Here is a 70618-nt window from a genome sequence, read left to right as displayed (position 1 = left end):
ATTATGTGCTGGTATTCTCCTCAAGGTCGTGAACTCCATTGTGAAGAAGTCACATCCACTCCAAACCCTATTCACTTTTTCAGATCCTTCTTAACCTTTTACCATCTCCATCTCCAAGACAATAACAACTTGTAGAGACACAAAATAAACAAAACACATCTGAGTGAAGCACATACTGTAGCACTCTTGTGTGACCGCAGTCTCTTCCCCTGAGTTGCTCTCATCTAAAACTTTTCTCAAGGTGTTCATCATCTTTTGCTTGCTTGCTCTCAGAGGACTCTTGATTGGGGTTATAGCCCAGATAGTCTGCTGAGGTTATTTCAACACTTGGAGACCAATTGTGGAGTGTGAGTTTTGACAAACACAACTGCCTTGTTGCTGCTCCTATAGAACAGTAGACACCCGCTGCCCTGTCAGATGAGCTCAAATACACCTTTATTGACACCACCCACAATGTTCCAAACGTGTTCATTTGAACTGATTTTACACTGGATGTTATTTGATGATATAAAAGTGGATATTGTTAAAATAAGTTTTCATACAAGACATAGTGATCCTGGAATTGTCACAGGTTAGGCTTGGTCTCTTTTTTCTTTCTTTCATTTTGGTCAAGTTTGTTGTATTGTACTACTACCACTTGGACCTTTCAACCATTTGTCCATTACTTTTACCCTTTTGATTTTTCTGCTAGCTTGCTAACTAGCATGAAAACTGTGCACTCTCAATCACATCACGTGGCGCAGCACTGTTACAACTGACTCAGATTAGTGGGAGTGCCGTCAGTTCATCATAGGTGGTACTTTATTGGTAATTATGACAATAAATATGCTATTATTCTAAATATTATAAGATTAGCCCTACATCAATCTTTAATCCTATTTATGTGCTCCTTTTCTTCCTAAACACAAATCTATGCATATATATTTTACCAAATCATAATTTCTAATTACTATACCATAATCTTTCCACATAAATCCCTGGTAACTGACGAAGTAGCGCCTTGGTTACAAGTATCTTTGGTTGGGAATCATTGCTGTTGAATTAAGACACACCATTGAGTACATTTTGTGAGTCATAGCCATGCACAGCTACAAGGCTGAACACATACTAAACTAAACTGCAACAGCTGCACATCTGACATGACATTTCTCCACATAAACTCTTTTAGGCCCATGGACCCAACATTGGACAGTGCAAATAAAGAAAGCGGCTAATTGTTTGGCAAGACAAGAAAGATAAAGTGCTGAACAACCCAGTCAACACTCTGTACACATTCAGGGGACATTTCCTTGCTGCATCAATCACCACTCAAGCTGTCGCTTTTACCCACAGCCACAATCCATTTTCAAATAAGCAGTTAGCTTTGGCCACTAGAGGAAAGAGACTGGGCGGCGACAGACAGAGACACAGACAGTGACAGAGAGATTAAGAGAGAAAAAACAGAGAAACAGTTAAGGTAGGCAACAAGTTCAGATCGTGAGAGTGAGAAACCAGTCGCTAAATGGCTGCCATCTGGCCCTGCTGTGGAGGCCATTTGTGTAAAGAGAGGAACGGATGCAGTCATGCTGGCAGGCAGGCCAGCAGGTGAACACAGCCAGAGTCAGACAGAGGGATGGGAACTTCAGCTGTACAAATCTTTTTGACTGTATCTTTATTTCATATGACAGAAATGGCAATTGTGTGGATTCTGTAAGCACACAGCATGTCAAGTGAGGCTTACAGATTTGGAGATTGAGTTTTCATTGTTTACCTGGCAGCAGGGGTAAGAGTGGTTGGCTGGAAAATCGACCTGCAAGAGTGAGAAAAAAATCCAGAGAGAAGATTAGATGTGAGTTACAGAGAGGATAGATTTAAGTCATTGTTAATGTAAATTTATAAAATGCATCTATGTGTATGCATAGGTGTCAAAGAGTGCAGTTCACAGGTAAGTTTCAAATATTTCAAAAGTTTAGACACACATTCCCATTCACTTGAATGAGAAAGTGTGTCCAGACTTTTGACTGGTACTGTATATGACTGAGAGACATACTGAAAGATGCTGCATAGTAATGATGAAGGACAGGAGAGGAGGGATTTGCAAAAAAATGATGGAAAGGAAATGTGAGCTACGTCCAATTTAAGTCAAAGGACTGCTTAAGGTTTTAAATGATCCAATACTGTAGATAAAAACACAATGGAAAGTTTATCAGGAGATCCAGGACTGACTTACATATAGCAGTCTTCACTTTCCTAACAGAGTGAATCGGTCGTGTTGTCCTGCAGGATTTATGTTGGTCTGGCCGGGGCAGCGTGCAGTGACAGAAAGGATTAGGCCCATTGCCGATAGCTTCATTTGATTGGCTCTCTCAGTGCAAAGGCCTGTCTATCACCACAAATCACGAACCTTAAATCCTTTCAAAAAACAACATAAATATTTAGTATATGTTTTATCACAGCCAGCAATTGAAAACAGATTGAAGACAGTGGCCACCGTGCTGCCAGAATGACTTTCATGTTTGCGACTTCCTAGAGGCCGTACATGTGACAGGCAGAGTATCTTTGTCCAGGAGGGCTCATTTCACAGTACACTGGGGAGATTATTGTGTCGCCTCTTTCATAATCCTAACAGGATTTTTGCAGATTCAAGGATTTGCTACATTTGATATGAAATGTTGGCAGTCTGCGCTGCAGGCTGACAGAGGATTTCTCTGTGATTGAATGGGATGTATCAGTATGCAACATGACTTTACATACTGTACATACTGTATGTTTGCAAAAATTAACTGAAACTGAAAGATCTAGCATCCTTATAATGTATTAGAGTTGCAAGTGTTTGTAGTCCCTTTTTTAATATATGGTTATGTTGGCATGAAGCAGAGCCGTTTTCTGCCTCAGAGACTCTGAGTTTTCTGTGGAAGAAAGTTAATCTTTCTGGGACATGTGGCTGTTCTGCATCAGCCATTCAACACATTATTCAACTTATTATGCACTGTATATTTGTTTGATTTGTCTGAATCAGAAGCTAAATATATGTGGCTAATAAGTGTGTCCGGTTTTAAATGGGAAAAAATGTTTTTATAGCACTGCATCATCTCTGTCACCACTGATAAAATTTCTAGAAATTTACAGTGTTTACATTTCCTATTGCTGATGTTATGTAGACCACAGTTGAAGAAAACATCTCCTGGGAGAGATTATGCACACTGTAGGATCACTTCTCTACAATGAATTGTTCGTGTGTGAGAATGCAACGTGTGTGTGATGTGCAAGTCACCACACGTGCTCATTTCTTTACGGCAAGCTACTGTCCTCCATTGCTGCTTATTGCAGCAAGGTAATTGAGGTTAGTGTCTGTCTGGATATATTCCAATTCAGGAAATTAATTCCTAAGCCCTTGACCCAGACTACTCAAGCATCAAAGAAAACGCTGTTGCTTTAATTGAGCACAGTTCCTAATTACACTAATAAGTTACCTTATTGAATTTGACCGTATTTTCTATAATAGCATTACGATTCATTTGCATATTTCATCTAGATTTTTAAATGACTGTAGAAGCAACCGGATATTATAAATTCATAAGTTTGTGCATGTGTTGTTGTGTGTAAGAGAATGAGTCAGTGTGAAATAGAAACCTCTCTTAGATGTATTTTATATTTGAAAATGTACGTCCTTAAAAGACTTGTAAGTTATCAAAGTACCTTAGACTATAACCCAGCCTATAATGATTTCTACCACTATTGCATCCATGCATAACCCCTCAGCTTCAGCTTACATAATCAAATGTGATTAAGTTCACTCAGAGCAGTTTTCTACGGTAACTACGGTAGTACATACTCCTCACAAGGGAAAACCGATATTAGATGGAATTCACAAAACAGCGTAGCATTCTTATGTTCATGAATTATTTAGTCAGCTAGAGTCTGTCAGTAATCAACTGCGATAGTACTCACCTATTGCCTGGCTCCTCAAGGCAAAGATCCAATAACATACAGTCACTTATGACTCTCCTCAATTTGCAATTAGTGCAGTGCACAACTCCCAAGTTTCTACAGCTGATTCCATCTCTGATTCAAATTATACTTTATAATTCAGGCATTTACCAAACGCAGTTAATCAGAGAGATTAACAATTAGTGCAACAGTAAAATAAGTGAAAATTCCTCAAGCATCAACAGTAGCCAGATAATTCAGAGTGCCGTGTGGAAGTGCTATGCTAATTGTCACTGGAATTGACTCTTTAATTCCTATTAAACCATAATTAAGAATCTACATTTGAGACGCAGCATCCAAAGGGCTAAGCCGTAACTCCTGCATGTGGGAATAGCCTAACCTAATTAAGTGTGAATATGAATGTTGCACGAGCAGTTATAATGTGGCATTAATTTACCCTAAATGCATAAATCAATGTCTTTAAGTTCTGCATCCTCCATATTGGTACGCCCGCTGAGGTTAGCTATTTGATTAAAAAGGCTATATCACCAGTTTTTCATGTTTATCTACAATATTCTCCACTGATACATTATTTCAAATTCATAAATGCTTCCTATAAATCACTAAGCAAGGCATCTACATTTCAACATCAAATTCAGTTGATGCTGATCGTGTTTTTTTAACTTGTGTGTTGTAAAATTATGGACTTAAGCTTTTTGTCTACAACGATTTATGTCATTTTGAGCAGATAATATTTCTGTGGTTGATATGACCTGAGACAGATGCACAATTTCTTTAGCATTAGCATCATACTCTATTAGCCACTGATAATACTAAAGTTTTCCAAAAAAAGAGAGAGAGAGACAGATTCCAAACAACAGAACTTGAGGGAAATTGAAATAATTAAAATCAAAATTAAAAACAAATGAGCAAACTGTAAGTGTTCTGCAGTTCTCCATACAAACCATCAGACAGCTACGGGAGAAGTAACTTATTTACCCTCCTCTCAAGGGTTCTCAGTGGTATGTCAAATTTTCCAGAACAGGACTACTGCTTTCAGCCTTTACTATTTGTATTCACAATGGCCTTCATCTTTGCTCTCAGACTAAACTAATTTGCCTTCTTTCACGGCAAATTTCCTGTAGAGCCCAGTTTCCACAGTAGCAATAGCAGCTGCTGGCTGTTATTCTTGTCTCAATAATGCAACTCAATTCCACACAAACATTTAAAACATTTTTTGAACGGGTTTCGCTCGTGTAATTATATGTCACAAAGAACATTTGACCATTACTCTGGGTTTCATCTTACACTAGGATCCATTTTGTTGGCCACAAATGGCGATTGGCCCTGAACTATTGCAATGCCCTCCTCTCAGATTTAACTACAGTATGAAATAACCATAGGTCAACTACAATTGCATAAAACTCACAGGTGTTTTATGGAGGACCAGAATGAGAGCACATGCTAGTGTCTCTGCATTAACATGCATTAACTCTACGTAAACAAACAATAGTAGTAGTATAGTAATAGTTTTCACTTTTTTTCTCATTCTTTACTCAAAAAGTCAGCTTCTCAAATGCATCTGTGCATATTTGAGCCCAAATATGATCTGAAATATGAGAGTAGACAACATGAACAACCCATAAAACCTCCTTAGCAACAAGCAACAAAGGCTACAGAACAGAGCTTTTGACTTTCGGGGATTTCAGGGAGCATTTTTACATACTTTTTTTTTTTTTATATACCTCATATTTTGGAACTTTGACCATGTTTAACATAGACATCTGACATCACAAATAACATGATATATCCCCTTTAAAGCCCTTTTATTGATTTATAAAACATTAAATAGCTCTCCCTCAGCGCACGTCTGAACTGCTCTCAAGATATGTCAGTAGTGGTAGCTGTTTCCTGGCTGTCCCCCCAACGTTATGGACCCAGCCGTTAGAACAGATATTGTGGCTATCAAATTTAAAATGGCTATAATCAGTATTTTCATATTACGGATGGATGGCATGACTACTTGATTGATCGATTAACTGACTGATCAATCAGCTACTTTCACAGTCGCTTTTGTGCACCTGATCACACTGGAACAGAGCCTATTAACTGTTATCACTGTTGCTGCTGTATGAAATGCAGTGTCCCTCAAGCCAATGATAAACCTGTCAGATTGCAGGCCTGGGAGGATAATGAGTAAAGGTCATTCTTCCCGGCCCCTGAGGCCTGGTGGGCTGCTGCCGACTGGGACACTGGAGCAGAGCAGGTATCTGCCGCTCTGACCTCCGGTGCCTGAGGAAATACTGGCATCTGGCCATTGTGGCTATGGCAGGATCGGAGAGCGACTGGCTAGTCCTCTCTCCCTTGTAGCGACCACATCATTATTCTCATCCACCCACCATCCCTCCATCCACACGAGCTTCGACAAGCTACCAAGAGCCGTAGTCATAGCAACGGGCAGGCTTTCTGATGCCCTTGGGGATCATTTCTTGACAGAATTCCTTGGTGTCCTCTCTCAGTAAAAGGTCGGCCCCTCTGCTGAATGGCTGTTAATCTCTGCAGACGTGTATGCTTCAGTGTCCTGCGGCTACCTTCATCGCTCTCCCTTCTGTTCAGTTCTTTCTGAAAACTCATCTCAAAACTGAGTGTAGAATTTAAAGCTGTGTGGTGTCCATGATGCCGCAGGACAAAAGCATACAGAGGAGCAGTTGTTCCTCTGTTTCTGATCCTGAGTAATGGTTATGTGTGTTTGTATAAATATGCAGTGCACAGTTTCAGCTGTAATTCAGGTTTTCCTATTTGAGCATGCTGTATGTACAAAAGACTCAGGACTCAAAGACTACAGTGGGGGCTCTGAGAATAATGGGCAAGGTGTAAGTGCAGGTTGTTCACAACAGGGATATTTATATTGTCTCCTTGCTGAGGTCACAAATCTTGGCTCTTCTCTGCAATGGCGCTGAGGATTTACTGACATTCATAGTGACGTGCGGCAATCACGCACACCTGATGAATGGTCACACTCGTGCCTCCTTGAAGATCCAACAAAAAGGGTGTCCTTCCAGCAACTGGTGAGGCAGACAGATGGTGGATAAAGGAAGCCATTAGATGGTCAGAAAGAAGGAGAATAAATGGGGATTGAACTGCACTGTCAGAATCCATTGCTGGAATCAAAGGAGAAGATAATCATTCTCAATCAAAAACATGTAATCATTTTTAGAGGCAGAACCAGCTGGTGCAGCATCATTTGTCACCGATGTGCACCTTTGATACAGACAGATGATGCTTTTTAAGTCAGCTGAATATTGAATACAGACATTTTTATTTAAATCTAATCTTTTTAAATGATTAGTATAATTGAAATTCAAAGCGCATATAACTTAATGGATTTTTAGTCATGGACTGAGCTCAAAATGAAGCCTATCTACGATACATCAACCCTCATCTGATACCATGTCACAAGGTAGAGATCAGTAATGCATCACTGGAATTGTAAATGAGCCATGCCCCCTTATAAGCCACTGTTATGAGAAACAGCAAGTGACAAGAATATGAATCTGAGCTATTGACTAATGTGACTCAGCCTCCTGTTACTGACAGTTTGTTCTCTGCCTATGGCACCAAGGAAGGTATGCTCTCAACGGTGTATCCCTGCATAATAATCCTGAGCAGTACTGTCGTGCTCTTTATCTGTCCCTCTCCATTTTAGCCCATCTGCGCCATTAACATCACAATCAGTGTCTCATCCTTAGTCAGTAATCATCAGAGTCCTACATAACAGATATGAGCATAAATATCTGTCTCTCTTTCCCTCACACGATCATTTCCCTCCATTTTTTTCCTGTCATTTGCCACAAACACAGAAACCCACAGGCCACGTACACATACACACTCTCAGTCTTTCAGTAATCTTGCTTTCACTGCCTCCCACACAGGCATCTGTAAAAGAGCATGTGTGGTTCACAGCAGTAGCTTGGTCCACACTGGCGAGAGACTGGCAGATTCAGAGACCTTAATGTGTTAAATACTGTATTTGCATTGTGCTATAAGTTCTTGATAAATGTTGCTTTTCTAAACGCAGGCCTCAAGATGCTCAGATGCTTTTAGAAAATATATTTAAATGAAAATGCCTACATTTTTCCATCTTGTGCAGAATCTTACAAGGAGCCAGACGCCACTTGTTGTTGACAGTGGAAAATGTCTGGTATACTTAGACAAGCTGTGGTTTCAACCAAGAAAATGAATGCCAAAAACTCAACAAAAGGAACAAACACGGTGTCAAAATTTTTATTTTTTTTTTTGCTTGCACCTCATGTCTCCTCTCTTCTATTGTGCAGGTGAATGATTGCAAAACAGAGAGCAGCCTTTGCAGTGCGACCCTGTCCCATGCTGCTCCCTCCTCTCAGGGGATGGCCAAGGTCCAGGATGGACACACGAACGCATGTGACAGGTATTCAATACTACATGTGACCTAGACTTATTTTTCTCTGCACAAACAGGATATTCCTCATTCTCTAATTGTAGAAAATACATACATTTTTACATATTTATTTGTCCTTTCACTCTTAAATTTGTGTGTGTGTACTCTGCAGCTCTGCAATGTTAGAGGAGAGCCAAGATGGTATGGACAGTGGTACCCTAAGTCCTGCCTCAGCTCGACAGGTCACCATCCAGCGCCACCCGACTCAAGGCTTCGGCTTCATTGCAGGCAGCCAGAGGCCTGTCATTGTACGCTCCGTCTCTGCTGGTTAGTGTGTGTGTGTGTGTGTGTGTGTGTGTGTGTGTGTGTGTGTGTGTGTGAGAAAGAGAGACAGAGAAGACAGGAAGAGTGATGACAGTATACGTAAATCCTATGATGAGTTAAATTAAACTTTCATTTTTACTGCTTGTATATGATTTTGTATGCTGGCTGTGTGTCCCGACTCATCTGCAGACGGCCCCTCATTTGGCAAGCTTCTCCCTGGAGACCAGATCTTGGCCATTAACGAGGAGACGGTGAGCGACGCGCCCAGAGAGAGAGTCATAGACCTTGTAAGGTAACATCCTTTACTGTCCCAGGAGGGAGGGAGGGGGAGCCCGAGGGTGCAGGCCAGGGGACCAGCAGCACGGGCAAGTGAAAAGTAAAGAGGACACGGGTAAAGAGAGTGGATCAAAAGGAACAAACTGTTTCTTATTGCCAGTGATGCATTACATCAACACAAACCTGTGGATGAGTCAGTCCTTTTGCAGCTGAAGGACAGTGAGGAAATGGCAGATATAAACTGGAGAAGCTCTCCAAATACCATGCTGTTCACGGCGTTATCTAACCCACTCCACTCTCTGTTGTCTTTCCATAGACGCTGCAAAGACACTATAGTTCTCACTGTGCTGCAGCCCCATCAGGTAGTATATTAGGACACTCACTCTCTTTCATGTTCCCCTCCCTCAGGATTTCTCCTACTCTTCATCAGTCTTAACATTTTTCCTTTCACTCTGAATCATACAGAGATACTGTACAGTATTCTGTTGGAAAAGAGCACACAAATGCCGTGCAGACATACATTAGTATTCACGGCCATGCCTACACATTAGAGTAATTTCTTTTTCTGGTAACCCCTTTCAGAAAAGCTCCATGTGGGCACATAAACACCTACATGAGACCATATTAAATAAAGGCTGTGTGTACAACCATCCTTACAGTGAAAATGAAAATGTACCATTATTTAAACGTCTAACTGAACTGGATATTTTTAGCAGAACAAATACTGATATGAAAATGTAGATTTATGTGATTCTGATTTTTTGAAATTTGATATTTTGAAGCCTGGAGTCCCATATTCTTATGAGTTATGCAGCCATTCTGCAGTGATTTGCCTGTGTGTTGATGGCTCTAAATGGCAAACAACTTTCTTGTGCTCAGAGCAACAAGCATAACAATTTGAATTTTGAACAGGTGAGTTTCATGTTTAAAGCAGGTTTGTAGTTGTCGCATTGCAGCAGCATTAGCCAGCTCTCTAACACATGTCTCTTTAGCCCTGGCAGTCACCGGGGCTTTTTACTCATTTACATCTCCTCTTTCAAGCTGATTCAGATGAGTTCCTCTCTCTTTTCTTATCCTCAGTCACCTAAGTCTGCCTTCATAAGTGCAGCCAAAAAGGCCCGCCTGCGAACTAACCCGCCTAAAGTGCGCTTTTCAGAGCAAGTGTCGATCAGCGACCCAGACTCAGTAAGTTCAACTTATCATGTATCTCTGTGACTCATGCATGCAAACATGTACTGTTACCCTTTCCCTCCCTCTCCCACTGTGCATTTCTTTTGTTTGATCAGCAATCACAAAAGCTTCAAGTATCCTCTCTCAATCCTCTTATTTCAGTCGGGGCTTCTCTACTGTGTGTGTGTGAGCGAGCCTTTGGTCCAGCAGTTTGGCCTTGAATAAACTGCTTATCTGACTGATTTGAATTCTCACAGGAGCAACCTATACCTCTTTTCAAAGGCATTTTGAGAGCAGACCCATTAGGGTCCAATCTTACTCTGTTAAACATGGCACAGCTCTCATGTTCCCACCTTTCTTACCATACTAACCAACGTCTACAAGGCTTGAGTCACATTATTTTACGCTCTCATTTAAGTAGGACCTGCTGAGTGGCAGATACAGGTAATGCCTGGTGGTCAAGGATGAAAAGAGTCTACAGCTATGCTGCTCTGTGAGAGTGTACTTAGGCATAGCAGTGGTTTGAGCTAAATGCTAATGTCAGCATGCTAACATGCATACAAGGACAATGTTAACAGGCTGATGTTTAGCAGGTGCAATATAATGTTTACCATCTTAGTTTAGCATGTTATGTTAGCATGCTAACATGTGCTCATTAGCACAAAGCACAGCTGATGCTGATAGAAATGTCATTAATTTTGCAGGAATTATGTCAAAAACCAAAGTGTTGGACAAAATATAAATTTGACCACATGACAGTCAGAGAGAGGATCACCCATGTGATTACAGTTCATTCTGTAGGGAGCATGAATATCTGTACCAAATTGCATGGCAATCCATCCAATATATGTTGAGACATTTCATTTTGAGTCAAAAATGTCAACCTACTGTGGTGCTAGAGGAAAAATCAGGGGATCAAAGTCATTAGGCTTTATCCTCTGGGCACCATGGATATCTGTACCGAATTCAGCCATCGATCCATTACTTGTAAAGATATTTCATTAAAAAACATGACAACTGTATTTTAAAAGTCAGAGGATCACCAAAGTCAGTAGGATCCATCTTCTTGAAACCTGAATGTCTGTATAAAATTTCATAGCACATCCAGCAGTTGCTGAAATATTTCAGTCTAGGCCAAAGTAGTGGACAGACCGACCGACCCACCGACACACCGGCCCATCGACAGACCAACATTACCATCCCTAGAGCCATACTAACTAAAAAGGACGTTACACAGCACAGTAAATAAAGTTGGAACACAAAGATGTCAAGCAACAGACAATCAATAAAGAATCAGAAGTTAGAGGATAGAGCATTTCATCACTCTTTTTCTATTTACCTGAACTTAATGGAAGAAAGTAGAGAACAAGATTGCTCATCACTTGGACCACCGGGTCTCTGATAACCTTTGGATTAAGCCAACACAGAGTGATAGGCAGACAGCTCAAACTGGCTTTTCATTACAGCTGATTTCACCACCCACTCTAGCCTGGCAATACCAGTGGTCAACATCATGTGAATGCCACAGGTTACCCTTATTAGACCTAAATCAAATTTAAGGTAGAGATATTCTCATGAACTAGGAAATGCCAACAGCTCTGGTTTACAGCAATAAGATAGGTTGGATCTCCTCTCTCCCTGTTTCTCTTCCTCTATCGTGAATCCAATTATCTGTGCTCAAGCTACAGAACATAAGGCACTGTTGGTGCAGATATGGGAGGGAGCTGCTACAATTGGTAATGATCAGATGTTTCAGCCACCACCTCCCAACCAATGGCAAGACATTTCTTAATCTCTGCCTCTATTGATGAGGAGCCAAAGGCTTATTGATCATTTGGAGACTTATCAGTGTCGGCCACCTAGCCTGATGTTTATTGAGAGAGAGAAAGAGAAGGAAAGAGATGAGGCTGCAGCGTTGAGCTGTGATTTTCCGCTCATAACACTTTTGCTGCATGTGACAAATCAGCCCCAGCTCACACTCACTAACAAGGACAAAGGTATAGTGGCTTGTCATGGGAAATGATAGACCTGTTTGTGGAGTCTCCTCACTAGTGCACCCTCCCTTCAGTGCTGCAGTATGGAGAAAGATCTGTTCTCTCATAACTCAGGCTTTAGTTGCTTCTAGTCTGCTCAGAAGAACAGCTTGTTGAGCCTGCTGAATACTTAAGTTCTCCAAAAAAACAGACTGCAAGGCATCTGCTGTGGACCCAGCTCTCCTTTTCAACTAAATACATTTTCTGAGTTATACTGTTGCAATAAATCCACATCCCTATACTGTCATGAGTAATGTCTGGATTCTGTTTTTACAAATCCCATCATGAGATTAAAAAAAGCAAGAAGTACAGGAAAGGATTGATTTTGTTTTGGCAATTATGGAGGATTTCATTTGGACTGCAAGGCTGCTTCCCTCTGCATCCTCGCCACATGTCACATTAAAACCCTCAAGTATATCTTATTACTTTAAGATGCCCTCTTTTCCTCTGATCACAACTGTGGTTCTTTGAAACTACATAATGAGAACGGAGTCATTTTCTTAAAAAGCCCTCAGCAAGATAAAAAAGGAGACAGCGACAGGGAGGGAAAAAGGAGTGTGTTACCCCTCTCACTTTTCAAATTTATATTTTTAAATTATATTTTTGTCCCCCCACTGCCCCCACAGGTTCATTTTCTTACTAAAATCTCTTCAAACAGTCTCCTTTTACTGTCCATCCACCATAATCAAAATTAGAGAGAGATGAGTTGATAAAAATGTGGATATGCTCATCTGAGTCGCCTTCAGTTATTACCCTGCGCTCAGGGCAAAAAGCTTAATGTATGTGATGCAGTAAGCGCTCTGAAGACAATTTTTTGCACTGAGTTTTACCTCTCAGGCTACATATAGTCTATACTACCATTATTACAGAAAGCACAATAACCAGTTTTATTATAATTTGCTATGTTTTGTTCACACTCTCTGGTTGTTTACGTGTGGCATGTTTGTATCTTAACTCAAGCACAAACCCTATTTGTATTGTACAAATAATGTCTGATGATCTTGAACTTCATCCATCATTTTTTTTTTCACTAAACTTGAGCTGTTTTCTCCCTTAATCTCTTTCAGACAATGCTCAAGGACGACTCCTTGCTACTCATACCAAATGTGTTGAAGGTGTTCTTGGAGAATGGACAGATTAAGTCCTTTACATTTGATAGCCGTACTACTGTTAGGGTATGTATTCACAACGGCATATGTGAGATGCAACTGAATTCCACAGTGAGGAGTCTGATGTCCACAAGGGCTGAGCGATGTCAAAATTTTTATATCATGATTTCACATTAACAAAATGGGTCATAAGAAGTATTATAATGTATTATAATGTTAAACAATACAATCCATTCCTACTTTTTCTCACATATGTATCTAATACGCAATTGTTTTCAGTAGCCAGTAGAAAAACAGCTCTCATTTTGTGAAACATCATCCTATCAGTTTCTGGAATTTAAAATCTCACTAACATGATTAAGGACATAAAGCAACAAATGAATTCAGTCAGACAGAGGTCATTTCTGTCTCTATGTCAGTCTCTAAGATGAGTCTGACATCTCTGAGCAGACTCATTAAGCGCACTCTATTAGATTTCACAAATCTCTCTTCTGCTCATGGAGGGACAGAAAGGGAGAAAAGGAGAAGCAAAGAATCACTTTAAAGGAAAGAGCTCTCCCCTGTCAGCCTAATTAAATGGAATTTCAGCATAAGAGGTCACAGATCAATAAAACAATAATACAGATTAAATCAATGGCACAATAGGATGCCTATTTGTGTGCCCATTACACTGTCTATCAACCAAAGAATCTTTCCTGCAGTATTCTAGGATACAATCTATAGCATTATGTGGATCCTTACGTTGATTGTGTGACTTCTCCAGGTGTCATTTTATGCAAATCACACAGGTCAATACTGCTTAAACTGCTTGCCCTTGCTTTTCAGAGACAGCTGTTGCTTAGGTTACATCAGTAAGCCTGAGCAATTGTTTATGGAGAGCAAACCATTAGGGCACATATTTTAAGTCTCTTAATGAGCCTTCAGACTGAGACTTAAAGCCAAACTACAGCAACATATCACTACAAGATTCCCCTTTAATGTCCAATCCTCTAATATATTAAGAGGGGAAAGAAATTATTCTTAGGCATAGCCCACAGTAGGATGTGATAAACTGTGAATTTCCCCTCAGACAGTGTTCTCTGTGCATTTTAGAAAGAGGATATGAGAAAAGCTCTACATCATTCATTGATAGTGATCTGCACCAGAGAAAAAGTTTGCCCTGCTCTCCACAACACACAGATGTTATTTTCTTAAATAGGAGGCACTCACTGTGCAGAATAAAGAATATCTGTGGAAGCTCTCTGTTGCTCAAAATGACAAACATGTTATCAGAGTACAGCCTAAACAGAAAATGGATATCAGTTTGACAAAGTACTGTGTGCAAGCATGGAGTGTGTGAGTTCATGGTAAAAATAGCCTCCATACATCACATACTTGTATTTGTTGAAGCAGAATGTATTCTTACTGTGGAAACGTGTTTCAATCTCTAATCTGTTTCCATCTCTCTCCTTCCAGGACGTGATCTCCTCCCTGCAGGACCGCCTCTCACTGCGCTACATTGAGCACTTTGCCTTAGTGCTGGAGGCAGGTGGTCTTGACCAGAATCAGAGGTTGCATCTGCTGCAGGAGAACCAGCCTCTGACGCATGTGAGAAACAGTAACATACGTGCTTTACTGATGGGTATATTTAAGGGATTAAGAGTATGAAAGCAGAGCTGAGACCAGACGGTGCCACAGATGCATCCAATATGCAGTCAACCCTGTTCACCTATGGAAAATTATACTATAATATTTGTGACTAATACCAAAGATGTCAATGTTTATGTAGCTGTAACTGTCATATTCCCTCAGGTGGTGCATAGAACCTATTTCCAAGGGATGAAGTGTCTGTTCCGCATCTGCTTCTTCCCCAAGGACCCTGCAGACCTACTGAGAAGGGACCCCGCTGCATTTGAGTACCTCTATATACAGGTAAAGCACTGGATTAAAGGGGGATTTAGAAGGTTGTCATTCAATCTTATGTCACTGTTGGAGAGCCGTCTCCTCGAAGAGCAGGGTGTACCAAGAGAGAGCCAATGATTAGAGGCTCTCAGAGGCAGCTAGTTTTATTTCACAGTTTCCAGTAGATTATGTTTGCCTTCTTGACTGATTTTAGAGGTGAGTTAGTAAAGTGACATAGGCCAGAGTCAGGCTTCAGACACAGTGGCCATGTTGTAGGCTCTTTTGCATTCACATTAACCCTCTTATGAATTTGGAAGCTGTCCCTGGCAATTAAACTAATGATATGACTTACAGAAAGATTTCAGCCTTTGACAGTGTTGTTTGCAGTCAGATGTGTACAAAACAACATAACATTTCATTATGTCCTCACAGAGTCGAAATGACGTAATCAAGGAGCGCTTTGGCATGGATTGGAAATCTGACATCACGTTACGATTGGCTGCCCTCCATATCTACATCACTGTGTCCTCTGCAAGGCCCAATCAGAAGATCTCTCTCAAGCATGTAGAGTAAGTCCGCAAACGAAATTAGCCCTCAAATGAACTTATGAGAAATTACAGACAAAAACTGATGTATTGCATTTTTTACCGCATTAAAAATTCTGAGTACCACATCACTGAGTCCCACGGTGAAGTTTGTTCATTCAATAATATCTAAATGATTAATAATTAATCCCAATAGTATTCAAAACTCAAATTATTAAAGGATCATTTTCCCTAGGCTGTCATGAGAAAAAGAAATCTATTGCTTTGTGAAATTACATCTCTCCCTCAATTTGCTCATTTATTCTTCAAAACCTCAACCTAGCAAGTAATTAGGTTCTGCTGTCACAACCACAGAAGCAGAACAGATCCACTGTGCTTGTAATCGACTAGGGTGGCCATGTCAAGCCATGAGCTGTAGAGGATGTGAGCTACTGTAGGCTCATTGTGTCTTTCGGTGGGATGAAAAAAACTCCTTTGTCTTTGTTGTGATATCTTCCCTGGATTCTGATTAACCACTCTGCTGTTGTTTTCTATTGTGTATACCACTCTTCTCTCTATCACAGAAAAGAGTGGGGACTAGAGCCTTTCCTTCCCCTCACTCTGCTTCCAACAGTCAAGGAGAAGAATGTGTGTAAGAGCCTGTCTCAGTTGCTGAAGACCTACCAGCATCCACCACCATCAGGCAACAAGGTGCTGCTAAATAAAAAAAAATGTTATTTGTAACCATTTCCATCTCTGAAATATTTTGATAATTCTTTGTGGATAGTTTTACTGTCTTTGGATATACTGCTGTTGCTGTTATATTCAGAAGAGCTGAGTTAAGATGTACCATGACCTGAATGACTGGGAATCTTCCCAGACATATTGCTGTTATTACACATTTATAAGCATTGAAAATTTATAGAGACCTCTTCCTAATTTCCCCTTCTCTTGATTACAATGAAGATTCAAATCTCGACACTATGCTTTCATAGAGGAGCCTTAATTTATTGTATTTTATGGTTATGTCTGCATGATAACCAGTCCTTTATCTTCGGACAAGCCCTTCATCTTTATAGATGGAACTGTTGCATAAGACTTTAGTAGAAACATCTGCGGCTCAACAGTGCCCCCATGAGGACATATGAAGTGCCTGTAAGCAGGGTGCAAAATTAACTTTTTTTGTGGCGAGTGAATAAAATTTTACATTGTTTTACATAGTTTTTTTGGCTGGTGAGTGAAGCAAATCTATGAGCCACTTGCATATTTTACCAGCATTTGGCTGTTGGCTGGTGCTAATTTTGTCTGTCTATAAGAGGATTCCTACTTCAAAGATGAGAGTTTCTTGTTTATCATTCTGTTGACAGGTCCCTCCTCTCCAAGGGAAGCTGCAGTATATGCGTGTACTCAATGACCTCCCACCTTTTGGAGGAATACTGTTCCACACTGTTGGACTGGTAATATATTTTTAATCTTTCTGTGCAGGAATACTACATGTGTATCTCTTTTATTTAATTCTTAGCTTCATTCATTTTCCTTATGTGTCTTTAAAGCTGTACATGTACACCAAAGTAGCATCTTTAAGGAATTGTTATGTTCCATAGTGTAGGGAAGTAATTGTAAACCACCTGTGTTCTTCTACAGGATGAGAAACAGTCAGCTACAACACTACTGGTGGGTCCTCGACATGGTATTAGTCATGTGATTGACCTGAAAAATAACCTCACAACAGTTCTGGCCGAGTTCAGCAGGGTTGCCAAGATTCAGCTCTATCGAGAGAGCCAAGGAGTGGCTCGTGTGGAGGTGACAATCCATGAGGCCAAGGTATTAAAACAAGTCTTGAACGATGCTTAGTACAATGACATCTAATAAAGCCAAGACGCAACATTTGTAATATTTGTATCGTTCAACAATTTAATACATTTAATTTCATCAGGTCATTACAAAATGAGCAGGCAATGCTCATTGCCTGTCCCCTAAATAGTCTCCTAATTCCCCTCCCTGCCACCCCCTGCAGCCCCTGGTGCTACTCATGGAATGGCCTGATGCCAGTAACTTTGCGTGCCTCATCTCTGGCTACTACAAGCTGTTTGTAGACCCCAAAAGGACCATCTACTTCCGGACCTCTGGTCAGTCTCAGCTGACCAAGGCAGGTATGTTGGAAGTCTTTGTGGCCTTTAGCGTGATTTTACATATATGCTTTTATTAGGCAGTATACATCAAACATTAAAAGAATTTATAGAAAACAACATTATTTACTTTAAAGTTTAAAATAAAACATCCGTATCACACATTTAGAATGGTGTAAGTGAAAGTGTTCTTTCAGCATCTAATCAGCATCATATTAGACACTGCATGTCAGGCAATATTTGATAATTTTCATACGTTCAGTCTACATGGACATTGATCTGCTTCTTCATTGACTGAAACCATCACCAGGTTATCCTAGAACTACCATCCCATGGCGCCCTCTGCTGTCTTTCTTCCCATCTCCATCTTGACTCATTGGAATGAGATACCCCATATTTCTTTTTCCCAAGATATAATAACATTATGGAGTTTTAAAGTGCATCTTGCTGTACTTTTTGCTGTAATCACAAACATTTGTTCAAACATGAACAGATCCTCTGCCATCTGCTGTCTCAACTTCTAATCCACATAAAAGAAGGATCATCATACCATCACATTCCACCAGAATCTAACCCTCAAACCTCAAACCAACTTCAGCTTCCAACATCCATCTCTGAAATAACAAATAATCCCCATGTGACCACCAGCTGTTGACTCTGCTTTCCCATCTGGATCTTCTCTATTCCCACAAGTTCTTAACACCTCAAACTCTCCACTGCTCTAACAATTCTATCCTCAGATTACAGAAGCTCCCACCATGCCCACCCACGTTCTGGGGCAACCGGCTTACCAAGTGGAGGGCGACGAGGGGACGAGAGGGAGGGCTCGCACAGAGAGTCAGGGTCTTCAAGGGCCATAGTTCCTGCAGAGTCTCAGCATCTAGGCCTGTGTCATGTCCACCTTCGAGAACAACAACAATTTCAGGAGCTCCAAACAAGCGCTGAGGCTGAACTTGACATAAATGAGAACTTTATTTCTCAAGAGCCCCCTGGGCGGCCCCGCACCAAGTCAGACCCCACACAGCAGAGTACAGAGGAAATAGCTGGGGTTTCAGAGAGCCCACCAGTGGAAAATGCAGGATTTAGAATCCGAGCACTAACACTTGGTCTATCCCAGAAGACCTCACGATACTTCTGTGACTCTTGCAAAGCCAGGCACAGGGCAGAGGGTCTATCAACAGCAGTGAACAGTAGTGGTAGCTCGGGGAAATACTGCTCCAGTGCTTGCGCCTCCCGAGATGGAGGCGCTGTTGATCTCATGGCTCTACCACCCCCAGGGAATGAAGAGGAGGATGAGGAGGAGGCAGATGATGCAGGAGCAAAGCTGCAACCACCACCACCTGCTATTGCTGCCCCACCACCTGGCTTCAGGGACAACAGTTCAGATGAGGATGATCCAAAGAGAGGGAGAAAGGCTCGAATCAATGCCAGCCAAGGGGTCGCCTCTGGGAAGCTGCCCCAAGCCAAGGAAGATGTGCCTGTGACACTGATTGATAACGTGGCCACGAGAACAGTCCGAGATCATGCCCAGGAGCTTGATGACGCTCTGGTGTCCACCTTACAGGCACTGGAGGCTTTGGCAGCTTCTGAGGACTACCCCCATCACCCTCAACAGCCAACACAGACTGCAGGTCAACAGCCTCAGTCATGCCACGGCCCACATCTCACTCACAGAATTAACAGCAGTAATCTAACTAATCCAATAAAAAAATTACTTTTTTATCAGTAAACATTACACAGCACATTTGCAGTGCAGCATCTTTTTATTATTACTAAAGAGAATCTCCTTGTGAAATGATAAAGAAATCCTGTAATCTCCTGATTTTAAAATAGCAATGAATGTCTAATAACTGCACAGACAGCATAGAATTAAGGTAGAGTTCAAGACTACCTCATACCTACAGGAATGCAAAACAAACTGAACAACCTAAACTAGTCTAACATGAAAGTCAAGCTGGAAAGATTATGGACCATATCAATTGAAAAACAGCATGTGTTACATAAATGAAAAGCAACAACAGCTCACTATTACACAACATTATTTATGTCTTCAAAACTTAAAAAACAAGCTCCCATTATTAAAAATAAACCTTTTGTTACAAATTTTATGAACATGGTCAGAATAGGAAATGCGCTCATCTTTGCACGTTTCTCAAGCACACACATATCTGCATCAGTAAGCAAAAGCTACAGTTCTTTGATGGAAGCACATTAGTGCATAGATCAGTCTTATGAGGAGCTATAAACTCTAAAATCTGACCCTTAAGGACTTTGGAAACAAACTGAAATTGTTCCAGAAGTACTATTTTTTTGTTTGTGATCAAGGTGAATCCACTCTACTGCAAATGTCTGATTCAATAACTTAAGTAAAACACTAATATAACAATTTAATATTACTGTGTGTATTTTTATTGTTTCTTGATCATCCTAATAGTGTGCTGTGTTGCCTTCCTCCTCAGGGCTGATTGTCTTAGCTGCCATTACACCTGAGTCATCATTGGACTCAGGCCACGAGACCAACTCCTCTGAATTGACAGATGTTTCTGAGATGGTGTCGGCTATGAAACAGAACCAGAACCAGGCCTACCTGCTGGCTCACCATATCAACAAGGAACGTATCCTCTGCCGCCGTGACTTTCCTCTGGCTATCCCTGGCTGCACTGCAAAGACTATAGGGACTGGGGCCTTCTCTGTGGGTCAGATTCGTGCTGGCTGTCCACCCAAGCAAGTAATCCTCAGCAAGACTGTTCCCTTTAAAGTGAGCCCCAGTCAAGACTCTGCAATACTCAGTGTTGTAACAGAGCAAGGAGGCAATCAAGACACCACTCAGATTGAACAGAAAGCAGAAATGAAAGCAAACTCTGTGTCCGCCAAAGCAAACACCACTGATCCCCCTTCTAAGTCACCTGAAGAACTTAAAGTGTCTGATGCTTCACTGACAGTTCAAGTCAGTAAAGATCAGAAATTATCAAATTCTTCTGGGGAGACACTGAGTCAAAATCTTTCTGGGGGCTTAAAAGGGAAGACAACAGCACCTCTTAACACAGACTCTAGCAACAAAGCCTTACCTATCCTCTTGCCTGTGGACAGAACTGCCTCTGCCAAGATTTCCCCAACTATTATGTGCCAAGATGCCGAGACTGCCTCTAGCGAGACCATGAAGCCTTCAAGCTCTACAGAACTTCTGCCAGTTGACGACCTTTTCTGCACATGTCCAGTGCAACAGGAGCCTGGGCCTCAATTAAGAATAAAAGATCCACAGGTTCAGAAGGTAGTGGTGTTTCAATCCTCCTCCCCCACAGATGATGAGCGCCTTCGGGCCAAAGGCCTCCAGCTAGCTAACAGTAAAGAAAATGCAGTGAGAGGAGGAGCAGATCCTAGTTTGTCAAAGCCCAGTCCTCAAATACAAACAAAGTATTCCCCTCGTTTGCCTGTAAAATCAGAGAGAAAAGAAGAAGCTGAAAGCAAGGCTGAGGGTGCCCAGGGCAAATCCCATCCTGAGTCACAAAAATGCCCCATAAAATCCTTACCCATTTTAGATGATCCAACAACACCTAGCCCCTCTGTAGATAAGGTCTCTACTCTCCCAGCCAGAGACTCAAAGAAGCAGAGCAGTGGTAAGGGGAAGTCCCAGCGCAGTGCTCCTTTCTTGAGCTTTAGAAACCTTCTTTCAGCTACGTTCCCAGCAAGAATGCGAAGAGAAACAGATGAGCGAAGGGCTCAGTTGCAGAAGGTCCGCCAGTATGAGCTAGAGTTCTTAGAGGAGCTGCTGAAACCCAAGTCATCCCAGGGGGAATTTTTGCCCCAGGGATCCTCACCTGTGCCCTCAGGCACTCCTTGTGCCTGCCAGCTCCGCACCAGCCCTGTCCTAAAGGCACCAGGTATCTCCAGGGAGCAGCGACGCAGCTGTGACTGTAAGAGAATGTGTAGGGGCATGCGACTACCTGACACACCAGTTGGCTCCACAACAGAGACACAGCACAGAGGCAGAGAGAGAACTATCTCGAAGACCCCTCCAGCAGTCTCCAAAGCCCCTCACACCCAAGGTGCTACAAGGAGACCTCAGACCTTAGAGATCAAGACTACACGAATACGTTCTACCAGCCTTGAGTCAAGGGAGCCAAGGGGTGAGCAGGGCTCCTGCTTGCCCACCTGTACTTCACAAACAGATTGCATGGGAGCACCACAATATAAGAAGCTCCAGAGGCGATACAGTATTGGAGAACTGGATAACAGCACTAGCACACCTGTTTATGCTGAGGTGAAGCCCAAGGCCAAGAGTCTAGAGAAGGAGATGGAGAGAGTGAGGGCCACAGGACTGAGGCTCCCCACCCCGGTAGAGCCCGTGCACACACAGTCTCACCAGGCAGAAGGGAAGGGAAAAAAGGGTGTGTTTTTTATTCAGGGGGAGGAGCTACTGCGTGAAAGTAAAGAAGGGACTGGGGAGATGCTGCTGACCTTGCCTAGTGAAGACAGTGATGACAAGGATAAATGCTGCTCATTCTGTTTCTGCTACAGGAAGTGTGAGGCAGCAGATGAAAGCAGTGAGAAGGATGAGCTCTCTTACTCCATACCTCTTCAGGTCCTTCCAGGCATGGAGCTGGATTCACGTACCTTTCCTGTAGTAAGCAAAACACTCCAGGTTCTTAATGCAGAGGACTGCAGTGGAGAGGAAGAGGAGGAGGAGGAGGAGGAGGAGGAGGAGGAGGAGCCACAAACACAAGAAATTGACCTAAGAGCCTGTGGTACATTGGAGGGGAGCCTGGCACGGGTACAGGCTCTACAGGGGAAAATTTTCAGCTTGCCTGATGGTTTCCTAAATGCCCAGTTGGATGCTAATGAGTTGCTAGCTATCCTGCGTCAGTGTGCTAACAGCCCACAAGCTGAGGGTGAGGCTCGTCTCCAGCCATCACGGATTGCAGAGTACAAACAAGAGCTGGCAGTGCGCTTCAAAGAATTCAGAGCATCATGTCGGCGAGTGGCAAGCGTTGAAAAAAGCCCAACACGTATGCTTGCTGTTGTCACAGCCAGCTTTCAAGTGTTGTGTGACCTAACTCTGACCTTCATCAAATTGGTCAGAGGAGTTCGTTCAGAAACCCAAAGGCTGCAGCTGTTGAGAAAAGTTGAGGAAGTAGCTATCAACTATACCTTGCTTCTGCGTGCAGCAGAAGAATCAATGGGACACTCAAGCAGCCTGCCGACAAAGACAGTGAGCCCTCAAGTTTCCTCCAACACCAATAACATGAGCTCACTCACTCGACCCATCAAAACTCTTCCTGCCCAGTAAGAATAAATCTGGCAGGGATGTAATCAAAACAGCCCTGAATGTGGGTGGCTACTCTATCCAAATTCATTATTTATTTATTGTTTACATTTTTTACAGAACGTGCAATGAATCATCCTCAGTAAAAATTCCAATGCAGCTGTTCCATCCCATGTTTACAGGCCCTGAGGTAGCCTCCTGGATCTTGTTTTGAAATATAAAGATACACCAAACTAATGCACAATGGAATAAGAACCCTACAACAGACTGGGTGACACAGGGCTAATCACCTCACATCAATATTCATAATATAATAAGTCATTATGGTATAATATTTTATATGTAATGTAAATTTGAGCTGTGTCTACTTAGCAAATAATATAAAGTTTTGTGGAGAAAAAAAGGTGATGATATATATTTGAAATGTATTGAGTTAAGAGAACTATAAAAATTATAATAAACCATCAGAAATAAATGTATGCTCTGGACAAAGATATTTCAGAGATTTTGTCAAGTAGCGACTTCTGTAAATTGCATAGTCCAAAGCGTTGGTTGGTTAGATGGTGATGTGTTTGTTTGTTGAATTTTCTAACTGTTGTAATGCAAAATGGAGATCTCTGTTGGCTATGTGTGGCGTACTGATGCAAGAGTCAAAGTGTAAGTGGCATTGTTGGAAAATGAAAACAGCTGAAAGACAAGTATGACATATTAAACTATATTGACTGACAGGAGCCCATTCTCACACTAAAACCGTGCAGGTATGAAACACACCTGCTCACGGCAGACAATGTAGCAGAGACCCAAGTCACAGTCTTATCCTCTGTACAGTAATGAGCTGTAGAGAAGGAATACCCACACTGTACTTAACGCACAGAGAGTATTTTACACCATCACTGATCCATATCTCACTTGCATCTCATTTGTTGTGACTCATAGTTTTAAATATACCCATCCACTTGCAAGTGACTAAGCTTATCACTAGAATTTTGCACAACTTCTGAAATTAGCTCTGAAGTTGAAATGTACCTTTTAATGTTTGATTCAGTGTTTTTTATTCACTCTGCTGCTGAAAAACTCACTTGAGTCCACACCACCAGTTTTACATAATTCATCTCCTCAAAGCTAAAATGTACCCGTTTCAAAGGATCCTTTCTTTTTATTCAGGTTTTCAGATACAGTATAAACAAATTTGCTTTCTATGTGCTGTTATACATTGTGCAATCTAGCAAATATATAAGAAACACACAAAGTAGTTTTATATGTATTTTAATAAAAGTAACACATCTGTTTCCTGTCTGAAATCTTCTTTGTGTCTCATCCTCTTGTTATTGGAAATTAATCACAGAGGCTTTATAGTTGTGCTGGCCTAATATGTATTCTGGACATACTGTTAAAAGAAAGTGCTGTGAAATCAAATTAATAGTGACAACAAAGCTGCCAGAGTACTTAAAACAAGAAATGCAATATTGCTGTTTCTTGCATACAAAACAGTACTCCAATAAACCTATCTCAAAAGTTCATAAAATCCTGTATATGATAACTTGTGCTTATCTGTACTTACAATGTTTTGTGCTCTTTACTGATGACGGTAACCATATTGTACATCCCTGAATCAAGATATTCAACTGTTAGGTGGCAAGAAACTAATCATAATATACCAAATGCCATACCATAACATGGAAATTACAAACAAACTTACAAATGCAAAATATTTGACATACATCAGAAATCAATTCTGGTGTTCGTTTAATGGCACTTAAAATTGTTACTATTTTTAATCATTTCAGCTTCAGCTTTGATTATTTGTTATAAATTAGGGCTAGGCAATATATTGATATAATATCGATATCATGAAATGAGAATAGATATTGTCTTAGAGTTTTGATATGGTAATATTGTGATATGGCTCAAGTGTTGTCTTTTCCTGGTTTTGAAGGCTGCATTACAGTAAAGTGATGTAATTTTCTGAACTTTCCAGACTGTTTTAGCTGTTCTATTATTTGTTTTTACACACTTAGTCATTATATCCACATTGCTAATGATTATTTATCAAAAATCTCATTGTGTAAATATTTTGTGAAAGCACCAATAGTCATCCCTACAATACTGTCACAATATTGTTATCGGGGTATTTGGTTAAAAATATCGTAATATTTGATTTTGTCCATATCGTCAATAAATATTTCTTTGTGTGATTCTATATCACACACAATGTGATTATTCATTTATTTTGCAGTGTAACCCTTAAATGACACCTTTCATTTTACACAATATAAATATATTATAAAATATAAAAGGAAAATCAGGATGTCAGCTTTGTTGTACAACTTTTCTTGGTTTCAGAGCTCTACAAGCACTCTCTTTTAACAGTTTTTCCTTCGCTGTTGATGTGGCATTTTCCATAACCATATACAGTGTTTTTCTCTTTCACTGTACTGCATGTTTTCCCTTACGTATTAGACTTTCAGGGGCAGATACTTTGGCTATTGAAGATGATGACACTGTTTGTACAGATACTTTTCCAGTTCTAAAGTGGAAAAAAACAGGCAAAAATGAAAGGCCGTGGTGGCAAATATGTAAATGTTTTACAAATGATGGAAATGTATTATTCTACACTGTAAATGTAAATAATAAGATCAAATATTTGAGGGAATAAGAAACACTTTTAAAACATTACTTGTAACCGGAAGATTTATCTAAACTGTTCACTATTTTGTAAAAAGGAAAAGATAAAACATGTCTGTAATGTAATTATTTATAGTAGTAATGTAACATAGAGACTAATAGCAAAACATATATTTTAAAGAGTATATTATGAGTATAAAGCATGGGACATGTTTATTTTTATAAACAAAAGTATCAAACAATGTTCTTTCATCAACACTTGAACATTTTATTGCATTTATGATAAACATTTATGTGGTTGTCATTGTTCAGTTGCTTTGCTAAACTGTGGATTTGTCTGTGTTTCATTCACACAATGAGCCCGCCATGGCTTAATCCATTGTTTTCTTTATGTGCACCTATTCATTCCTGTCTTAATTTACTGTCAATGATCTTGTCGTCACTGTGGTTTTCTGTCTGTGTACAAAGTTAACTCATGTTTTAAGAGCAATAAAGTATATTATATAAACTCTTTCAGAGAATTTGGAAATGACATTGCATGCTATAAACTTGCGGAAGTCACAGGGTGTCCGTTAGGAGGACTTCAAACAAATGACATCATGTAAGAGATAATTACCTGGAAGCATTTCTCTGCTGCTGCCAGCAGGCTTTTACTGTTCTGGATGCTTCATTCATTTGCCTCTGGCAAAAACTAATGTTGATTCAACAGTGTACATATTACTCACTTGAAACAACACCAACCATTCACAGTAAAATGGTTTTGTGTTGCTGCCATTTAACATAAATGTACTTACTAGGTCATTGTGTGTGTTATTTGTCTTATGGCTAAAAAGCAGAATAGAGTATGGACTTAGCCAATCACCAGCCAGGGGAGCCTCTTTGCCAAAAATTTTGCAGTAGCCTATGGTTATGTTAAATTACAAAACTGGCAGCAATATAGATAATCCAGTAAAATATAACAAGCTGTGGATGTTAGAAGTTATTAACACTCATCATTTTACACACAAGTCAAACCTAAACATACAGTAATATGCCGCTATAATAGCTAATAGATTTTATTCACACAAGACATTTTGACACGTCACCATAGGAAAAGCACGGGTAATAAAATTAATGGCTGAATTCCAATTAGCTGTTTCAGTTGACGCTGGCTCACTGTCACACTGTCATTGCTTACTGGGACACTTGGATTGAATGGAGCCTTAGGTTGTTAATAAGATATGCTTTTCCTACTATGACAAGACAAAATCTGCTGTGGAAATTTTTTTTCATTCTTACCTCTTTTAGTAACTGCACTTTGCTGGAACACATTTTTTGTAGTTCCCATATGGCCATGTTGTCTCTGAGGCCCTACAGTGCCATGGGGGCCAAGATAAGATAGTTACATTTTGTTATTATTACTGGATTGATTACTAGATAATGCACGAGATATTATATGTTTGATTGCATAAATCATATCCAACAATATCTTATAACTTACAGCTCATTTACTCAGTGTATTTTTACCATATATGCACTGCAGTGTCTTCCTCTATTGTCACAGGAAAGAATGTGAATATTCTAGCTAACATTTTCAGAGGCCCTGCAATCATCTGGGGTTTTAGACAAGCTGAGTTTACAAAATTTAACGTTGCCTTAACGTCAATATCCATGATTTTTATGAAACAATTTTGAAAACAGATTATTTATAGAGGCAATAACTCAGTTTTTCCTGCCTCAATGTATTAACTCACTTTTTCTTCTTCTTCTTTGGGTATTATTGGTGGTTGACAACCAGTTTATAGGTGTATTAACACACTTTTTTAGCGCCCATTTGAGCTTTTTTTAATCAGTATTAATATGTGCAAGCTCATTGTGGCCCGGTTGTTGCCGCCCCTCGCCAGGATGACGTAATCACGGCAACGACGTAAGTGAAAGCGTGCGCGCCACTCCGAGAGGAAGAGCCGCATGCGTGATGTGTGGGACATAATGGTGGATAGGTAGGTAACACAGTTTAGCTCGCTAAGAGTAGCCCGTCAACTGTTGATTGATCTCCAGTTGTTCGTCTTGGGACTTCTCGACCTCTCTGACTCGACAGCCGCTCGCTGCTGCTGCCCGCTCGGACTGAACGACGCCCTGGACCGCAAGAGAATGCCGAATATCAAAATATTCAGCGGTAGCTCCCATCCGGACCTGTCTCAGAAAATAGCAGACCGCCTGGGTCTCGAGCTGGGCAAGGTTGTTACGAAGAAATTTAGCAACCAGGAAACATGGTGAGTTGTTTACCGTTGTAGCTGTGTTGATAAGAGCTTAATGTCAGGGGTGTAACAACTGCGCAAATGTTGTAGCCTAGCCACACGTACTTAATTAGAAACGTTGTGTCACGCTGAAATTGCCGCGAAGTGTTGATAGGAACTTGTAGTCCACGCATGGCTCATGCTAACAACCCGTCTTGTAATTGTTAGCAACTCCCCTTATGTTAAACTGCCCGAAACACAGATATTAAAATATTCTATCATGTGTCCTATTAAAACTGTTTTTTTTTAAAAACATTTTCTAACTCTGCATGTCAGTTTTCTCCATTACTACCCTGTTTCAAGTCACAGCACACGTAGATACAAGCCATTGTTTACCCTGTGTCATCTGTCTCCTGCCTGCTATGGTGTGTTAGCTCCATGGTACTAAAGTGCTGTTTGTCTTGTCACCTCTCTCCTCTGACAGCGTTGAAATAGGGGAGAGTGTACGTGGGGAAGATGTCTATATCGTGCAGAGTGGCTGCGGTGAGATCAATGACAATCTGATGGAGCTGCTGATCATGATCAACGCCTGCAAGATTGCCTCGGCCTCCAGGGTCACTGCTGTCATCCCCTGTTTTCCGTATGCCCGGCAGGACAAGAAGGACAAGGTGGGGGTGAGGGATATCTGTCTAATTACCTTTGTCATGCCATTTGCCATCCAGCATCATGACAAGAAGCCTGCAGCCATGTCCATCAACGACTACTTGACACGGCATATTTGCTTTCTTATTTTTTTTGTTGTCCTTTCCCTTGTTCTGTTTGCTTTGCTATTTGCAAGCCCTTTTCATCCTGTTTGGCTAGGTGCCTGTCATTGTATTTTCATTCCAACATTTTAATCAGATTGCATGACTAAAATATTACAGGTTTATCTACCAAGTCTAAACTTATTAATCAATAAAACTGTGAGATCTTTTAACATCTATGTTATACAGTGTGTAAAGTATAAATGTATCTTTCTTGCACTTACAGCCATGTTATAGTTAGGCCTAACTTCTTGCTGCCATGTTAAATATTAAGTATTAATGGTTATAACATGTCATATTTTAATTCAAATGGATTCATCCATGTAATATCAATTTGATATATATTCAAAAAGATTCCATGTTTTGACTGGTATAATTTTACAAAACTGCAAAGCTCTCAGTTCAGTGTTATTTTTAGAAACGAGCTATGCCTGTCAGTTCACTTATTCCATGTGACTGACGAGATCTATTTTCATTGCAGAGCCGCGCTCCCATCTCTGCCAAATTGGTGGCCAACATGTTGTCAGTGTCTGGCGCTGACCATATCATCACTATGGACTTGCACGCCTCACAGATCCAGGTGAGCAACACTTGCACACAAAAAGCAGAGCCTAATAGAAGTGCATATTATTCACTTTCCTGCCATTAATCAGTCCTTTGGGTAATCATTGTAGTGTCCAATCTAAACATGTGCCTCTCTTTGGAAAACCTACTCATTAGAATTAGAAACCTGACTTTCAAAGCCTTACATTTACATAGATGTCAACAAAGGCATGGCAACTTAATTTGTATAATGGTTCCCAACAGGACAATTTAAAAGTGCTTTACATGAGACATAAAATGCATCAAGCCAAAATGTAAAAGAAACATTATTAAAAAAAGACACATTTAAATAGAATTAAACATAGTTAAATAGAAACTAAAAATAAGGAAACAGATTAACACAGAAACAAAAAGAGACATGAGCTTCCTATGGTCTTTCCAGCAGTAGCATATATTCAGCTCCTGTGACCCCCAGTCCATAAACCACTGTTATCTTTTTCCAGGGATTCTTTGACATCCCCGTTGATAACCTGTATGCTGAGCCAGCTGTGCTGAAATGGATCAAGGAGAACATCCCTGAGTGGAAGGACTGTACCATCGTCTCACCTGACGCAGGAGGAGCCAAGAGGTATGCTGGCACCGCTTGCCATAGCTGTTCTACCCTTGAGCACAGCTTACCTTCATCATATCTCCTCTGGAATTTACTTTAGATTACACGTCTGTTGGCTATGCTTATCTCTGACAAGGGTGTAAATTGACGTTAACAATTTTTCTTTTCACCTGCACACCAACTGTAACTCAAATGTTATACTTTCCTTTTGCAGGGTCACCTCAATAGCGGACAGGTTGAATGTGGACTTTGCCCTCATTCACAAGGAGAGGAAGAAGGCAAATGAAGTGGACCGCATGGTTCTTGTTGGAGATGTGACTGATCGGGTCGCCATTCTCGTCGATGACATGGCTGACACCTGTGGCACAATCTGTCATGCTGCTGACAAGTGAGTCCCATGATTTTGTGGTAAATTGGGAATTTAACTATTTGACCAACAACTGTGGCTGCTATGGGTGCTAAACAAACTTATAAAGATGTTATTACTGAATTCTATTTAAAGAGCTCTGTTCCAGGATCTAACCAGTCATGTGTAGAGATGTCTAACGCACTTTTACTAATTCTCTCCCTTTAGACTCATTTCTGCTGGTGCCACCAAGGTGTATGCCATACTAACCCATGGCATCTTCTCTGGCCCAGCTATCTCACGCATCAACAATGCCTGCTTTGAAGCTGTTGTGGTCACTAATACAATCCCTCAGGAGGAGAAGATGAAGCATTGTTCCAAAATACAGGTCAGGATACAGAATTCACCTCAGTTTCACTCTCTTGGTTCTGCAGTTTCATTGTCAAATAATTTAATGCTATATACACAATTTCCTAGAGCCCAAAGGGATGTCTTCAGGTTTGATTATTTTGTCTGGTCATTGGTTTTTAGAGGTATTTACAATGATGAGAAACAAAGGAAGAAGCAAATCCTCGCTTAGAAAAGCTGATATTTTTGCTTGATAAGTCACTCATAAATAGTAATATCCCATCTTCTCTTCCTCCAGGTTATTGACATCTCAATGATCCTTGCAGAGGCCATCCGTAGAACTCACAACGGCGAGTCTGTGTCGTACTTGTTCAGCCACGTCCCCTTGTAACAAACGGCGTCCACCATCAACTTTGTGCTGTTACACCAAATAAAAGAGGAGGGATTTCTCCATCCCAAACACTACCATTAGCAACAATATTCTGCTAACTAACCATGAAAAAAAGAAAATTCATGTCATGTCTGTTACTAATGCTGACCCCCACTCCCTTGAGTCCTTTTTCCCCTTGAGCAGTGTCCCTTCATGTCTTGGGCACCAAAGCAATTGCAAGCTACCAATTTGGGCCAGCATATTTATTGTACATGGATAAATAAGTGTTTATCCACTGTGGACTTTGTCCCCCTTTCATAACCTTTTAGATACAGAGTTTCTCCTGACCATTTCACCTCACCACGAGTCATTTCAATCTATCGTCAAAGAGCTTATAAAATATCCCTGGCAGGTTCCAGTGGTCAGGAGAAGCATCTGGCATATAAAGCTGTTACAGTGCTTTTTGTTACAATGAACGAGTGTAGTTTTTCATGTTGCTCTGTATCCTCTGCTGTTTCAAAGAATATTATTAATGAAGTGAATGTGTATTGAACTAGTTTACAGTGCCACTGAAGCTCCACTCAACCAAGAGTGCCTCAACAGTCTGAAATGAAATGCTTTTTCCTCCAGTCTTATGCTTTTTTTTCCCGCCTATTTAGCTGGATTTATTTTCTCACTGGATGAAGAACTTTCACGTGTCTTATCAGGCTGTAGAATATGTTTGGGATGTTTCTTTCAACTCTTGAGGTGCCCTCATTGAGTGGGGTTTGCCCAGTGTCCAGGGTTTACCCTTCGAGGTTGTACGTTAAAGATCTTTCTATAGAGAAGCTGTCTGGTTTTTAACTCGGGGTCTCTGCAGGCTGGAGCTTCCTTCAGAAATGTTCACCTGCTTTTTTTTTCTTTTTTTTTTTTTTTTTTGTATGTCTGGAGGAAGGATTTGTCATTTATGTGCATATTCCAAACCTTTGTGTTTACTTTTTCAGTAGAATGAATGCGTCAGTTATCTGAGGATGCGTTCTTAATAAAATGAAATATGCGTTAAATCTTAAACATGGCTTTTGTATCATTATTATTATTATTATTATTATTATTATTATTATTATTATTATTATTATTATTATTTTCTGGTATTAATGCATATTAGCCCTATGATTTGTGTAGATAAATGCCTATAAGTTGAATATTGAAACATTAAACATGACACTGGAGCTGTAGTTACTATAGAGGACACTGAATACATTTATTTTATGTATATATATATTGTTATCATTTGTTTTTATTTCCAAAGGAAAGCAGAGCAATAATCATTGCAATGATGACACAAAATATAATAAAATAAAACATAATGAAATAAAACATTCACATTCCCCACTGTAACCCCGGGGGGCAAAAAAAAACATTCCAATAAAGTCCTTAAACAATAATGATTAACTCATGAATAGGTAACTAATTCAGCAACAGTTTTAAATAGGACTTGTTATTCTCATTATGAATTAATCTGTCAGTTAAGATCTTGACCAATTGCTTTGGTATATAATGTCAAATAAAGCTGCAACGATTATCAGGTTATCAATCAGTCAATCGACAAAAGTAATCAGCAACCATTTTGACAATAGAGCAAACATTTTAAATATTCTTCAAGCAATCAAGTCAAATTAATGCTGAGTTTAGCTTCTCCATTTTTTATAATTTTTATTAAATAAAATTATTTCACCACGTCATCAATCATTTGCATTAGCACTGTAAACATCTGGTAAATTTTCAGATTGAACGCACCCCTGCTCAAGCAAGACTTTGATTGATGGACGAAACAACCAATCAGCGACCACGTAGCGTAGCCCGTCTTAACCAAGGGGTATTATGGAAGGGGCGGGACGACAGAAAACATCGGCAGATGATGTTCAGAACACCATGTCACCCTGACATGATAGCACGTCGACCTGACCAGATGTGACAGTTTCTGTTTCTCTTTTATATTCGGGTTGAGAAGGGAGGGAAAACGCAATTCCGCCTTAATTGGACGAATAACAAGAAATTCACGTTCAGACGTGGAAAACAAATCTGCATTCAAATTCTAGCAATTGAAGACTGACAGTCAACGACGGACCATTAAAGAAGACGCTGAGCTTTTGCTGCCTGGTGACAATTTACAATTCGAGTGAGTAAATTTCTCCCCTGGTTTGATTTAAATGTTTATGATAACACAAATGAATTTATGTCATGCAAGTTTGGTTAGCAGTGATTATTGTTCCACTGAGTTTTGTTTTAATTTCATAAGTGTGTCTGGGATCAGGGCTCAGCTGACCCAGGTTAGTCTGAAAACCCTTTGTTGTGTCATTTTTCTCAGCTCAACAATGGCAGGAAGTCCTGACAATGAAAAAGGTGACGAGAGTCTTAAGGACTCAATGGTTCCTTTCCACAGCTACTTGTATGGAGGGTTCTCCGTCTTTCTGTCCACCGTCATCGTCTTCCCTGTCTACAAGACTGTTTTCCGTCAACAAATCCACAACACCCCCATTCACCGGGCAGTGGGACAGCTCTACAAAGAGGGACCTGTAAAGCTCTACAGGGGTGTGATCCCGCCGTTACTGATGAGGACGCTGAATGGCACACTGCTCTTTGGCCTACAGGACACCCTCCTCCGCCATCTCTCCCTGTCATCCCCCAGTGTCATCTCCACCTCTGCCCTGCCTGCTTTGGCTGGGTTTGGTGCAGGTATGGTAGAAGCTGTGGTCTTTACCCCCTTTGAGCGCATCCAGAATGTGTTGCAGAACAGCCAGAATGACCGTCATCTACCAACCCTGAAGAGCGTTCTTGTCAGGCTTAAGGCACAGAGGCTGGCCTTAGGGTATTACAGAGCCCTCCTGCCCATTACAGCCCGTAACGCCCTGGGCAGCTCCCTTTACTTTGGCATGAAAGGGCCTGTGTGTGCTGCTGTGGCCGGACAGGGGCTCTCTCCGGTGGTCTCCTCCTTCATGTCTGGGACGTTTACCTCCATGGCAGTCAGCCTGGCACTGTACCCACTGTCTGTGCTAGTGGCAAACATGCAGGCACAGGTGGGAGGGGAGGTGAAGGGGGTCATGGCTTGTTGGAAGGTGCTGTGGGAATCCCGACAGCGAAGTGTGGCTCTGCTGTACCGAGGTGGATCCTTGGTTATTCTGAGATCATGTATCACATGGGGAATCACCACAGCCATCTATGACAAGCAGAAGAAACATTCGAGCTAAAAAGACACAGCTGACAATAGTTTGTTTTTATTATTTGTTTATCTAGAAAACAGTGCAACTATTTTACCTGGATTTTATGTGATGCAGAAATTCATTTTTTGCCTTGTATGGTTTTAATCATCACTTCTAACTCTCACCATTTTCTTGGTGAGTGAAAAGCCATGTTGCTCCTCTAATGCATTCACAACTGCAAACAGGCAGCTTCAGCAGCAGCCTGAATTCACAACACAGTTTGACTTGTCATCATAGGCAAAGCTCATGTGTTACTAATAACACTCACAATGACTCTGATCTATAGTATCTCCCGGTAAGCAATAATAATGTTACAGTGAGACAGTATACACAATAACCAGGACCCTGAAACTGAAGCAGTATTCAGTTCAGCAACCACTGATTTTATTATGTACACCTGTTTCAAAGAATATTATTAATTAAGTGAATGTGTATTGAACTAGTTTACAGTGCCACTGAAGCTCCACTCAACCAAGAGTGACTCAACAGTCCGAAATGAAATGCTTTTTCCACCAGTCTTATGCTTTTTTTCCCCCGCCTATTTAGCTGGATTTATTTTCTGCCTTCTAACCTGCTTTTCCTCCTGGGACATGTCAAAATGTCTGTGGAAGTCCTGTTGCTGCCATAAGGACATGGTCCATTATCTGGTTCAAACCAACAAATGCTGCCAATTTTGTGCGTTATAATGCGCAACCAGGTTAAAGACACCACTGCCAGTACTTGAACCCCAATCTCCAAAGTGGTATGTGAGTATTTATTACTAGCCAAAGTTGTTTGCGCACTGGAAGTATAAATATGGTGCTGGTGAATCTCAGGTACTTTGCATTATTTTTACTGTTTTATCTCATCAGTCAGTTTACACATCATGGGAAGTACTACTCAACTTGTGAATACGGTTGTAGTATAATGCCCCATGTAGCTATGGAGGAGTTGTCTTTTTTTGAGTATTTGTGGTCATTTTGGCTTTATTATCATAATAGAAAGTAGAGAAATGAGTCTTAAGAGATGAGGGATGACATCCAACAAATGTCACCAGCTGGACTTGAACCAGTGATGTTGCAATTTCATACTCTGCAGCTTAGATTTGTTGATGGAAGTGCAATACTAAATCACTGGAGTACCCCTTTAAGTGCATTAAGGAGATGAATGCATGTTCAAGGTATATTGTCACTATGTTATGTTCTTTTGCTGTATGATATAGATATTACATATATATTAAATAGGTGGAACAAATGAGTTCTGGCAGCACAGTGGCTCAGTGATCAGCACTGTTGTGTCACAGCAAGAAGAATCCTCCGACCAGGTGGGGCCTTTCTGTGTGAAGTCTGCATGTACTATCCCTGTCTATGCAGTTGTCCATGCAGGTTAGGATAATCAGAAGGTAAATTGCTATATAGCACTGTGATACAACGCCAACCCATCTGGGGTGTACCCTGCCTCTCTCCCATGTGTGTGGGACAGACTGCGGCCTTATTATTCACAATGTAGCCCATTATATTAAACTGTATGTGTATGAATGTATAAAATGTCCATTGACTGTCTGTTACCTCAACATATAGCTGTGAAAATATATGACATAAGAATAATCGTTTCAAGATACAGACTTTTTTCTCAAAGTGTATAATTAAACTTTTAAGTCATGCAGTTGCTATGGTGTGCTTGCTGTTTTCCAGAGGTGGAAAGTAACTAAGTACATTTACTCAAGTACTGTACTTAAGAGCAATTTTGAGGTTACTTGTACTTAACTTGAGTATTTTCATTTGATGCTACTTTATACTTCCACTTCGCTACATTTCAGTGGGAAATATTGTACTTTCTACTCCACTACATTTATTTGACAGCTTTAGTTACTTTCAGATGAAGATACAACACATTGTTGAAGATGAAACCAGTGGTTTCCAACCTTTTTGGCATATGACAGCTTACAAAAAGTAGTGTGTAGTCGGGGTCACATTTCAGATATCTATGAGTTGTTAACAGCTCCACCAAATAGTGATTTTCCCCTCTAAACCTCTCACATGGTTTCATTTCAATAAATGTTCAAATGATCCAATATTTCACCAAAAATCAAAGAGAAAAAGAGAAAAAGTCTAACAACTGAAAACAGATTTCAGATCAGAACATTTCTGAACTGAAATCCACCAAATATAAGACTTTTTCCTCTTTCCTCTCCTATTAATAATTTTATGACCCCTCAGGTTTATTTGGTGACCCTTTGGGGTCACCTGATGCTGCATACAAGCTGATGCTTGAGTATTATCTAATAATATATCAGAGGGACCAAACAACTACTTTTACTTTAATACTTTAACTACATTTTGCTGCTAATACTTATGTACTTTTACTTAAGTAGGATTTTTCATGCAGGGCTTTTACTTGTAATGGAGTATTTTTAAATTGCTGTATTGGTACTTTTACTTAAGTAAAGGATCTGAGTTCTTCTTCCATTTACCGGAATTTTTTTCAACCCATGTCATGTCATGACCAGTCCACTAGATGGTATTGTGTTTAAAAATCAAAACATGAACTCATCCACATTATCTATAATGGGAGCTCAGTGCGCCGATCAGCAGCACAGCGGCAGTCCATTCTTACACGCAGGTACAGGGAGGGACAAATGATTACAATATTTCACAGCAGGAGTGGGTAACCATGCCCAAAGAGCAGCCTGCAGGCATCCAGGGTGTCCAATTAAAATCTGAGCTTTGGGAGCCAATGAGAGTCAGAGCATCGGTTTCCATGTCGGCGTGCAGAAGGGCGTGTAGGGTCTATTTAAACCGTTGGCTTCGCACGGATTACACAGACGCATCTCACCTGTAAAGGACAGCCTCACTGCGCACCCCTGCACCAGGTAAAATGATCTTCAATTACCTCTTTTCAGCAGTTTGCATTGTCATCACTGTCAATTATTGCAATGCAAAGTAATACAGAGATCAAAATTAATTTTGAGAAATTATTTCCATGTAGTTAAGTCTTGTTGGTGTTATGCAATCTTTCAGCTATAGGCCTGCAGCTACAGTTACTGTCATGCTACAGTAGTAAGTTATGCTGTGAGGTGTGTGTGGATACCTGGCAGTGCCAAGGCGGCTTCACTGTATGTGGAACTTGTTCTGTCATCACTTAAACCTGTCTTAAATGTGTCTGTGCCGAGTATTTTCACCTGTCACATCCTTATGATGAATGTGAATATGAAGCGCGCCTCATATACATGCTGTGCAGCCCTTTGAAACTCAGGGTGTGCAAACTGTAGGTGTGGATATGTACCCTAGTGTTATAAGCAAAAAAAACTGTGGTCCTAGTTCTTTAGAATTTTTTTTTTTTTTTTCCCACGCACACACTCTCCCAGCAAAACTGAAACATTTGATTTTCCAGATCTGATCTAACTTCCTTTATGTTTGTTTCATTGGCCCTGCTGTGTACTTTATATTTTCCTAATCCCTACAATGACCAGACCATCAAGATTGGATGTTTCCTTCCAATTCTGTCTGTGCTCTTGTCGAACTGCATTGCTGCAAATAACAGTAGTGTAACATAACACCACACTGGAGCTGGATGACAAGTTATAAAGTATGTGCGTGTTGTTTCTTGTGACTGGCTTACATAACTCCGGAGTACAACCCAGTACAGTCTTTCTTCACTGAGGTGTGGCTTTATTTGTGTACCTGTACGGGCATGCACCTCAGACAACATCTAGAGTGATGAAATGATGATAAGATCATGTGTTTGCTCTCTCAAGTATTCTTTTCTTTAGCATTTTCTTTTGTCTTATGTAATAGTTAAACTCCTTGTTTTGATTTGAATCATTTTTGCTTTCTCTCTCTCCCACTTAGAAATCTTCCAAAATGAGCGACGACAATCCAGTCAAACAGGAGGTGCAGCAGTTTAACAAGAAAAGTCTAAGGAAGACTAGCACAAACGAAAAGAACCATCTTCCAACCAAGGAGGGTAGGTGTTAAAGAGGAACTAAGTGTGCTCTTAAGAAAAATCTACCTTTGGACATGTTTCGCCTTTTTCTCTGCTCCTTGTTCTATGTAGTAAAACTCCTCCCTTCCTATCGTTACAATAGGCTACCGCAAATATTGCATTACTGATTATCTGCAGGTACACACCCACACCGCCTGAGAGCTGAGAGCTTGCCCTTGTCCTGCTAAATTCTAACCAGTTCATAAGAAACACATGACCCCATCCCCACCCCTAAAGCGCAGTACAGTGTCCGCTATTATCTTAGAGTGATGCTTGTGACATTTTTTATGCTTATTATGAGATCTTGGTCTCTTTAAAAGATATTAGATTAAGAGGCCATGTGGAGCTTCGTGCACCTAGCACTGTGGGAAAAAAGCATAAATTGTAGTCACTTGATAGAGAAATTGATTAAAGGTTCAGATGATACATAACAGAAAAGTCTCACTTCAGATCTGGTGTGACATAAAACAGCAAGAAGAGGAGAGTTTAAGTTAGTGAGGCTAAATGCTCATCCTTTCCCTCCAGAGGGGGAGAGACTCTCTGCTGACTGACTCTGACTTATATGCCAGTGGCAAAACACCCTCAATATTAGCACAGAAGCAGGTACATGTTGGCTTTATATGAGTCTTTAACTGTGATTTTTCTCATGAGAGATGTTGCATTGAAAGGAGTCACCTGTGTTGAACATTGCTTATAGCAGAATAAGGGTTTTTTTTTTTACTGTGCAGTTTGTACCTGATACCTGAACTTTTGCAAGACATCCTTCAATTAAATTCACTAGCAATAAACCACACCCTCAATCAATTCAGTGCACTCAGAGGTTTTGGCGCCTAAGCTAGTCTGGTATGTTAGATTATTAACTAATGTAAGCAAACATTAGATAGATATTGCTGTATGACATTCAGTAATGACTCTTTTTTACTTGAACTACAGTTAAACTGTTTTAGCGTTTACCGTTACTCTGTAACTCTTACTTGTAGCTACAGTCGCTGCTGTTCAGCAAAAGTTACATAAGCATACTTAAACTGTTATTACTAAATCATAATTATTTATTTTAATTTAATATCTTTTTTTAAATTTCATAATTGATTTTCACTACTTTGCCACACCCTGACACACTCTACATTTACTTTAATGGCTTCATATTGTACATTACTGCTGAAATCATAGTCAGACATTAGATACATACATAGATTTTACTGCTGAATTTTACTTGTAATGAGGAGTACTATACAGCCTTCTTCTGTTTCTCTGTCTAAATGTGAGAACATAGTAAGTTATCTCAGTTTGTCTGTTTGAGTTCATCTCAGTTGTTTGAAAGACATGAGCATTCATCATACAGGCATTCTTCTGCTACAGTGTTGCATTATGGGAAATGAAGGAGCCACCATTATCTCCAGATACCAGATATCTCAGCCCTTACAGCGTTCTTTTTAACCATTTTTTTGTGTCTTGTAAGTTTCCCAGCTTTGTATGAATGTAAATAAATCTCTAGAATGCCTCATTAATTATTTGCACTCCAGTCAGTGCACACCTGATCATTTAGAGAGCAACTGAGAGAGCGAGAGAGAGAGAGAGAGAGAGAGAGACTTGACCATTCACTGGAAGTTCTGGCAGCTTATTGGTGACAGAGCCAAACTCAAGAGTGCAACCATCTGCTGCACCAGCTGCTGCACAGTTAAATCTTACTCACCAGCCAGAATATTTGACACTGATGCCTTAGATTATTGTTGTATATCAGTTGTAGTTTAAAATATATGATTATAGGATGATAATATTTAAACACAGAGTTATATTAGTTGGTTTTTATACATCCTAGGCCTAAGATATATGTTAACATACAAGTTGTTGGTTGTCGGTTTAATATTTTCTGACCAAAAAGACTAATCACAGTATTCAGATTTATACCTCCTGGATATATTTTCTTGTTCTGATAACAATTAAGGACTAATAATTGATCTCCAAACTGATTCATATATTAATCTCCTCCACCATCTTTGTCTCTGTCTGTCTCTCTTTTGATCACACAGAAATTGAAGAGGAGAAGAAAGCCATAAAGGAAGGGAAATAACTGAAGCACACCTGCATGATTCCTCTGCTTCAGTCCTGCCCTGTTAATTCCTGCTCTTCCTCCAATTATGATTCCGACCCATCATCTCTGATTCTGCCTCTGTTTTCCGTGCCACCATGTTTGATTAGAAATGGTGTTTGGGCTGATGCTATGGTGAACGATCTGTCTGTAATCCCAAGTATATTAATGTAATGGATATGTATTATCGTTCTTATTCCATGTAGTTTAGAAAGGGCTTAACAGGGCAAGAGGTTTAAAAGTAAAGGAGAAAAATCATAAATATTTCTATTAATGGAAATCCATCAAAGATACTGCATTATCAACAATACCATAAGAATGCCTGTAAATGGTACCATTCAGGAAATATTCTGAAAAACAACACATAAAATGATATTTTTGTTGTAATAAAATCAAATGTTTCAAAAAAGTGAGTTGAGTTGCATTTGTGTATCTTTTTTGTCCAACTGTCTTGCAAAACCATCTTGTTTATGTAAAGCATATTTGAAGAGATCAGGACAAGATTGTTTCTAATGTAGACTGGGCATGGTGAAAGTAATTCAACCATGAGTGGCAAACAGAAATGAAAGTATTTACCTTTGAAGCTCAGTTACGATTTCAGCCTCAGATATTGCAACATGTTCCCCATTTCTCTTCCCCAGTCCAGAGGTCAGGTATAATATTACTGCTTTAGTAGTCATTCAGATTTAGTGTCAGTCATTTGTGCAGCACTCCAATCAATTTAATGTAGTATTTTCAGTCTAATGCTAAAAATATGAAACTTCAAGGCAACATAAAACTGAAAACCACAAGAGAAGAAATGATTTGTAAAATGGTGTCATCTTTTATAAGTAATTTCTTTACAGATTTTTTAGTATTAGAAAAAATAAGGTTCAACTTAGAATTTATTGTCATAGTCCTCTGTGTAAAGGAGAACAAAATTGTGTTTATTCGGTGCTCCAATGTACACAATATAGAAACAAAATAGTAACATACAATTGTTGTAGCTTTCAGTTATAACCCACATTTACATGTTCAATGAGGGCACAATAATACTAAAGTCAACTTATTGTCAGTAATGGTACCAGAATATTTGTAGTCATGGAGTTATGGACACTCTCACTCTCATGTTACTTGATGATTGGCATAGTATAGTAAGGTCTTAAATCAAGGTCAGTTTCCATATCCAAAGTTAATTTATGAATAATAAATTAATGATCCCAGTTTGTGAGCATGAACATTCAGTTTATCCGTGGGCTATAGTTTGATATAGTTTGAATGATTGAGTGAATCCCACTCACCCGGTGAAAAAACCTCTACTATGTAGATTCACAACAGGTCTAAGCCTGCTGTAGGAAAGGGAGTGGGCCAGCTTCAGGTGTAACACATTCCACATTGCTAAGATGAAATATGGTTTGTGTTTGAAAAGAGAGTTTTAACATCTAAATTCAGTTGCCATACTAAAGGACCTCTTCAAATACTGTTTTTAAGCAGGTAATTAACAGCTACGTATTCACATAAATCCTGTGTCTTTGTGGTATGAACATGTTTTAGAAAGCCTGTTTTGAGGCAGAATTGCATTACACGGACCAGTGGCTGAGCATGTTTTGTTTTCTCACACTATGAATGTGGATTGCTTAAGATGTGCAGGTTGTGTTTTTCTACAATAAGCCTGTTGAAACACGCACATAGAGCAGCAAGCAAGAACCTGAGAGCAAAGACAAACTCTTCTTCACACTAGCTAATTGATTTCGATATGGAATTTATTCTCCAAAATCTAAAGAGTTATGCAGATTTATTAACATCTCTTCAGTTGTGTGAAAGCCTGTCAGAGATCATGAAAAATACATTTCTTATCAAGGGAATAATAGCTTTCTTGAATCTACAAAAAATGAAATAGTAGATTTAGATAAATGTCGTTTCCCTTTCCAATAATCTTTCAGTATCAAGCATGTCTGTGCACTATGACAATACACTGGAGTTTGCAGCACAAGAAGAGAAAGTACAGATGAAGACACAACTGAATAATAAGACTTATATGCAGACTTATTTAGTGTCTTCAAAACCATTCCGGCATAATATACTAAAGATCCAAAACTTTCACATGTGTTTTTCATTGGAATATTCCCTCATCACAGGTAAACCGCTAATTCATTGTCCTATCTGTATTTTTATTGCCAGTTATCCTTGAGTCAACATTGTGGCATACGATTGTTGTCTCTCACAAAACAAGTTATACGGGTACTTTCAGTTGCATCACAACTTCCTTTAGTTCAACTTGTCCAACAAAAATGGAAACTTAATGATATGAATGAAACTTAATGATATGAATGAAACTTAATGATATGAATGATAAACATAATGCCATTACCTGGTCTTTGTGTGTTAGGTCAATACCTGTCCACACATTGTCCAGCATAAAGACAGTGTTGACCATTTTGAAAAAGACTACAAAGGGAAAGTGTGTGCAGTAATAAATATCGTTTGTCATTTTTTCACACTGTTAACTTTTTTGCTGCATTAAGTCCAGCATATATGTAAGTAAGCCTATATAACTAGCTTGTAGGCTATTTAACACAGAGAGTAAACACTTTGGGTCCAATTTAACTGTGAACCTCTGAAATCATCACCACCTTGGACTGATTGGTACGTTTTACGGTTCGTTTTCACAGAGTAGGGATTTCTGGCACAATTTCACCTACTTCCAAAGTGCATGGAGAAGGAAAGAAGTCTGAAGGGATCAAGACTACTTCAAAACTTGAAGCATAAAGAACAACAAGAACAACTTGAGACCAATGCATTTTGGCTTACGGCCTTCATCGTGGTCAGTATACAACACACCACAAAGAACATTTAAATAAAATGGGTGTCACACCAGTCTTGACCTCTTCAGACTACTAATTTCACCAGATACACAGTGAGGAGCATCCTCTTATTCAGTATCGACCTAATGCTATAAAACAGATACAATTTGTTTTCCTATTTGGTTTACCTGAGGAACAAAAGGTGGAAAATAACATTTCCCAGTTCGCTATATTATTGTTCAACAATCTATTCTATACACACAACTATTGCATGTTGGTCTGTCCTGGGAGAGCGATTCCTCCTCTGTTGCTCTTCCTGAGGTTTCTTCCACTTCCCTCTGTTAAAGGGGTTTTTAGGGAGGTTTTCCTAAGGACAGTGGATGTTGTATTGCTGCACAGATTGTAAAGCCCCCTGAGGCAAATCTGTGATTTGTGATATTGGGCTATATAAATAAAAGCAAAGTTCTGATCTGAAATCTGATTTCAGTTTTGAACTTTTTCTCTAATCTTTGATTTTTGGTGAAATATTGGATCATTTGAACATTTATTGAAATGAAACCATGTGAGAAGTTTAGAGGGAAAAATCACTATTTGGTGGAGCTCTTAACAACTCATAGACATCTGAAATGTGACCCCGTCTACACACCGCTTTTTGTAAGATGTTAAAAGGGTTGGAAACCAATGATTTAATCTTTAGCAATGTGTTGTATTTTAAAAGCTTGTTATATTATCCATTGTTTCAAATCTTCATCTGAAAAGTAACTAAAATAACAAAAATATGACTTGACTAGTATCAAGGAGATATTTTTAGTGTTATTTGCCAAGATTTTGAGATTTTTCCTGCTGAGACTTCTGCCTCTGCTCCTGCACATAGTACCATATTATCCCACTAGAACACTGTGTTCCCAGAATGCAGGCTTACTAGAGTCTCTAAAAGTAGAATGGGAGGCAGAGCAGGCTCCTCTCCTGTGGAAGCATCTTTCTGTTTGTATCCTGGAGGCAGACACCCTCTCTACGTTTAAGAGTAGGCTTAAAACTTTCCTTTCTGATAAAGCTTATAGTTAAGGCAGGCCCAGTCTTGCCTTGGACCAGCCCTTAGTTATGCTGCTATAGACCTAGACTGCTGGGGAACTTCCCATGATGCTCTGAGCTCCTCTCTCCTCCTCTCCCTCTCCATCTGTACGCATTCATGCCCCATTAATACATGTTACTAACTTGGCATGTTCCCCGGAGTTTTTTGCTTTCTTGCAGGTGATCTTCAGTTGTGGACCATGTGCTGTCCCCTTGGTCCAGCTTGATGCCCACTGCTACTACTATTATTATTAGTCATATTTCTATTATTATTATTGTTGTTGTAATTGTTATTATTGTTGTTGCAGTGCTTCTCTGTGTCTCTCTCTCCCCTCTCTCCCTCCCTCTTCCTCTCTCAACCCAACTGGTCAAAGCAGATGGCTGCTCATCTAGAGCCTGGTTCTGCTCGAGGTTTCTTCTCATTAAAGGGGAGTTTTTCCTCGCCACTGTTACCAAGTGCTTGCCTATGGGGGAATGTTGGGTCTCTGTAAATTAAAGAGTGTGGACTAGACCTGCTCTATATGAAAAGTGCCCTGAGATAACTTCTCTTGTGATTTGGTGCTATATACTCACTGGCCACTTTATTAGGTACACCTGTGCAATCTAACGCAAACCAATACAACAGCTCTGCCATAAATTCTACATTTACGAAGCTTATACATTTTAAGTTTTTGTTGAAATTATCAGAAAGGTGAAAATTCTACCTGATGTTTATTATTGAGGTCATAGTGGGTGGTGGTGGTGACTGAAGTGCATTATATTGAAAAGTGTTCCTAATAATTCCCCCCCATGTATGTTAATGGCGTGGACAAAAAATTATTGTATTGTATCATATATATTGTATGGGATTGCATTAGACTGCACAGGTGTACCTAATGAAGTGGCCAGTGAGTGTGAATAAAACTGGCTTGACTCGGAATGAATGCTAGTCTGTTCTGTCCGTCTCACCTTTGATACAGATGTGTGTATTGCACTATTTTGTAAACAGCGACACCCAATGGCTACAATCGAGATTACAGAAAGATGTTGCAGCAGTACTACCTGCCTCCGATAGGGGGCGCCGATTAACCGGGAGAACCAGTGGGGGGAGGGGCGAGCACCGCTGCAGGTCTGCTCACTGGGCTAACTAAAAACTCCATCAACAAGCTAGTTAGCAGCGAGCGATATGGTGAACGCTATCGGTGAAGCGCAGGCAACAAGATAACATGCACTAGCTAACCGAGAGTTACCCTGGCGTCTTGGCAATCACTATCAAGCTGCGGGCCGTTTCAGGTGGTTGTAATTAGCGGCTTCATTCATGCAGTCGGTGTTGCAGAGAGGAGTTTGAGCTCTTCAGCAGCGCGGGCAAGCTCGCTGGGACAACTGGGACAACACGGCTCACTCACCGGTACGACTGTTTTCGCTGATAGCACGCTAGCTTGAGCTAACATCAACCAAGAGTGCTCAGATATACGTGTACAAGTGAATAATGCTTTCAATACAGCAGCTACATGTTTACAGCTCGGAGGTCGAGTTCATGATGTACAGCATCTGTCTGTCTGTACTCTGCAGCTAACGTTAGCTGTTTGCAAGCGCAGAGTTTAGCAATGTTACGACGAGTAAAAAGTGATCGGTGTGATGTAAATACTGGTTGTTGTCAGCTGAAATTGCTGAGTTAATGATTTGACACACGAGCTAGTTGGTGTAACTGTTAATGAGGTCTTTAAAAAAAGGCAATTTTAAGACTATTTTACTGATAACATCAGAATGTAGCTGTGGTCACTCTGTGTTGAGTTGGTGTTATGTTGCTGCCAATCACCATGAGTGTATTTGGCATCATAACATGAACCAATACAACCTTGAACCAGTACATTGTCTCTGTCTTGTGAAATATCGAGTTGTTCTCTTTTGTCATCATGTTAATGTTACTGTGACTCCCAACAGAGTCAGAGCATGGTGGTCCCGGACAGTGCCAGCGTGGTCCCCCAGCCTGACAATGGCAGTCCCAGAGGCCTCATGGAGAGCTCCAAGCCGGGGTGCGAGGAGGAAGAGGAGGGGGGTCAAGACCTAGCAGGGGTGGAGCTGGAGGAGGTCCGAAAGCTGCAGGAGCTTGTTCATAGATTGGAGGTCCAGAATGAGACACTACGCAACAGGGGGAGCAAGAATATCATCCACAGAGGAGCCAGCAGCAACAGCAACCTCACAGCTGCAGTCAATATCAATGAGAGGCTGACTTGTGACCTTAGGTTGGAGCACGGTGGCGAGCTGGGCAGCAGAGACTTTGAACTGTCACCCCCTCAGGACAGTAGCAGCGGCGAAGAGATGTCCCCTCTTCCTGTGGCCAACAGACTGGAGGAAGAGGATGAAGAAGAGGAGGTAGAGGAAGATCGGGGTCCATGTGGGGGCTTTCTCACCTTGACTTGCAGCAATGGAGCAGGGCAGACCCAGGGGCAAAGCCAGACACCAGACAGCCCCTCTCAGGAAAGTTATGAGTCAGAGACACTTGCGGAGAGCGACTCAGGGGTGGACCAAACTGCACTGGATGAGGTGGATGTCCTAGATTTGGAGGATGAGTGTGCAGAAGTAGAGGACGAGGACAGTTGGTATGTTTCATCAGCTGCACTGCTTATCCCATTTTTGTTTCGTTTATCCAGTATATATTTCTATCATAGCTGGCTAGAGCTAATCGCTGCAACTAAAGTGTTGCGGATGTGAGACACAACACCAAAATATGTAGCAGCACATGCCCTCTAGTTTCAGGGGACATTTATCTGTGCCACACAGGTTACAGGATGTCACACTTATTGTTGTCTGTTATGTGTGCCTGTGTATAGGTACAAGAGCCCCTTCAGCAAGATGAGTCACTTGTGCCTTTTCATTTTAACCTCTGATTTGAAAGTGTTTTACTCCCCCACAGGGCAGTGACTATGTAACATTAGGTTATTAAGATGTAAAATTAGACGTAATTCTTGGCCAAGGCAGTTTCTGCCTTTTTTGCCTCCTCCACAAATTCAAGGGGAATTTTTTTGTACTTTCAAAGTTCTACTTGAAAGTGGCAAACATTTTGATCACCACTTAGAAAATTTTTACTGTAGCCAGGAGTAAATGATTAGGTGTTAGGGGTGATTAAAAGGGAAACAAGAAAGACTCAAAGGCAAAAGAAGTGCAGTCAGCAGTGTTTAATTTCAGAAGCAGTTGACGTGAATATGAGAGTAAGAGGCTGGTGGCTCAGTTGACTCTGAGCTCTCTAGACAGGTAAACAGCAGGTATGAGATATCTTGCTACCTGTTTGGCAGGTTAGGATGAATACAAAGTTTTTTTATTCATACCTGAATGAAGTTATTCTACTGAGATTGAGATAAAGGTTTTATTATCATATATAATGATAAATATATAAAAATAAGAAATATTATTATTGGCTTGACTGCACATAGCTCTGCATTTGCTAAGACTTGTTATACAATGGACTAAAGTTCAACAAAGCTATATCTGCAGTAGTTAATTCCTGAAGGTAGGTCAGGTTGGAGCTTATTGTGTTTTTTGAAACAAGATGAATTTTGCCAATTTTCTCCAACTGAATTGGCAGAATTTAATTATCCTAAAGGAACAGTAAAGTAATAGAAGACGTAGTACTTATAAACAATATTAATTTTATACCAGAAGCCAGTCCCGACATGTTGGAGTATTGTTTATACTGTGCACTTGGCTAAAACAGGTACCATATTGTGTTCCTGATAGCTACTTTAGCAGCTCAGCCATGAAGCTTAACAGCCAGACCATTCATGAATTATTTTCAGTTTCACATCATTAGCCATACCATATGTGCTTTGTGAGGTTATCATAGCCAAAACATCCAGTAATCCTAACAGCGACATAATCTGATCTGCTCTGGGCTGGATGCTGCCGCATGGCTAAACTGCTTTGGGTGGGATTGCACAGCATGTGATGTGGGGCCCCCTTCTGTGATCAGACTGCAACAGGGACAAAAACAAGGTAATTGAGAGCAACTCCAGGATCTCTTGTAAAGATTTTATCCTATGAATCACAAACTTTAACAAGATTAAAAATAACAAAAGATACAAAAAATAGAATCACAATGTCTCACAATCAAGATTGGAAAAGCCAGAGAATACCTTCAGAATTATTAGTGAGCAGGCAATGTTTCAGACCTACCACCCTACAATTCAAGATTGCCATGTTAATGTTTCTTAATGTATCATTTAAGTGTATATACTGTAAGTCTATAGTTTATAAAACAGCAGCTAGATGCCCCCCAGCCTTTGAAATTCCACATATAGACCTAAACTCCAAAGCTCCTGAAGTATACACTTCATACTCGCCCCTTTTATACAGATATCCCGCAATATTACAGTAAAGAAGACCTGTCATGATGCCGGCTTGGCACTGGACCGAACAGCCAACATAAAGCTGCCCTCATGTGTGATTTTAGATAGCATGCTAGCGTTCCGGAATCAGAAGTGTGACGTGTAACACAACAGCGTCGGTGTCTAGTGTGTAGTCCTGCCATGCTGGATGTCCCTTTTAAACAGATGTTAATCCGGCAATGTGATTACCTCTGCTGCCGGGTTAATGGCGGAACAACAGTGTCCCCCCTATTCCGTGTTCGTACCTTTTTATACAGAACAGAGAGGGGGAATAACGGCGCATCATTCCCATCTTGAACAGGCTGTGTAAAAGGGGCTACTGACACAGAGAACTGTTTTTTCATCATTGATTTCAATGTGTCAGTGAAAGTTTTCCAACCTGGCTCTGTGATTCTGCTCCTGGCTGTTAAAAACAGATCAGACATTGACTACGTTTACATGCACACTAATATTCCATTATTATTCCAACTATGACAATATTCCAAATTTGATACAGGTCATGTAAGCAGCATATTCTGTTTGGATATTCCAAATTAGGCCTTATTCCAAAAGTAGCATTTTCCGATTAAGACGTGAGATATGCCGATTAGGAGCATTCTTTGGCCATGTATACAGTGCTTTCGGAATATGTGTCTCAAATGGGGTTTTTTACCGCAGTTTGCAGCGCATGGTTCTCTTGCCTGTTTGTGTGATGCAACAAAAACACTCAGCAGTGCAGTAATCATGGGACAACCTCAGTACTGGATGTGCTTGTAACTTTAAATTTATAATATCAGTCATATCAGTATCACTTATAAATATCAGGTAGCAGCTCACTCTAGTTTTTCTCCCCGCTGGTTTACTTCACTGCCTGCAGAGATCTTGTGATTCCCCTCCCCACTGAAGCAGAGGGAAACCCTGAAAACCCTCTGCATGTAAACAAGAATATTAGTGGAATATTCATTTTCATTAGCCGTGTAAACAGCTTTGTAGGAATATTGTCTTTTTCAGAATAAGGGCATGCTTGTTAACATAGTCAATGCTTAGCTTTAAAATGAAAGGATGGATACTTTGGCTGCAACTACTGATTATTTTGATTAGCAATTCGTCTGCCACTTATTTTTTCAATGAATCACTTGATCTTTTGGGCTATAAAATGTCAGAAAATGGGGATAAATGTATTTTACAATTTCCTAGAGTCAAAGTTGATGTCTTCAGATTTCTCGCTTTGTCCGACCAACAGTTCAAAACCCAAAGACATTCAGTTTACTATCACATATGACAAAGAAAAGACTTTTGAGAAGTTAAACAGTAGGTTTTGGGTATTTGTGCTTTAAAAAAATTATTAAACAATTGTTTTATCACCAAAATAGTTGCTGATTAATTTTCTGTCCATCAACTAATCATTTGCAGCTCTAATGGACACCAATTTTTATAATAACCATAGGGTTACTATAGGGTTCATTTTAAATGATCATAGGATTACTGTAAAAGTATAGGTATACTGTACGGATAGATGTTGACTTCTAATCCTCTCATCCATGAATGCTACTTTCCTGTATCGCAGAGATATATTAGCACACCACAAGTGTGTAGGTTTCACTAATCTCTCCACCTATTTGTCCATCTGCAGCGTTGCGTGTCCAACGTAAACAATGTAACAACCGGTGGTAACAAACCGAAAGTCAACCACCCTTTTTATCACATATTATAGCTCAAGTATAATTTTATGGTGTAGCATTAACGTTTATGGAACCATGGTGTCAGTTTGGCAGAGCTGTATCTTGTGTAAGCGGCGACTACCACTTATTAACCTGTGATCAAAACTCTGGTGTGAATGGATCAAACGAGCAGGAGGCGTGTTTATTACCTGGTATCAAACACAGGTTTTATGTGCATAAGAAGTACCTCCCACTCTCCCACAGGAGAAACTGTGCTCTGCGGCAAGATGTGTGACCTGGATATTGCTCTCTGTATTGTTGCTTATTCCAGTGGTAAATGGGTCCTTTTGTGTTCACCCAATGGGAAGATGATTTGTAGCTGATTGGTCCAGAACCAGTCGGTCCGGGCCTTTTGTGTATCCAGCTCAAAGGATCAGCCCATGTGACTGGCCACCAGTTCAAAGCTTGTGGCTGTTTGCCTTCACTGGGGCAAAACTTCTTGCAGTAGAGTGTAATGCAGTAATATGACTTCTCTTTTTAGATGCTGGATCATCCATCCATGTCCATACGAAACCACTATATTTGAAAATCTTTCTATTTTTTGCCACCTTAGGACTTTTTGTTTTGTTTTCACGTGTGTCTGCCTTAATGTGTTTGTAGTCTTGAGTGTGGCCTGCCACCACATACACAAGGATGTCATTGAAGCCTGATGTGTTAAGCAGAAGTCAGTCAGTTGCGGTTTGTAAACACAACATTCAAAGTTGAGTCCTGCCCTCACACCCTGCGTGCCGTTATTGGCTGGGGCCTGCACACCCACTGCCCAAAGGTTGATGCCCAGAAACATCCTGAACACAGCAAATTAAGAAAATCCAGGCAGAGGGCAGGGTCTCTGCAGATACATACACCACCACACACTTGTAGTGGGTCACAAGTGATGATTGAGAGGTATTATTTTTGTATGAGTCTATCCATTGTTGCATTCTGCCTTTTTTAAGGTATTTGCTCTGATTACATCATTCACTTTAAATAAAACAGTCTGGTTGTTTTTACGATGTAGGGTCTTTGCTGCTTCACATTGTCCTTTTGCCAGAAAACCATTCAGTGGCTGGGCGTTAGTTCTGCCTGTGCTCAGTCATGCATTGTGAAAAACATTCTCACTGTACACCACATGCTCAACACTATTAGGTACATACCTAACAAGCCAGTAGTTAACACTAATCTCTAGCTTGTTCTCATTCAAATCTTCTGCTCAGAGCTTAATGGCAAACACCTGACAAGCATGTTTAATAAAAAGTAGATTAGGCTTACTTTTTCAGGCTTTTTCCCTACGTCAGTTTTCACATCTCGGTATTACTCTCCCAATCCCTTCTTACTCCTCGTCATTGCTCCCGTTTCCCTCGGTAATAATACGTTTTCTTCTTGTCTGCCTTTTTCTCTTCAGGTTGTATGTGTCTCCTAAAAAGCAAGTAGCAGAGGCAGGCCCCGGGTCTCCTTTGAAGTGGTGTCGGCAGGTTCTTGACCACCGCAGCCCAGAGACAGAAATAGCGTGTCGGACCCTGATCAACCGTTTGGACCAGAGTATGCAATTAACAAACACACACGTACATGTTTACATCGAACTCTTTGAAATGCCTTAACCAAAGTATTTATGAATCTGCTGTCCTAAACCGAGCAATCTATGACAAATAAAGCAACAGCTTTCCAAATAAATGAGAAACAAATTTACTTTAATGAAGGAACAGCTTTCCAAATGAAAAAGTCCCTTTTTAAAGGTCGTTAAGTCACATGTTTCCGCTTTAGAGATGCAGCCTAACCCCCTTCTGTGAATGTGCTGCGTTCTTATTTACTGCTCACCTCCGCTGTGCATGTGCACTCATCTGTGTGTTTTTGTCGTATAACAATGGCCATGTACTTGTAGTGAATGTGTATGTGTACGTCTGTATGTATGTATGGACAGAAGTTTGTGTCTGATCCAACACACTCCATTCATTATTTATCCTGCTAGCAGCTCCTACTTCCTGATCACTGCAGAACCTGAACAACAAAGCTATTCACACCAGGGCTGAATGACTACATGAAGTCATGGACTGGGTTGGATTACCTTCCCCCCTGGGTCAGCTCTCCTTTTTAAATGGCAGCACCAGCCCACAAAACTGCCTGGTGGCACAGAGCATGTTTTAGCCAAACTGCACATACTACAGGTTTAGCAGTAAAGATGTATGAAATAAATTAATAAAAATATATTGTTTAATTAGAAACCTCTTTTTGCTACATAGGTATGCAAGTATTAGCTTGTCCTCAAGACTCTTTTGTGAATGATTCACATCTACACCTGCTGTTACACTGAACATTACACTTTTTACACACTTTATAAGGCTTTTGATCAAAACATTCTGTAACCACATCTGATCAGAGACACTCATCTCAACCATACTTTGCTGTTCTTGATGTCTTTCTCTTCATGTCGTCCTTTTGAAGCGTCTACTTTCTTCTCAGGGATCTAATCTGTCCTCTCCTGTTCTCTGCAGCGTCTCGATGGAGAAACATGTACAGCAGCCCATCAGCAGAGGCAGGCTCAGCAGGCTCAGGCCTGATCTCTCCTGGGTACCACAAATCAACTAACAAATCCCTACTAACCTGTGGCAGCTCAGGTATGGCATGACATTAACACACTGTGCTCCTCATTTTCTGCTCAACACAACAGTGGGATTGACGTCAGTTATTGTAAGGATGTAGGTCAGTTGCGTGTGCACTAATGCGTCAACAACATGTGCTCTTGGTGATCTGAATGGTAGTATTTAAGGTGTTTTTGCATGTTTTACCCAGTTTACTGTACATCACATATACTTGACGTTCCTGATAACCCATTTTCCAAATCATGTGTTAAAATAAACTTGCTTGACAATGGTAATCCATCACAGGGAACATCATTTGAGGTTCAATTATTAGTCAAGGTTTCTGGCTAGCAGGAGGCTCTAAAATCACAGTCTTGAGTGCTATGAATTAAAACTGTCTTGTCGTAAGGACATCCTGGAAAGTAGAATGTGTATTTATCAGCTTCTTGCATTATGAAGATTGCTGTTGGTCAGCCAACTTTTAGGTTTTCCAAATCAGTCCAAGCTTTCACTCATTTTCTATTCACTGTGATGAATTGTCTATCTTAAGTATTCAAGAAACTTTGTCTGTCACATAGTAACAGAAATTCCTCTTTAATACGGCTCTATCAAAGACAAAAGTAAAATATGTTTACTGTTCTTTGAATTGACTTTCATGTTATATTAAAATGAATAGAAAACAATGAGTGCCTGGCAGAAACATCTGCAACACCAGCTCAGTTTGGAAGATGTTCAGCAATCATGTTAAGTATATGTGATTTGTATTTCTGGGGATGAAAACACTGCATATTGATGTATTGAAGGTGTTTGGCAATGCTAACCTCCTGTGTGAAATGTATAACGTTGTTGATCTTGACTTTGTGGTGGCATTTGTTACAGTTACTTTGCACTCCTGTTACTGCTCAGAACACCTTCGCCGTGCGAAGACCAACAATGCTCGTGTTGTCCAAACCCTATTAATAACCAATCTTTGCATGAACTTGAAAATGCTTTGCTTGTGGGCGGCGGTGACCCTATCTAATCCCAGACTTTTTACATAACTAAATGCCCCTGGATGATGTTGTCATTTCCTATTTGTCTCAGTCTGAGTGTTAGGACTGTGTCAGACAGACACGCCCGGCAGGGGAGCCTTTTGCATACAGCTTTCCTGGGCATCATAAGCAAACAGTTCTTCTTCTAAACAAAACTTCTAGAGTAAACTTCCTGTACATGGCTGTAGTGAAGTCAGGGTGGAGCGAGATGTTAATCTTTAGCAAACAGAGCCATAGTTTATATTCATACAGTAAATTCTCAAATATTGTCCGGATACATAATGAACGTAGAATGCCGATCCACCAGGTGAAATATAAAACTAAAATGTGAATTTATCCTGATACAGGAAGCGCAAAGTGTGTGGTGGTTGAGATGGTTTGGGTGATATCTCACACACCTCCAGCTTGTTATGACTGACTGAGCAGCTTTTCTTCTAGTACCCAACTTAAAAAAAAACAAAAAAACTTTTTGATGTGCAACTCCGCTTCACCTCGAAGCAATCATACAGTGATGTAAACCTGATCGATCAATCCCTGTCATCTGCTGAACAGAGTCTAACCAATCCTGAAGGCATTTAATCATTTGTGATCAGTTCAGTTACCACATAGGTTTTGGTCTGACATTTGTTAAAGTCATTTTATTGTGTGAAAGGGGCCCATTAATCAAGAGCCTTCTATGCAGTCTTTCTTTGAGAGCTAGTTATCATTCTGTGATGTGGCTGTCCACTGTCATTATGCATAATGGAGGAAAAACCTTTCACTTCACCTTCCTAAGGGGATATCCACAAATATTGTTTATTTTTACAAACTGAAATGCATTCTGTAGTCTGAATAGTTTTTTTAATGATTATGACCTTGTTCCCTTTATGGGAGAGCCCTACAGCCTTTATAACATAAGTTACGGTAGTTTCTCCCTGACAAAGGTGGAAATAACTTGCAGAAAATGTGATCAGTAATGCTTTTATTGATGTGCAAGATGCTGTTTGAAACCAACATCCCACTGTGTTTACAGGTGTGACAAGCATGCACTCAGCCCTGAGCTCCCAGTCCTCCATAGACAGTGAGCTCAGTACATCAGATGACTCCATCTCTATGGGATATAAGCTGCAGGATCTCACTGATGTCCAGATCATGGCTCGCCTACAGGAAGAAAGTGAGTAGAGGTGTTGTTCACATGGTGTGCCAGACACCAGCTGTGATTGTGTTTTCAAATTGTAAAGGTAGAGTACTGTTTATCTGACAGCAGATGAAAAAAGAGACTAAACTAGCACAGTTGCCACAGTGCATTAATCTGTCTACTTGAGTATATTGCAAGTTTCCTTTTTAATTTTATATTTTTGATGTCAGGTTTGAGGCAGGATTATGCTTCCAGCTCAGCATCTGCATCACGCCGCAGCTCCACAGCGTCTCTGCAGTCCCTGCGCCGGGGTGGCACCTACAGCGATCAGGAATTTGACAGCTATAGCCTAGAAGACGAAGAGGATGAGTTCTGCTCCCTGCCCCAGCGGCGGCATCGCTTCACCCCCTCGCCCTTAGGCTCACCCCGGTGCCTGTCTCCCTCCACTTCCAACCACGGTCAGGAATATAGCAGCCGACTCGGGGCTCCACGCACAAGAACACCCAGACGATCTCTTCAGGGCCCCAGTGCAGAGCTGCTCAAATTTGCCAGGAGTGAGGGTATGCAAAAATCCGTTATAACACAGGATTCATATACTAGGTCAGAGAGGGCAGAGTGACCAACGCGGAGATACTAAAGCTGTGATGATACACATTCTGTTTTTGCTAAATGTCTTGTCTATGTGTGGTTCCAGAAGAGTTGAGGCACAGCATGCCTAATCTGGCCCCCCGCACCAGCCTACGTTCCCTGGAGGCAGTCAGAAACAGCCGCAGCATGGAGGCTAACCTCCAGAGCTCTGGCAACCGCATGTCCCACCTGACTCACTCCCCCTCCACAGGTAACCCCACCCTCCTCACCTGGTCCACACCACGCCTTTCATATAATGGTATCTGCCTTGCACATATCCCTCTATACTGTCACTTGTACCCCACCACCTCACCTCCTCTTAACCTGAATGCTTCTGCAGGAAGGGTTGGACTGATATACATATTCAATTTAACTGAAGCTGCAAACAGCAGATATTCAGTGCTGATCTTAGAGTTTGAATTGAAAAATACATTACAAGAGTAACTTATTTTGTAGTAGAATATTGTTTGAATAAATATGATATAAATGTAAATGCCTAAACAAAATATATAGTAATAATAATAAAAATAATGTAAAGCAACAAATGTTGTATAAACTTACAGTAAGAGCAACATTAGCAAATATACTGTTTTGTTTTAAATCACAAACTTGCAATATGTCTTACATGTTATTAAATTCATAAAAGTTTTAAAAAATGCAAATTTTTTATCTTTAAATTACATTTGCACACTGATATTCTCCCAAAAATTTAATAATAATAATAATAATAATAATAATGATGATGATGATGATGATGATACAAATCTGGCCATGATAGTCTAACCCTAACTGCACAAGGCCTCATCTTTAACTAACTCATACTGTATATGGGTCACACTATATAATATATATATATATATATATATAATGAGTTCCAGAAAGCATCCCAAATTTTGCCCTACCCCTTCCCTGACCACTCATCTTCCCTGACATACCCCAGGTAATCTGCAGGTAACCCTCCCCACCCAGAACTCTTTTAGTCAACTGCTACAGGATTTTTCCACTACTTTGCTCCAAACTTGTCCGTGATAATCCAGTTCTGCTCCTCCCAATTTAAAGGCATGCCTACAACTCGTACGTGGGGTTTTGATTAAACTACAGCATTTTTAAAAATATATATAAAAAATATTTATTCAATTACCCAGTTCATCTGAAAGAAAGTCATACCACTGTGCCTCTCTTCTGCTAAAGGTATGGCTTGTAGTCGACTGCGTAACAATGGCCAGTCTCCTCTCTCCCTGCGGGCTCCAGTTAAAGCTGTCACTCCTGTGGGCCCCATGGCACCTGGTCGTCAGTCTTCCAGAGGTTTGCCTGTTGTCCAAACACTTCCTGCAGGAGGGGCCCGGAGGGTCCAGTCCCCGGGCTCCACTAATGGTGGAGCCTATGTACCTGGGAGATCCTCTGCTGGGGTAGGCAGGCCTGCAGTGGGCCGAGGACAGCCAGCTCCATCAGCATCAACCAGGAGTAAACTTTCACAGCCACCAAGAAGGTGAGTGCTTAAACTGAAAACTATTAAAGAGGGTACTCCACCTATTTTATACATCAAGGTTTGTTTAGAGGTTTTTGGGAGTCCTGCTGACTCAAATGATGTCACTTGAGTCAGTGTCAGTTTAGGCTGAAAATAAAAAGTATCGTGGGGTGTGGAGTTAGAAAGATGTGAGGTTACCAGACCTCTGTAGGCCACTCCTCCTCTGTGCTTGGGGCTACATTAGCCACCACTAGCATAATACACCTAAATCTCTGACCAAACTGTCAGTGATTGAGTTGCATCGTGGGTAACATAGGTGGCGGGTTTCTACAAGGATGAAGAATGTGTGAAATAAAAAATACTGCATTGATTTTGATTGTTTATATTTAAACTGTCCATCATTAGATGATGTCAAAGCAGTGCAATGCTAAATCAGTGGTGTACTCTTTTTAAGGAATATAGAGAAACTGAAGAATATGTTTTCATTATTGCAAAGTTGCTTTCACAATTTGATATTTGTGGTATTATTGAGCAATGATTGTTGTGGTGTTGCACAGTAGTTGAATTACCATCTGCACAGCCTCTCCTGTGAATAAAGACTAACTTTCCATTTTATTGGCAGGTCTTTGGGCATGACTAAAATCTCAGATGAATCCTGGAAAGATGGCTGTTACTGAGTCTAACCGGCGATGAAGGATGTCCACTGCTGCAACCTTTACGTGACCTCTCCCCATTGACCTCTCATAGAAACAAGGAACACAGCCAATGTGTCATACAACCTCTCAGTTCCCCATTTCAGACTGGATCGCTGGGCTGCACTGGATTTGTAGTTAAGATTCATCTCTTTCCCTCGCATGAAACATTGTCAACCCACACACAGAGAGGATGTGTAGGCAGACACGAAGGCACACATGCACACTCCACTTGTTATATGGACCAACTCAGAGCTTCCAGAAGACTTGTTTGTGTCAATTTTACTTATTTTTCTATGGTAATTGTGAGAAACTGCTGGAATATTAAGGGTTGTAATTACTTTGTTCTGTTGATGTTATTGATATGAAGACAATTTAAATGAAGATGTTGCTGGTTTGTGCATTTTCTGTGTGAATTCCTACTAGATGATGGTGCTGAGTGTTGCATGCTTGGTTTCGTTTTTCCTTATCCCTTTCATCATTATGTAACTGCAGTATGACAAATCTTCCATGTGTCTCCACAATGATCTGTTTGAATTTATGAATGTTTGAGTGGTTCATAGTGAATTGATCTTTAGATTTGTTGTATTTTTGTTTTTGCTCTTTGCTTTTACACAGCAATGCAACTCCTGTAAACCACACTGCCCTTAAATAATATAAAAAAGGAAAAATATAGTTTGTGCCAAGGTGCATTTCAGCTGCAACACTCTTTTTAATTCCAAAAGTAATCTAAAGTCATCAAAGGTACTGTTACCGTACTGCATTTTCCAGGCATTTTTACTTCATATCCAATGGTGGATATGAGTGTTTGCTTTTGGATACCACTGTAATAAATAAAATGTTTATGCACGAAGGCCTTGTGCCAGCTATGCACCCTCATGCAGAGTGCCTCTGAAAATTTGGGAGCTGTAATGAAAATGAATAATAAAGTCTACCCCGAAACTATAATTGCATGTGTGTTCACTTGTAATATATGCATGCCAAGTGGAGGTCTGTTTGCATCACAGGCTAATTAGTCTCATTATGCGGCACAACATAGCAGCAGCAGCATGTCCCGGATATTTCCTGGGTGCAGCAAGACCAAAACGCTTCTCAAATGAATGCTCAATGCTACACACCCCTTGTGACAAAATGGCCTACAGGCCTCGTGCGCATACAAAGTGTGAGCGCACAGTCTGCAACCACATGAAAAAAAATTATAAGTCTGTGTGATAGCGTTCAATCTTATGTCTTAAGATCAGAGCATAAATAGCCTATGTTCCCATTAAGAGAATGAGTGTGTTAATGTAACTGCTCTCTTATGCATGACGCAAATAGTAAGGGATCAGCGGTAAACGAGGCCACGCATTGTCTGCCCCCCGCCCTCCCTCTGCTCGTCAGGACGCAAGCTGATTGGCCGAGGCCTAGCAAAGAGTGCCCGGGGATCCAAAACTGCAGGCCGCACTTAGCTTACCGTCAAAAATAAACCAAAACAATAACAGACAAAACGGACAAGGCGGAGAAACACCGATAGAGTCGGGAGACGACGTTATCAGGTAATTTTATTTTGAATCGATCAGAAAGGCATGTGGAATAAGACGCAAGGGCCCAGTCGGCCGTAGCGGGCCTCTTTCAGCCTTGTGGAAAAACAACATGGAAGATAATGCGGCACAAGCGGCTCTACTTAGCTTAGCAAGCTAGCTAGCCAAACGGACGGCCGTTGCCACGGAGATTACTGCGACAGATAATACAATAAACTCTTGAGGCATACCAGTTTGTTGCTTGTGCTGGTGACTTTATTAATATTGCAACATTATATGTACACGATGCTTAAATGGTCTAATTAGATCGGTTCTTGGTTGCCTTGAATTAGCCATTATGCTAAAACAAAATGGCGCTGGGAGGACCAGCCCTAGCTCGCCTGCTAGTTAGCTCCGGTGGGTGGAGGGCGGTAGCCGCCCGAGTATGCATTGCATAACGTCTACGGTACTTTCATAGGCGGCCATAAACGCGGAGCATGTGTAGTTTTGTGCAAAGAGACTCCAGAGTACAACACTTATTTAAAATGATTAGTATGACCACACAGTGTTGGTTTTTTATCCTAGAATGATATATCCGCGAAAAAAACATGCACCCATAACTCAACCTCAGATCACTGCAGACATGACATATTTGGCGTATTTTGAACCGTCATGTGACGACAATGCATTTCCCCCCCACCACCACAAAAACAAGTAGGACTCATCTTCTGAGAGCTAAGGGACGCACTGCCTGTGAGCTCGCCCGTGGTCTCAGTTGAGCTGTAGCCATCAGGCTCAACTGGCTCCAGGTGTATAGCTCTCTATGTCCCCAGGTTGAGGCTGCCTGTAGTACTACTGATAGGCAATGGATGGAGCCACTGGTCAACAACATACCAGCCCCCTTCTCAGTGGCAACAGACAGTTTTTCTGTCTTCTGTATTCAAGTTGTACAGAGTCCATTATATGTGGGGGCACACCAGTGCCCTTATTATGAACCTGAACCAATTTGGAAAGTTTGTTTTAAAAGAAATAAAATAAATTATCTTTACAGCATTTAGACTGATTACATAACCCTCTCTATCAGTGATGCTCATGTGTGTGTTTTTTTCTTTGTCAGAAGGGTTGATAACCTTGATGGAAGGAAGCACATCAAATATCCTATTGGTTTTATTCTAAGGTTCTTGTCATCAAATGTGAAGGTATGTATTAAATGCTAGCCCATGTGGCTAGCGTGTCAGTTGTTGCTTTCACTTTCATTTTTAGTTATGTGCACTCACAAGTGAAATAAAACAGCTAACGTTGTGTATATGGTCATTTTCAGTCATTTTTCTGAGTAAAGACATGGACCAAGGTGGAGGGGTGTTGGAGCTACACACACAGGAGCTGAAGATGCCCCATACTATGATCATGCAAGACTTTGGTAAGTGTCAAGTAGGACAGAGTGACGACCGTTGTATTGTAAACAAGCACATTTCAAAGCTGAAATCTGTCACACAAGTCAAATAATATACTACCTTTTTCATATTCCACTGTTGGTTTCTTGAGAGTTCAAGTGCTATCACTTAAGTAAATTATATTTGCACTATTATAATGTGGTTAGTCTGACATTATCACTGCATCTACTGTAAAGGAAGTAGTCTGTGTGTGTGTGTGTGTGTCGCTTTTCTCAACAACCGTTCGTCCAATTGACTTCACGCTTGGTGGGTGTATTGTTGAGGACCCAAGGAACAGTAGTGTTGAGTGTGGTGTTTGGATAAGAAATGTTAATTATTAAAAGGAAACATTTATTGGCTGTAACTCAGTGAGTTACAGTCAACTATTTGCATATTGTCCTGGGCATTTTTTTAATAGTCAATGTGACAATATATACATTTTGGTGCTGTCTTTTTATTTTGGTCAGTATCACCTTTGAGAGTAAATATCAAAGTGTTATATATCATTGGAAAATAGACAATCTAATTCTGTAAGCCAGCAAGCTCTGTTACCATATCACCTGATTGCACACAATGTAAATCATCCCCGATGGTCATAAAGGCACTGTTCAAGGTGCCTCAGAAAGCTGAGAATCTCACGGTTCAGTCAAAAAAAAGCTTGTCAATATCATAAACGGTTCGAAAGTTAGTTAATGTTTTGTAGAACATGATCCAGCATCGACGCTACACTCGGTTCCAGAGGATTAATCACATTCTTCAATAAACAATTTGTATTTTAAATGCCGAAATGTGTGGCGCTGTGGCATTATGAACATTACACATTATCCTACAAAACATGACAATAACTCACTAAATAAAAGTTAACAAATAATGTTTAAATTAATTAAAAAAAGATTTTAAAATTATAATCATTGCGCACATCCCTAGTATATAGTGATTCACACCTCACATTAACAGTATTAATTTAATTAACGGGCACTGCACTAGTACAACAAGAATGTGATACTGTGATCATTAACATGTCACAAGATACGCTGACATCTTTTTTTGTAATTTCAGTGTACAGAAATCCATGGATTGTAGCATTTTTTGCTACTCTGTTGTTGAAAACTCTTTGTCATGTACCTCTCTTTTCTATTGTGTTTACAGTTGCAGGCATGGGGGGTCTGGCTCACATCGATGGGGAGCACATTGTGGTCTCTGTGCCCGAGGGCATGCTTCTTTCCGATGTGATGACGGATGAGGGCATCCTCCTGGAGCATGGGCTTGAGGTGGAAGGCCTGGAGACCCAGGTGGTTCAAGGCCTGGAGACAGAAGTGGTTGAAGGACTGGAGACCGAAGTGGTGGAGAGTTTACACACAGATGTAGAGGGCTTAGAAGCAGAGGTGGTTGAAGGGCTACAGACACAGGTGGTAGAGCTTGAGGCTCAAGTTGTCGAAGGCCTAGAGGGTGAGGTAGAAGTGGAGGGTCTAGAGGCACAAGTGGTAGAGGGTCTGGAAACTGAGGTAGATGTGGAAGACCTGGAAGCTCATGTTGTTGAGGGCCTTGAGGAAGAGGTGGAAGTAGAGGGCTTGGAAGCAGAGGTTGTTGAAGGTCTAGAGGTAGATGTAGAAAGTTTGCAGTCTCAAGGGGTAGAGAGCCATGAAATGTCCAGTGAGGACATGGTGACCTCAGAGCACAGTGTGATCATGCCTGAGAATATTCTGGGGACAGAGGTTGCAATAGAGGAAGCTCTTGACCCCCACCACCACCATGTCCTCACCTCAGACCTCATCCAGGACTCGAACCACCACCATCATGACATGCCAGACCAGGTGTTTGTGGCCGAGCTGCTTTCTGAGCACCAAGACAACACTCTGGACCACCAGCTTGTGACAGAAGGGTTGATCGTGACAGAGGCCAACTCCGAGACCATAATCCACGAACAGCTGCCAACTGAGGCTGTTCCCCTGCAGACAGATGAGGATGATGATGCAAGAAGCAGCTCCGAGGATTATCTTATGATCTCCTGTAAGACAGCTTCCTATATGATAGCACAACCTAGAAGACACTGTTCTTATGCAATATGGTGTTTATTATTGCTAATATACAATTTGATAACAAAGGTTATTTGTTTCATTTTATTTTTGTCATTTAGTGGATGAGGTGGGAGAGAAGTTGGACATCGGAGACACTCCCCTTGAGATCAGCACTGAGGTAATGGAAGACAAGGAGTCCAAGGAGGAGGACGGCTCTGAGGTCATCAAAGTCTACATTTTCAAAGCTGAAGCAGACGACGATTTAGGTAAATGACAATCATCAGTCATTTCAACAATGTAAGATATTACCTTTTAGATTCTTCCCTGTTAAACTGAATATAGATCAGGGCTTTGATTTTAATTGTTAATTTTGTTACTTTTCCAGGTGGAACAGAGGTAATAACAGAGGATGATTACCAGAATGGCCATCCTGACCTCGAGGCTGCATCATCAGGCAGACTGGGAGTTGGCCGTGACAAGATGGTCTACATGGCAGTTAAGAACCATTCAAAAGAAGAAGAGGATGATGATGATGACAGTGATGAGGATGATGATGATGACATCAGTAGGTTCTTTTGTTACAAAGCCACTCGATCAAAAGCTTTTAATGCATTTTGTCAGACAGGTCAAAACAACCTGGTCTTTGACTGTTGAAAGTGTATCATTCGGAAAACGCTGCTGCACAGCAGCATTCCTGTTAGATGACTTATTCAATAACGAGATATTTGTATATATATAACATTTATGACATGAAGGTGCCACAACACAAACTTGTTTTTAAAATGGCCCATTTAATCTGGTCTCACACTGAAAAGTGTTACCCATCCTGTTGATAGTAAAATCTAAACTGTCCTGTTTGTTTAGGTAATACCATTGACCAGGTGAAGAATGGAGCAGCTACACCGTTTCTGCAAATCCGAGAGGGGCTTGGCGCCAACCGTGCACTCAAACCCAAAGCTAAGAAAAAGAAGAAAGGAGACACGCGGCAGTGTCAGACTGGTATGAACCGTGTAAAATTCTGGCACTATTACATGATGAGATTGTAGTTAAACATTTTTGTAGTGTCCAAACAACAGAAAATGTGATTTGATGATTCATACTAAATAAATTTAATACAATTGGTTGCACACCATTTTTCAACCTTCTCTTTCAGCTGTTATCATCGGACCTGATGGTATGCCTCTGACTGTCTACCCCTGCCACATATGTGGGAAGAAGTTTCGCTCGCGAGGCTTCCTCAAATGCCACATGAAGAACCACCCGGACCACCTGTTAAAGAAGAAGTACCAGTGTACAGACTGCGACTTCACCACCAATAAGAAGGTCAGTTTCCACAACCACTTGGAGAGTCACAAGCTGCTGAGCCACAACAGTGAGCGCTCTCCAGAATACACTGAGTACGCACGGCGCTACCATGAGTCCAGCCCCCTGGGTTCCGACAAGCTCATCGTCAAGGATCGGGAGCCCAAACTACATCACTGCAAGTACTGCGATTATGAGACGGCTGAACAGGGCCTGCTCAACCGCCACCTGCTGGCAGTGCACAGTAAGAACTTTGCACACGTGTGTGTCGAGTGCGCCAAAGGCTTCCGTCACCCGTCAGAGCTGAAGAAACACATGCGGACCCACACAGGCGAGAAGCCCTATCACTGCCCGCACTGTGAGTTCCGCTGTGCAGATCAGTCCAACCTAAAGACTCACATCAAGAGCAAGCATGGAGCAGATCTGCCTTTCAAGTGCAGCCACTGTCCCCAAGCATATGCTGACGCACGGGAACTCCAGCGTCATATAGAGATGGTACAAGGCCACAAGACCCATCAGTGCCCACACTGTGAGCACAAGAGCACCAACTCCAGTGACCTGAAACGACACATTATCTCTGTTCACACCAAGGACTTCCCCCACCAGTGTGATGTGTGTGAGAAGGGCTTTCACAGGCCCTCAGAGCTGAAGAAACACGCGGAGACGCACAAGGGCAACAAGGTGCACCAGTGCCGGCATTGTAACTTCAACGCTCCTGACACCTTCACCTTGAGTCGCCATATCCTGTCCTTGCATACAAAGGACCTCCCCTTTAAGTGCAAGCGGTGCCGGCGAGGCTTCCGACAGCCCGCTGAGCTGAAGAAGCACATGAAGACACACAGTGGTAGAAAGGTTTATCAGTGCCAGTATTGTGAGTATAACAGTACGGACGCTTCTGGCTTCAAACGCCATGTCATCTCCATTCACACCAAGGACTACCCCCACCGCTGCGACTACTGCACCAAGGGCTTTAGGAGGCCTTCGGAGAAGAGCCAGCACATAGCCAGGCATCACAAAGACATGTTGATGTAATCGCACACACAAACACACTCCTCTTTCCTGAGTAAATCTGTGTCACACACCCAGAGGTAATTTTAGTGTATTAACAAAGAAATGACGGATGTAGGCTGTTGATGAAGACGACAACATTATAATTGCCGTTCTGTGTTCTGTGTTGTAATGGGTGTAAACCTCCTCCCCCCCGAGGTAATGCAAGAACACATTTTAGATGGGGGTGAAGTCTAAAAAAGACAGTGTGTACACTGAGTGGGACAGCTGTAAATTGTGTTTTGTTTTGTTGCAGAAAATCACATATGAACATTTATTCAGGGTTTCAAATGCTATATTTTTATACCCACTCAGCTGAAATGCTGCAAGATGATGACTGTGTCCTGTAAAACAGAAAGCGGTGCTTTGTGAACGTCATGCCAGTTCTTCAGATGATGTGGAATGAGTACAGGAGAAGTTTGCCTCCATAGTACCAACTAGTATCTCTTATCCTTATTAACCAGCTTTTATCCTGACATTTGTTTTCAATGCCATCTGGTCTTTAAGGGGCACAGCCATTCATGACTTCATAAATGGTTTTCAGTGATGTTGACGCACATTACGCTCCTTAAAGGCATATTTCATTAAATCTAACCGTTGTACTTTCATCATTTTCCTCCCAAGTCTGAACACTTGGAGTTCCATTAAATTAATCATGTATAATACAGGCTATATTCTGTTTAATATGTCTTAAAAGTTGATTCAGAATTTGGTCTGATCAGCAGTGTCTAGCAACGAGGAGAAAGGTGCAGTTGGTATATTAGTAGAATATCCCTTTAGTGTACACAACACATTTCTGACAGAAATCTGCTATTATATCTGCTATGATGGTTAACAGGTGTATTATGAGTTTGACAGGTGGTTGGCTTCACGTTTGGTGACCGCTCAGGTGGTTATATCTGACTGCCACTGTAAGTTGCGTATGTGTGATGTAACCTATGACACAGATGTGCTCCCTAAGCTAACCATTTGATTGCAATCATGCCTTACATCTGTTGGTCTTTATCCCTTAAGCACTGATGAACACAGCAAATCAGAAAATAAGTGATTTTTAACTCTCAAACATGCTGTATCAATACCATTCTCTCAGAGATTGTGTGTTTGAGTCAGTAGAAAGCACTTTAATAACTTTTTTTTTGTATTTTAATTACATGTATGGGGTATTTGTATGTACATATATATACGTATATACGTACACACGCACCCTGGATAATAAACAATTACAGAGCTTTGTGAGTGGGTAAAGATTGTTTTGAGTGTTATCTCTAGCAAGTGGGCACGATCCATTACTGCATCAAAACTGAATTGTCATTGAAAGTGGTGGGTGAAACCATTTATTGTTTTGTTCTATGGATAAGTGATTGGGTTTTGTGTTTTGTTTGTGGTCACTAACAAGTTTCCCAGACCCTAGTCCTACAGTCCTGAATAACCCAACCCAATCCCAAACATGGGATTATACCCTTGAAGTCAGTGGTCATCATATTGGCATTAGTCTTTAAAGTATGCACATATGCTGTCTCCATGAAATTAATTGTGGTATATATTAAAAATCCCTGCATTTCGTGTACCTTAGTCTATATTTTCTTTCAGTCTGATTGTGGATAAACTACTGGTGGGGAAGAACCAAAATAAACAATTATCTTTTTATGTTTTTTTTGTCTTTTCTGAACACATAACTCGGATGTAGAGGTTCAGTTATAGAAAATCCGCATTTTGTCAAGTGTTTGGATGACAGAATGTCCCTTTAATGTACTCACAAGGACAACAGACACTTTATTTAATCCACTAGGTTAATCAGCGTGCCAGATTCAGTGGACACGTGTAGGATTGTAGTTGTGTCATCTGTCCTGTCTACACTGAGTGGCCTCCACGCAGTTTCCCAGTAGATATTGCTCAAGGAGATATTTTGAAATGAAGCAATCATAATTCTCCGTCTCCTTAGGAAACTTTGCGCATTCTTCATCCACAACTTCCATCAGAAGAGATATGTTTACTTTTCTTAAACGTCTTAGTGCCTTACAGCCCACACAACGACCCTTGGAGCACAATTTCAACATTTATACAACTTGAGTCAATCCTTACTAAGTGATGAAATATGCCAGTAAGCCTCTGTAACTCTGTAAAGTTCCAGTGGCAAACAAGCCATTTATTGGATTCACTTGATCACTAGCTCACCCCCCTCACATCAGTGCAAAGATAGAGGATTTAGTGTTAGAGAAGGCTTAGCTGTGCTGCACAATCTTGCATGCGCTATCCCAGCAGACATTATGGTCTTCCGCTTCAGTTGGCACACAGTGGAAATTGGTCCAGCAATCCTAATGCTCTGAACTTGAAATCCAGAGACACAAAGGCCTTCCAAAGATTTGTTGTTGGGAGTTAAACTCATTGTGGTGGAGATATTTAGTTTAGAAGTTGCTATGACGCATAGTAGGCGGCGTTAATCTCCACAAGTATTACATACAAGCTCAGGTCTTTCAAGAGAATCAGAGCCTTAAAGTTTAAACAACAACAGTGAGGAGAAAACACTGTCTGAGCCGCTCCAGCTGACACACTTGCACAGTTCTCAAGCCTGTCCTGGATCTGAAGTGGTGTTTTCCCATCAAGCAGCTGCGTTATGAGCTTGTCACGCTGCAGTATTTGGGCTGGCTTAGGCTACATAATCATTATGTTTTGATTGGCTTAAGGATAGTTTGGTTATAGCTGTATAAGTATATGGGCATCACATGTAAGTGCAGAGCAACTGGAAAACAACAGATGAAAAGAGTCTGCACATCGACACCAAATCACACATTTATGTAAATAGACAACATTTTCATCCCAGTGCGGTCTTCGTCAAGTATCAAAATGTTGTCGGTTTAAGTAAATATGTGGTTTGGAGTCACTGTTCGAGTGCCTGGGGGCGCTTTCAGCAAGTTGAAATCTTGTTGCTTTTTTTCAAAAAATCTGAATTGCAAATAGTGATTTTACACAATTCCAACAGTCAGTTTCATCAATGTGCACAACTCAAAGTCAGAACACAGATGTCAGAAGTTACAAGAGCTGACAATAGATCAGAGATGAATGTGGCGCCACACTTGTCAGAGTCAGAGCAGTATATTTGATAGGGAGGATATGACTGGTTTGGGAGCGGCCACGGAAAAAAAAAGAGAACAAAGAGATTTATTAATTGATTCGGGTGTAACCAGTAAAACAGATGAAAAGCACAAAGTCAGGGGGAAAGTGGAGTAAACAGATTCAATTAGAAAGTTTACAGTAATAACGGGTGTGTGTGAGGTGACGCGGCCTTCCCGCTTTAATGTCCTCTACGTTCATTAGCATGTCTTAGGCTACATCTGTCAGTATGACTCAGTCTCACCACCAAATAAAAGTCCTCTGCCTCTCTAATGAGACCCAAAGGGAATGTCACTCTTTTTCAACACACATTTTTTTGTTGAAAAATAGATCCGTACAATGTGACTGAGAAGCGTTGCAGCCGTGCTTTGTTTCACTTCCATGTCACCTGTCTCGAAAGATGTATGATGTCTCACGCCGGGGGAAATGAGGCTGTGCTGATGGGTTCGCATGAGCGCCACAAACACCTGAGAAAATACAGATGCAACAGCCTTTTTGTTTTTTTTTTTTTGTTTTTTTTGTTAATCCCACAGAATATCTCATAAATCACTTACTGGTGCGACTGTCAGCAGAAACCGCTGAGGACACGGAGATCAATATGCAGGCATGTCCATAAAATCCTCACTAAGTAACCCTTCTTTTTCACTGCATTATCCAGCGATTCAGTATGAGCAGCATGTCTGGCTGCTTTCCTCTGAATACATGCAGATTTTTCAACAGCAGTAGCAGTAAGTACATTTTCCCATTTCCTGTCTCTGTATGCTGAACCTCTTTCCCATTTTGAATCAGCAGAGCATCACAAACACATACACACACACACACACACACACACACACACCTAACAGCCTCTGAAGGCCATCATTGTGATGAGAACTGACAGACGTGCACAGATAATCCAGCTGTTGCAGAAGGTCAAACTAATTTCTTTGATGTATTCATTTTGTCCATATTTCTGAGGATCAATGAGCTATGGTCTGAATGTGATTAGAATGATGAAACTGCCAGTAAAAAAATCCAGGGTCACGTGCTGATGTGCAAGGATTTCGGAGCTGTTCAGAGTCAGTGAATGGGAAGATGATGATGATCCACATACAAATATAACAGTAATTTAATCATTTTAAACGTGCGGCATCGGTTAAAAGCGGACCATAATCCCAAATATTTCGATATGGTGCTGCATCAGAGCCTAATTATTTTGGGATTCTTGTTTTGGACTGCACTGGTGTTACACAGCATATTGATTTTGCATATTTCAGCGAAGGGAGCAGCAAATGGAGCCCTGACTGTATCATCAACTCCTCTCATTGGCAGACAGCACTGCCATATTACCTCCAGATCCCATGGTGGCCCACATAACCAGAGTCAGCAGATCCAGATTGTCGCCGACAAGGCCACAGCGCTGCAAGCCAGCTGGAGACTGCGGGGGCCCTCAGGGAAATCAGCGCCAGATTGCTTGGAGACTGGCAAAATTGGCCTGCTGATTAGTCAGAGTGAGGACTATGTGGTGGACAACACATGGCTGAGAGAGAGAGAAAAGAGTCAAAAAGCATAAGGCAGCTTGTTGACTATGCAGGTCTGTCTGACTCATCCATGCTACCTACTTGTGTGTTTACACTTTGACTGTGGGATGTGTCATCTGATGTATCTCAATCTGTTTTGTTTTTAACTCTAAAAGTTGATAAGTGGACCCTGATATTTAACTTTCATGCTTGTCTTTGTGCTGTGCATGAAGTCATAACAGCTACTGAACTCACGTCAACAGATCTTGCCCCACGACAAGTGAGCAAACTCCATGTGATGTGGTTGAAAACCCCAGAAAAGGCAAGTAAGGGGACCTTGAGTTGGGATTGTTCAACTTTGCAGACTCAGTTCTAATTGAGGATGTTCTCACTGGTGCCATAAAAAGTTGATAAAGCGAAAAAGAAAAAAAACATAATTAGAAGAGTTAAGATCCCCTTCAGGCATGTTTTAAAATGTTGGCATGTTTTTTTTTTTTCCACAGAAAAGTTCAATTTCCTCATTAAAAAATACATCTATTGCTTCTCCCTTTGTGAATTCATGAATATGCAAGTATCTCTCATTTCAAAAGCTCAAATGCTGGACACAACATCACAACTGTTTATGTTGCATGTTGGACCACGAGTGGCTTCCAAACTAGTTGGGATGCCAGATAATCATGCTGACATTTTCCTTGTTCAGGAGATGAATGAAAACAGCCTTCAAGTGTCAAACTCCGCACATACAAGGTCAAACATCCAAGTGAAGAAACAACAAGCTAAACACATTTTTTTTTTGTGAGTGGACGGGGCACTGAAATACTAACATACCATATCTGACCAGAATCACAAGTTAGAGAAAACATTTCCTCTGGAGTATTCACTAGATGTCACTGTTATCCCATCCTACACAGGGACACTAACTCCACTGATCACTCAGTGTTCCCAAAAAATAAATGAAAATGAAATGCAGTCCCATTTCTAAGTCAGTGGCTGCGTTTTTAATGAGACTACAACAACATATGAGTCAGGCAGTGCTATTATTTTATGGTTTTATCCCATAGTTTATTTGGTTCAGATGATAAAAAAAATACATGAATGTCTGTTTGGATCACTG

At 40.8% G+C, this 70618-nt stretch overlaps 6 protein-coding genes across 12 annotated transcripts; all 6 read left to right on the top strand.

Moving 5' to 3' along the window:
- Positions 1-13196: 13196 nt before the first annotated feature.
- On the top strand, positions 13197-26843 carry frmpd3 (FERM and PDZ domain containing 3). Its single transcript, XM_067598978.1, has 10 exons — positions 13197-13304; positions 14694-14825; positions 15030-15149; positions 15552-15688; positions 16228-16354; positions 17011-17100; positions 17288-17467; positions 17661-17796; positions 18513-19403; positions 20232-26843. Exons 1-10 carry the CDS (start codon positions 13200-13202, stop codon positions 23057-23059), a joined length of 4746 nt encoding a protein of 1581 aa, XP_067455079.1. The 5' UTR covers positions 13197-13199; the 3' UTR covers positions 23060-26843.
- A 741-nt stretch (positions 26844-27584) lies between these two features.
- On the top strand, positions 27585-31946 carry prps1b (phosphoribosyl pyrophosphate synthetase 1B). Of its 2 annotated transcripts, none has more exons than XM_067598975.1 (7): positions 27585-27912; positions 28361-28550; positions 29161-29259; positions 29726-29850; positions 30047-30220; positions 30407-30566; positions 30825-31946. In XM_067598975.1, exons 1-7 carry the CDS (start codon positions 27791-27793, stop codon positions 30915-30917), a joined length of 963 nt encoding a protein of 320 aa, XP_067455076.1. In that variant the 5' UTR covers positions 27585-27790; the 3' UTR covers positions 30918-31946. The 2 variants fall into 2 exon arrangements, with proteins under 2 accessions (XP_067455076.1, XP_067455077.1); XM_067598976.1 differs by having other exon boundaries at positions 27586-27912; positions 28361-28544.
- An 81-nt stretch (positions 31947-32027) lies between these two features.
- Positions 32028-35773, top strand: LOC137189226 (solute carrier family 25 member 53-like). Its single transcript, XM_067598977.1, has 2 exons — positions 32028-33054; positions 33244-35773. Exon 2 carries the CDS (start codon positions 33251-33253, stop codon positions 34121-34123), a length of 873 nt encoding a protein of 290 aa, XP_067455078.1. The 5' UTR covers positions 32028-33054; positions 33244-33250; the 3' UTR covers positions 34124-35773.
- A 949-nt stretch (positions 35774-36722) lies between these two features.
- Positions 36723-40600, top strand: tmsb1 (thymosin beta 1). Its single transcript, XM_067598974.1, has 3 exons — positions 36723-36986; positions 37966-38080; positions 40129-40600. The coding sequence occupies exons 2-3, from the start codon at positions 37978-37980 to the stop codon at positions 40167-40169; spliced, it is 144 nt and encodes a 47-aa protein (XP_067455075.1). The 5' UTR covers positions 36723-36986; positions 37966-37977; the 3' UTR covers positions 40170-40600.
- Positions 40601-45128: 4528 nt separating this feature from the next.
- On the top strand, positions 45129-58543 carry zgc:66447 (SLAIN motif-containing protein-like). Of its 5 annotated transcripts, none has more exons than XM_067598973.1 (9): positions 45129-45428; positions 45965-46623; positions 51487-51623; positions 52574-52696; positions 54704-54844; positions 55039-55368; positions 55503-55646; positions 56376-56509; positions 56627-56766. In XM_067598973.1, exons 2-8 carry the CDS (start codon positions 45974-45976, stop codon positions 56462-56464), a joined length of 1614 nt encoding a protein of 537 aa, XP_067455074.1. In that variant the 5' UTR covers positions 45129-45428; positions 45965-45973; the 3' UTR covers positions 56465-56509; positions 56627-56766. The 5 variants fall into 5 exon arrangements, with proteins under 5 accessions (XP_067455074.1, XP_067455071.1, XP_067455072.1 ...); XM_067598970.1 differs by lacking the exon at positions 56376-56509 and adding an exon at positions 57526-58543 and having other exon boundaries at positions 45130-45428; positions 55506-55646; positions 56627-56924; XM_067598971.1 differs by lacking the exon at positions 56376-56509 and adding an exon at positions 57526-58543 and having other exon boundaries at positions 45130-45428; positions 56687-56924.
- Positions 58544-58846: 303 nt separating this feature from the next.
- znf711 (zinc finger protein 711) lies at positions 58847-66541 on the top strand. 2 transcript variants are annotated; one of them, XM_067598967.1, is made up of 8 exons: positions 58847-59130; positions 60215-60293; positions 60416-60514; positions 61677-62537; positions 62665-62811; positions 62931-63110; positions 63410-63544; positions 63699-66541. In XM_067598967.1, the coding sequence occupies exons 3-8, from the start codon at positions 60436-60438 to the stop codon at positions 64877-64879; spliced, it is 2583 nt and encodes an 860-aa protein (XP_067455068.1). In that variant the 5' UTR covers positions 58847-59130; positions 60215-60293; positions 60416-60435; the 3' UTR covers positions 64880-66541. The 2 variants fall into 2 exon arrangements, with proteins under 2 accessions (XP_067455068.1, XP_067455067.1); XM_067598966.1 differs by having other exon boundaries at positions 60212-60293.
- Positions 66542-70618: the final 4077 nt, after the last annotated feature.

The sequence above is a fragment of the Thunnus thynnus genome, chromosome 9 (assembly GCF_963924715.1).
Source record: "Thunnus thynnus chromosome 9, fThuThy2.1, whole genome shotgun sequence".
Classification (NCBI taxonomy): Eukaryota; Metazoa; Chordata; class Actinopteri; order Scombriformes; family Scombridae; genus Thunnus; species Thunnus thynnus.
This window is presented reverse-complemented; position numbering and strand designations above follow the sequence as displayed.

Coding starts and splice junctions, on each gene's coding strand:
- frmpd3 (XM_067598978.1), top strand. CDS start 13,200: ATGCTCAAGGACGACTCCTTGCTACTCATACCAAATGTGTTGAAGGTG. Junction 14,826..15,029: donor AGAACCAGCCTCTGACGCAT/GTGAGAAACAGT, acceptor ATATTCCCTCAG/GTGGTGCATAGAACCTATTT. Junction 16,355..17,010: donor CACCACCATCAGGCAACAAG/GTGCTGCTAAAT, acceptor TTCTGTTGACAG/GTCCCTCCTCTCCAAGGGAA.
- prps1b (XM_067598975.1), top strand. CDS start 27,791: ATGCCGAATATCAAAATATTCAGCGGTAGCTCCCATCCGGACCTGTCT. Junction 27,913..28,360: donor TTTAGCAACCAGGAAACATG/GTGAGTTGTTTA, acceptor CTCCTCTGACAG/CGTTGAAATAGGGGAGAGTG. Junction 29,260..29,725: donor TGCACGCCTCACAGATCCAG/GTGAGCAACACT, acceptor ATCTTTTTCCAG/GGATTCTTTGACATCCCCGT.
- LOC137189226 (XM_067598977.1), top strand. CDS start 33,251: ATGGCAGGAAGTCCTGACAATGAAAAAGGTGACGAGAGTCTTAAGGAC.
- tmsb1 (XM_067598974.1), top strand. CDS start 37,978: ATGAGCGACGACAATCCAGTCAAACAGGAGGTGCAGCAGTTTAACAAG. Junction 38,081..40,128: donor CCATCTTCCAACCAAGGAGG/GTAGGTGTTAAA, acceptor TTGATCACACAG/AAATTGAAGAGGAGAAGAAA.
- zgc:66447 (XM_067598968.1), top strand. CDS start 45,974: ATGGTGGTCCCGGACAGTGCCAGCGTGGTCCCCCAGCCTGACAATGGC. Junction 46,624..51,486: donor GTAGAGGACGAGGACAGTTG/GTATGTTTCATC, acceptor TTTTCTCTTCAG/GTTGTATGTGTCTCCTAAAA. Junction 52,697..54,703: donor ACTAACCTGTGGCAGCTCAG/GTATGGCATGAC, acceptor CTGTGTTTACAG/GTGTGACAAGCATGCACTCA.
- znf711 (XM_067598967.1), top strand. CDS start 60,436: ATGGACCAAGGTGGAGGGGTGTTGGAGCTACACACACAGGAGCTGAAG. Junction 62,538..62,664: donor GGATTATCTTATGATCTCCT/GTAAGACAGCTT, acceptor TTTGTCATTTAG/TGGATGAGGTGGGAGAGAAG. Junction 62,812..62,930: donor TGAAGCAGACGACGATTTAG/GTAAATGACAAT, acceptor TTACTTTTCCAG/GTGGAACAGAGGTAATAACA.